Source organism: Notolepis coatsorum, assembly GCF_963971535.1.
Source record: "Notolepis coatsorum genome assembly, chromosome: 4".
NCBI classification, from domain to species: Eukaryota; Metazoa; Chordata; class Actinopteri; order Aulopiformes; family Paralepididae; genus Notolepis; species Notolepis coatsorum.
The window spans coordinates 14,853,485-14,925,573 of record NC_140168.1 but is presented as its reverse complement, the minus strand read 5'-3'; the positions used below and the strand labels follow the sequence as shown (position 1 = coordinate 14,925,573).

General features: G+C 45.3%; 1 protein-coding gene across 1 annotated transcript; it reads right to left on the bottom strand.

Annotated features, from left to right (window-relative positions):
- Positions 1-18,657: 18,657 nt before the first annotated feature.
- LOC311227853 (kidney mitochondrial carrier protein 1-like) lies at positions 18,658-44,873 on the bottom strand. The gene is made up of 9 exons (XM_084313695.1): positions 44,671-44,873; positions 44,363-44,510; positions 43,860-43,954; positions 40,214-40,299; positions 28,096-28,191; positions 27,864-27,988; positions 23,626-23,749; positions 19,966-20,046; positions 18,658-18,850 (listed from the first exon to the last, which is right to left on the bottom strand). Exons 1-9 carry the CDS (start codon positions 44,732-44,734, stop codon positions 18,809-18,811), a joined length of 861 nt encoding a protein of 286 aa, XP_084169821.1. The 5' UTR covers positions 44,735-44,873; the 3' UTR covers positions 18,658-18,808.
- Between the last annotated feature and the right edge of the window lie 27,216 nt (positions 44,874-72,089).

Sequence of the window (72,089 nt, the reverse complement as noted above, 5' to 3'; positions counted from 1 at the left end):
GGAGTGCGTGCCTGGACATTGTTTTTCCATATTTTTATGTGTGGTACAATACACCATTCCCATCAGAACACTTGAATAACAGAAGAGACAGTTTTGTATGTAACGTGTTTAATAATTGTTTAATAATTTTGTCACAGGAGAGATTAGCCTCTAGGATGGAACCCAGGTAGGTAATTTCATCTTTCCTTGTGACAATATTGTCACCCACTGTAACTGAGAAGTTACAAGTTGTCGAACAGAACTTGTAAGTCGCTTTGGATAAAAGTGTCAGCTATTTTCGTTTCTATTTTTTTTTTTATATCCTTTATTTATCCAGGAATGTCCCATTGAGATACAATATATCTTCTTCCAGGGAGTCCTGACCAACACGGCACACAACACGTTTCAACATAAAAACAAGGGCATTAAACAAAAAACATACAAATCAAATATGTGATAGTGGCTTAGCCACACATTTTGCAGAGATTTGTAGCAGTGTTCCATTCAGATTATCAACACCGCAAGGTTTATCTGGTTTAAGTGATAGGAGGAGCTTTTCAATATCATTTGGACTTGTGCATTTAAATTTAAATCTGCATTTCTTGTCATACATTATATGTTTTTTAATTACAGAGTCTGACAGCTTACCACTCATTGGCAACATTTGATTTATAATTGTGTTTACCTTGGAAACAAAGTAATTGTTGAAATGAGTTGCAATGTCAAATGGTTCATTCAATGTTTTCCATAGTCTCTTACTATCCCCTTTACACTCCTCCAATCTGGTTTGATAATAATGTTTTTTCTTCTGTAATTGTATTCATTTATAAATGTATAACTGTTGATTGATATGCACTGTCCCTGATCAAATAAACTGAGTAAACTCAAACGAAACTATTGTTTTATTGCACAATCGTAGCGGGCATTGTAACGTTTGGGGTTTTGCGAGAGAACCAGTGTTGCAGTGAAAGATTAAACAAGTGAGAGAGACAGATGGACAGAATGAATTAATGAAAACTTTATTTAACTGATTGCAGAATGGGTACAATACAGTATGGCTCAATACACACAAAATGTTTAAGGGGATGCAGAGCAGAGAAAGACTAGCCTGTGAAGGTGTCACATTGGATTGGCAACCCCCCACACACCATTGAAATGCTAATTGTTGGGGGACCCTGATGTAAACGAGACGAAAGTATTTCTCAGGTCTGCACCCCCTTAACAATTGTATGTATTGAGCTGGACTAAGCTCATTGAGCTGAGTAATATTATTGGCAAAACTTAGCCTGAAGTATATAATTAGGTTGCTGTATATCAAAAAAAATAATAATAATTGTTCTTGTTACTGACTCGTGTCAATCTTCCATGTTTTCGCTATAGTGTGTAGACCTTGCTACACATGTTTCAAGTTTCAAGTTTCAAGTTTCTTTAATAGTTGTCATACAGAAGTACAGAATACTTTTGTACAAAATGCTTCTTACTGTTGCGCTCCAGAGACTGTGCATGACAAGATAAGTATGAAATAAAGACATAGTAAAAATTAGAAGTAAAAAAAGAGGTCACAGTGTTCAGTTTAGACATATGTACAATGTTTCGTTCATATTGTTTATGGACAATGAGATGGGAGTGGAACTTTGTACATGCCCTTTGGGCTTCGTTCCCTCCTAGCACTGTTTTTTTAAATAATGTGCTAAATAAATAAAATAAACTAAACATATGAAGCTAAATACTCTGCTCTCACATTGTAGCTTCCTGGGGGCTTGTTCAGAGGAGGCTGAACTCACATTTCGCCGTGAACTCAGCTGTAACATTATTACTGACTGTGGATCGCTCGTGCTATCGCGCAACGTGATTGGTTGTTTCAAAACAAAGTGGGTCTGGGAAATGAAGTGTGGATTCGCGCAAAATGAATTAATATATATACATTTAATAACGTTAATTTTTAATCGTTGGGCATGGGGGGAGGTATCAAGTCTTTTCAAGTCAAGTGAAGTTGCGTAGCAACAACAGCGCGCAAAATGAATTTATATATATACATTTAATAACGTTAAATTTTAATCGTTGGGCATGGGGGGAGGTATCAAGTCTTTTCAAGTCAAGTGAAGTTGCGTAGCAACAACAGACAATAAGTTGACTCAGAATAACTCATGTACAAATGCCGATATGCCCTACTTTGTTTACTTGTTTATTGCACAATGTCGCTCTATTGGTTGGATTCTTATGATATATTATTACTATTGTATTATGCACATCGTTGCGGGCAATTTAATTTTTATAAATAATAAAAAAAATATATAAATATTAGAAAGGCCTGGGAATCAAACCCCGGGCGTCGGCTTGAAAGGAATGGGGATAAACCACTAGCCCACGGTACTAGTCAAAATATATCATTATAAATAGAGCCCATCTAGCTATCTACACAAAATATATACATTGACTGCTCCATTCGACAGGTTTTAACTGGTTAATTATTTTATTCAGCAACATTGCTTTAGACATGGTATGGTATTTATTTTAGACAACAAAACATACAGATCGTTATACAGTATACTGTGTAGGACGTTGTAGCGTCCGTCTAATGACTTTGCGCCTCCTGGCGGCATAAAATAGAACAGCAGCCTGGGTTCCTAATTCATTTCCGACGTGATATAACCGTGCTCACGTCGCGGCAAAGCGCCCAGGAAAACTAAACGCTTCATCTGTACATAGTGCTGGCTCTGGGTGTTTCTGATAGGAATCATGCATGAGGCTGGTGCGCCTTGGTTGCTCGTTATTAAAACTGCGTTTTTATAGGGCAACTGGGATGGAGTTTGTTTCTTCCGAGCGCCAGTTTACTAGGTTTGTCTCGACGGATTCTCGTTCATATCTGGGGGATGTTAACGGAATAGATCAAAACATAGGTAGAGGGGTCTCACGCCCTTGGGGTGGGCCACTAAGCGCGGTACGAATGGGACCGTCTGGGTGGCGCCCTCTTTTCATGTTTTAGATCGACACGCATACCTACCCCCTCTCTTGGAGTGGGGATGTCGCCGTGGTTAGGGCACGAGACTGGTTCTGGTCACGCTGGTCCAGGTCAGTTAACCCGTTGTCCGCCGGGGACGCATATCTGCTGTTCTGGTACCCTGAGGGACTTGTGCTTTTTTCGTGTGTTGGAGCGGAGTCAACTCCCGGGTTACCCGGTTGAGTGTGCCCCTGCACGTTCATGACGTCTGCCAATCATGTCAGCCTTCTCTGCCTCGACCCCTCTGGGTGGTTTTTTTTTGGTGGAGGCTTTGTCATGGTGCGCAACAATGCCAGCATACGCCCCTTCCGCCGGGGTGCTGTTTTCAGTTGACCCCTTTGGCGCCTGTCTCGCCCGCAGTGCTCCAGGCTCGGGTCTAATGCCTGCTGCCTGGTTTGAGGGATCGACCCCTCTGGGGTCGTCTCCCCGGTGCGCTGCCTGCTTCCGCTGTAGTATAGCCTTTTGAGTGCTTCAAGTTACGGCCATGCTGACTGCCTGTGTTGCAGGGTCAGTGTGCCAGGTGGCGTACTAGTGGGGGGAAGGGCCTGCTCTTGGAGGGGCCCTGTCCGAATACGCTGGCGATGTGGGGGGCGGTGTCACTAAGTGACCGCCTGGTGAGGTCTTGATGCTTTGGCGTCATTGACCTCTCCGGGCCCCCTTTTTCCGGGGGATCCAGTCCCTTCAGTGGCTCTGGGTCTTCCTTCGCGCTCCGCTGCTACGGCCTTGCCACGGGGTTGAGTTTGTTCTTGACCCCGTGATTTTGGGGGCAGTAACGAGGGTTGTTCCTTCCGTTCGTTCCCTGGTGGCATGCGGGTTGTGCGTGTGCGTAGTCGTGGGGTCAAGCCACGGTCTGCTCACCCTGTGCGTTGAGTTGCTCGAGTTTCTCTTCGCACGGTCGGATCCGTCTCCCTCCCGTCCTCCAATAGGGAGGGTATCCTCCATTAGGGAGGGTCGGGGGGCTCGGTCCTCTCCGGTCTGATGGTTGTGGGGGGCCTCAGCGGGGTACATTTGTCGAGCTTCTGGCTCCCACTCAGCTCCTGTAGTGCAGATGACGCTGAGCGGAGCCAGTATGATATAGAACGTAAGGTTATGTATATAACCAAGTTCTATGAATACTGGTGACGCTCAGCGTCAGGACGCCACTGCGGCCCTTGACCTCGCCTTGTGGTGAAAGTTTGGGAAGGAGGCGAGTAGGTGACCACACACCTGCTTATGAAGGTAGCGGATAGGGGTGTGGCCAGATGGATGCTGGTATGTAAAGGTACATTGTGGATTTTTATTCAGTGCTGTGCACGAAGTGAGGTTAGTGCAGATGACGCTGAGCGTCACCAGTATTCATAGAATGAATGAATGAATGAATGAATGAATGAATGAAAACTTTATTTAACAGATTGCAGAATGGGTACAATACAGTACGGCTCAATACATACAATTGTTAAGGGGATGCAGACCTGAGAAAGACGTTTGTCTTGTTTCCATCAGGGTCCCCCATTTTCAATTCATATAGACATTTATGACATACATAACATACATGACATTTATGGCATAGGGACATATAGGTATTTAGTACTGATACATTTGTGACATAGGCGGTATTCAAATATACAGTACTGTTACCCCTAGATCCTGACAGAGTATATACATATGATGGGGAGGGGACTGTACATTAGGAGGGGGTGGGTGGGTGGGAGGGGAATATACATACGGCGGGGAGGGAATATATACATGCGGTGGGGAGGAGACTGTCTATTAGGAGGTGGTGGGGGTTTTGGGCATTTACGGTGGCCAGTTTCGAATTGCAGCCTCCCGTAGGTGCTCTTTAAGGGCGGTTTTGAATGTGGGCAGGGATTCACATTCCTTTACAGCTTTGGGTAGGGCGTTCCACATTGTTGTGGCATAATTGCGAAACGTGTTTAGTCCCTTGTTTGAGCCGAATCTGGGTTTAACATGATTTGTTGAGCTTCCTCTGGTGTAGTGGTTGTGGTATTCACTGACCTTTGGGAAGTATTTTGACATGTACATGGGCACCCCGGTCGTATAGTGTATCTTGTAGACCAGGCCCATTGCAAGTTGCTGTACTCTGTCGTCTACTCTAAGCCATCCTAGGTTGGCAAAGTGGGCAGGGGTGAGGTGGGTTCTGGGGTTCAGGTCAAGTAGTAGTCTGACCAGTTTGTTTTGTGATGTTTGTAATTTTGTTTTAAGCGCCTTTGAGGTGCTTTGGTACCATGAGGTGCACGCATAGTCATAGTACCCTTGAATGAGTGCTCCTGCCAGAGTCCTCAGGGTATTCTTGTTTACCAGAGAGGAGATCCGGTACAAGAATCTAGTTCGTTGGTTGACTTTTTTTATTACATTGGATGCCATTTTGTCACAGGAAAGATTTGCCTCTAGGATGGAACCCAGGTAGGTAATTTCGTCTTTCCTTGTGACAATATTGTCACCCACTGTAACTGAGAAGCCGTCGGTCTTGCTGAGTTTGTTATTTGAACCGAAGAGAATGGACTCTGTTTTGCCCATGTGTAATGATAGTTTGTTATCAGCGAGCCATATGCAGATTTTGCCTAGTTCCGTGCTGAGGGTTTTTTCAACCTGCAATTTGTTCTTGTCAGAGACCAGCAGGGCATAGAACTTGGTTATATACATAACCTTACGTTAGTGAGACAAACGTTAGCCAACTAACAGCTGTTTAGCTTTGGGCAACTAAAAAAACTTTGTAGAATCAAACAACAAGCCAACCATCTAACTTAAATACGTCGAAACAAAATGCCACTCTCTTCTCAAGAAGTTGTCATCTAGATTCACATGATGTTCGATAACGTTGCCATCGTATATAGCAGTTATTATTATCGTGAACTTGCTATAGCTAATTAGCCTAGCCACGTCGGTGCTGCCAAGATGGGCTGATTAATAATCATTTCAACTCTTGATTCTGAGCAACAGCTTGAATTAACAACAACAACAGTACGATCATCATATATATATATATATATATATATATATATATATATATATATATATATATATATATATATATATATATATATATATATATATATATATATATATATACATACTTACTTTTAATCATCCCCTGCATCGACGAGGAACAACACACTCACTCCCTCCTCTAAAAGGGACCAGTGGGCAGATTCGGGACGGCCTGCACGGTTCACAGTGGGGCTGTTCTTTTCTAGATCAAGATTCAACTCATCAGCCGCATCTGTTCGAACACAGCGGGGGGGTTGTGTGAGTGGAGTGGAACCCATTGACCTGCTGGAAGAAGGTGGAGAGATGACGTTGTCGTCGTAGTGGTGGAGTTAATTGTTTGACAGTGTGTGATCTGGACGTATCCACCATCACCATGCTGCAGCAGACGGAACTCATCTTCGACTTTGCCAGCGACCGTGTTAACGGCGTGTCACAGGTAAAGAAGAGAAGTAGATTGTTTGTGTGTGTGTGTGTGTGTGTCTCTGTGTGTGTATGCACGTGTTGATTGACCTTTTCTCCTTCTGTGTCGCTGCAGCTGGAGTCGGGGTACCCAACTTACCCCGCAGTGATAGTTGAGCAGGTCCCTGACTGTGACACACACCTGTTCTCCTACTCAGACCTGGCATGTGTAGGGCAGCTGTATAGAGAGGACCAACAGCAACACCCAGTGAAAAGTAAGCAAAAATAGTCTCCTCGTCCAGCTGTCATTGTTTATTGATCGTGGACATGTTATTGTTGTAGGTTGTGCAGTACTTGGACAAGGAACATAATAAGTACTTTTTAAATGGAAAGTACATGTTCGATGGAGGGAGGGAGGGGGGGAGCATGTGCAGCCAGCAGGGGGCGTCACACATTGGCCACAGTCCCTACAAAAAAATCAGGAAGTGAAACAAAACATTCCTAGCTTCTAGTCGTGTTTTAGAAATGTAACTTATCTTTGTACGCACACGTCGTTTGCTATGGCGTGTTGTTCCTCGTCGATGCAGGGGATGATTAAAAGTAAGTGTATGTATATATATATGATGAACGCCTGACTCTCAAAGAGTGAACGCCTGACTCTCAAAGAGTGAACGCCTGACTCTCAAAGAGTGAACGCCCGACTCTTAAAGAGTGAACGCCCGACTCTCAAAGAGTGAACGCCCGACTCTCAAAGAGTGAACGCCCGACTCTTAAAGAGTGAACGCCCGACTCTGAAAGAGTGAACGCCCGACTCTTAAAGAGTGAACGCCTGACTCTCAAAGAGTGAACGCCCGACTCTTAAAGAGTGAACGCCCGACTCTCAAAGAGTGAACGCCCGACTCTCAAAGAGTGAACGCCCGACTCTTAAAGAGTGAACGCCCGACTCTGAAAGAGTGAACGCCCGACTCTTAAAGAGTGAACGCCCGACTCTCAAAGAGTGAACGCCCGACTCTCAAAGAGTGAACGCCCAGCTCTCAAAGAGTGAACGCCCGACTCTCAAAGAGTGAACGCCCGACTCTCAAAGAGTGAACGCCCAGCTCTCAAAGAGTGAACACCCGACTCTCAAAGAGTCAACGCCCAGCTCTCAAAGAGTGAACGCCCAGCTCTCAAAGAGTGAACGCCCGACTCTTAAAGAGTGAACGCCCGACTCTCAAAGAGTGAACGCCCGACTCTGAAAGAGTGAACGCCCGACTCTTAAAGAGTGAACGCCCGACTCTCAAAGAGTGAACGCCCGACTCTGAAAGAGTGAACGCCCGACTCTCAAAGAGTGAACGCCCGACTCTGAAAGAGTGAACGCCCGGATACTAACTGGAACGCCACTGAAAACCAGGACGTCTTCTGTCTCCTCTGTCATCTGCTATTCTTTTTCTGCGTGCGTCTTCATCTCGCCTTTCTACGTCAATGTGTCGATCAAATAAAACTTTCTCCAGCTCCCCGTTGACTCTGTCTCCGTATCATTCCATCTATCATCCTCCTCCTCCCCCCTCCCCTCCTCCCCCCCTCCCTCCCCTCCCCCTCACACCCCCCAGATCCAACAGAGAGCTGAGACAGAGACAAAGAAAAAAGTGGAGTATCGGCTACAGTATATGTAGTGTGTGTTTAATAGGACTTCTGTGTCAATGAGCAATGGCACCACCAGCACCACTCTTGTCAGAGATGTATGTATGTGTGTGTGTGTGTGTGTGTGTGTGTGTGTGTGTGTGTGTGTGTATGTGTGTGTGTGTGTGTATGTACGTGTGTGTGTGTGGATTATGTGTGTGTGTGTATGTGTATGTGTGTATGTGTGTGGATGTATGTGTGTGTGCGTGTGCGTGTATGTGTGTGTGTGTGCGTGTGTGTGTACGTGTATGTGTGTGTGTGCGTGTGTGCGTGTGTTCGTGTGTGTGTGTGTGTGTGCGCTCACTCTGTGCAAGCTGCAAGTGCTGTGCCTGCTGTGCCTAAGGGCAAGGAATTTTAAATCAGGCGTCCGAAGGAACCGATATGGCGAGTTTTTGAATATTTATTCCTTATCAGGCGCCTGGATATCAGGGTTGGAGCTGTGACTGAGTGGGCTCAGGGGGGAGGAGGGGAGGGAGGGAGGGTGGGTGGGGGCTGGGGGGGGTGGACTGGAACAGAATATGCCCCCCCCCCCCACCCGCCTTCCTTTCCTTGGCTATACTGTTAAGGTACATGAGCTCTTCCTAGCGCTCATCTTCTGAAACTACACGGACCGGTGACCGTTAGCAGGTGGTGTCATGTTGCGTGTGAATGCCGCGGTAGAACGTGTCCTCAAGTCATGTTGGTACTTCAGTTCAGTTCAGAGTTTTTATTTGCCACATGGAATAATACAATCATAGTTTCTTCATTAAAAAAATCATAAATAGTCATTCCATGGACAAAAGGAGCAGGAAGAAGAATACATCTTATAGTTACCTGCCCCTTATACTTACTTAGTAGGGATGGGTACCGAATCTAACCCTAACTAACCTTACTGTCATGCACTTGTCCTAATATACTAACCTACACTGTAGCACTCAACACTTTGATGAACAGTGTTACTCAGCTGATAGAGTTGTGCCCTTCCTGATGACCTGTCGTACAGAACTTGTAAGTCGCTTTGGATAAAAGCGTTTCAGCTAAATGACTAAATGTAAATGTAAATGAATCCGGTACTTTTAAGGGTATCGACCGAATCATGTATCATTATAAAAAGGAAAAATTAAGTCCGATGACGTCAACGTTTCGTTTTACCGCGAAACGAAACCTATGAAGTGTGCCGCACGTTCACGCGCACAACACACACTTACCTAGGATTTGAATGATTCATGATTCAACAACAAAGCAGTCGGGGCAATGGCGAGCTGAAAACGGTCGCAAGTGTGGTTACACTTTACAAAGCTAGATGCAGACAACGCTCGCTGCAATATTATATATTATATATATATTAACAAATTGTTCGAAATAAATAATAATGATAATAAATTATTTGAAGTTTGGACTAATTTTTTTTTTACAACTGAGGTAGGTAGATACAATTTTTAGAGACTAACGTACCGAAAAAAGGTACCGTTGGGTACCGGTATCGATTCACAGGTACCGGTACCCAACCCTAGTTGGTCGGCAGGTTGGCAGAACACTTCGCCTGCGTCGGTTCTTCCGTGAAAAAAACGCAACTTTCTTCCCGACTCTCTCAGAAGAGTCGCTCCCCCAAAATGTGACACGACCCCCCCTTCTCTCATGTTATCTCTTCTTTACAGGCGCTGTGTGTTTATTCCCCGCTTACTGTAAGGGAACAATGGCGACGCCTTACCAGCGGCTCATCCTTATGATCCCGTCTCCCAGGAGTCCCCCCCCCCCCCCGTCCTGCTCCAGTGTGGAAATGTAGGTCGGCCGCGCAGCGCTTTGGTGGGGCTGTTGTTTGTTTGGTGCGTGTGTGTGTGCGTGTGTGCGTGTGTGCGTGTGTGTGTCTGTAAACTATCTACTGTACCACCAGGCACTTTAGCGTGTTTACGGATGTAACAGTCAGAAAATCCGAGCGGCCTCCTCAAACATCCTCTCGCTTAATGGGACGCTCGACAGTCACACGTCGTCAGGTCTGGTCTCTCCCAGTCCTCTTCTCTCTCCACTCGTCTGGTCTCTCCCAGTCCTCTGCTCTCTCCACTCGTCTGGTCTCTCCCAGTCCTCTGCTCTCTCCACTCGTCAGGTCTCTCCTCCCAGTCCTCTGCTCTCTCCACTCGTCAGGTCTCTCCTCCCAGTCATCTGCTCTCTCCACTCGTCAGGTCTCTCCCAGTCCTCTGCTCTCTCTCCACTCGTCAGGTCTCTCCCAGTCCTCTGCTCTCTCCACTCGTCAGGTCTCTCCCAGTCCTCTGCTCTCTCCACTCGTCAGGTCTCTCCCAGTCCTCTGCTCTCTCTCCACTCGTCAGGTCTCTCCCAGTCCTCTTCTCTCTCCACTCGTCAGGTCTCTCCCAGTCCTCTGCTCTCTCTCCACTCGTCAGGTCTCTCCCAGTCCTCTGCTCTCTCTCCACTCGTCAGGTCTCTCCCAGTCCTCTGCTCTCTGCTCTCTCCACTCGTCAGGTCTCTCCCAGTCCTCTTCTCTCTCCACTCGTCAGGTCTCTCCTCCCAGGCCTCTGCTCTCTCCACTCGTCAGGTCTCTCCTCCCAGTCCTCTGCTCTCTCCACTCGTCAGGTCTCTCCCAGTCCTCTTCTCTCTCCACTCGTCAGGTCTCTCCTCCCAGTCCTCTGCTCTCTCCACTCATCAGGTCTCTCCCAGTCCTCTGCTCTCTCCACTCGTCAGGTCTCTCCCAGTCCTCTGCTCTCTCTCCACTCGTCAGGTCTCTCCCAGTCCTCTGCTCTCTCTCCACTCGTCAGGTCTCTCCCAGTCCTCTTCTCTCTCCACTCGTCAGGTCTCTCCTCCCAGTCCTCTGCTCTCTCCACTCGTCAGGTCTCTCCCAGTCCTCTGCTCTCTCCACTCGTCAGGTCTCTCCCAGTCCTCTGCTTTCTCCACTCGTCAGGTCTCTCCTCCCAGTCCTCTGCTCTCTCCACTCGTCTGGTCTCTCCCAGTCCTCTGCTCTCTCCACTCGTCAGGTCTCTCCCAGTCCTCTGCTCTCTCCACTCGTCAGGTCTCTCCTCCCAGTCCTCTGCTCTCTCCACTCGTCAGGTCTCTCCCAGTCCTCTGCTCTCTCCACTCGTCAGGTCTCTCCCAGTCCTCTGCTCTCTCCACTCGTCAGGTCTCTCCCAGTCCTCTGCTCTCTCCACTCGTCAGGTCTCTCCCAGTCCTCTGCTCTCTCCACTCGTCAGGTCTCTCCTCCCAGTCCTCTGCTCTCTCCACTCGTCAGGTCTCTCCCAGTCCTCTGCTCTCTCCACTCGTCTGGTCTCTCCCAGTCCTCTGCTCTCTCCACTCGTCAGGTGTCTATATGTAGGTGTAGTCTGACGTCACTTTGGTTTGCCCGCGAGGTCCACCCGTATAGGGATTTATCTTTGGGAAAATGGATTATCGGCTATTGTAACAATTCTGCCTCATGAACATTGAAAAGCTTTCCATTTTTGCACAAAACGAGTTCCCTTCCATCACTAACATTATTGTCTAAGCATTTTTGGTTGAAATAAAATTCAGCGATTTATTTTTTAACTATAGTTTATTTTCATGTGGGAATACTTGCCATTTGTGGCCATGGGCTTTGTTCCAACCCTAATTATGATGTGTTTGTCTCTAATATGATGCTACCTTTCCATCCATCCTTGTGTCCTTGCATTGCAGTGTTTTCTGCTGGCAAACGGCTGTGAGAGAGAGGAAGAGAGGAAGAGAGAGAGAGGAAGAGAGGAAGAGAGAGAGAGGAAGAGAGGAGAGAGCGAGAGAGAGAAAGAGAGGAAGATAGAAGAGAGGAGAGAAGGGGGAACTGTGGGATAGAGAGCAGGGCCTTATCCCTGCGACACACACACTCTGATCCCCGGAACACAATAGAGCAAGCTCCCATGCGCCCCCGGGGGCAGCCTGGAAATAATGCCCACAATGCAGCATGTCTGTGACTGTTGGAACCCCCGTGGCCTCGCTGCATGGTCCATCTCGGGAAGCGCACCGTGCCATGGGCACTGCGAAGCCAGGCTGTAATGCCAGTCTATAGATGCCAGTTACTGGTCAAGCCTTGAAGGACTGCGGATGGAACACCAGGATCCTTCACCCCCCCCCCCCCCCCGCCCCTCACCCCACTGCCATTTCTAAAGCCATTGATGTGTCTCCAACTCAATTCATGAGCATTCTGGAATGTTTCAATGCTCTGATTCAAGACAGATGACTGGGCTCTCAAAAGGCTACACTTATCTTCTTAAATCGATATACTGTTTGTACTGGAAGGAAACAAACAAAGTCATACAAAAAAAAAAAAAAAAAAAGATAAAAAGGGGGGCCAGACCTTTATCTTCTCTTATCAATTACAGTGGCCAGATGTGCAGCAGCAGCAGCAGCAGCAGCAACGGTGTCGGGCAGGCTGGTGGTCAAACAAACCAACAACAACAACACTGTGGGAATCCTTATCCAACTCATGGCGGCTTATAGATGGAGCAGATATAACAAGAACCATTCTCACACAACTATAATAAGTCCCACGGTGTCGCTCCCTAAATAAAACAACAATGGCGCGCACACGCACGCACGCACACACACACACACAGCTATCTCTCTCTGTGACTGCGCTCCCCGGCGTGCCCATCATCTCCTCAAAACAGCTCTGATGAGGAAAACTGGGAATTTACCCACAGAAGAAGAAATAAAAGAACAAGTGCATCTGAGGTTCAATGAATAATTCATGAGTCACTGTTTGCGAGATGCTGTGTGGTGTCTCTGAAAAGAGACCGTGTCCCCGTAGATCGGGTCCTGCTGCAGGAAGGGTTTGGGGACGAGGAGGAGACGGCCAGGGAGACGGAGGAACAGCTATCGATTTTCAACTGGGTCGACTCCTCCTAGTCAGTGTCCCAATTATAGCTACACAGCGCCACTCACAGGTCGAATAGGGAATTGCAGCTCTTGAATTTTTTGACATTGTCACCTTAAAAAATAATGTCATATTTTAAAATGTTGAGGAAAAACAGAATAAACTGAACCAAATATAGAATATGTGATGCAATTATGACAGCTAGACCTCGGGCTGACTAAGTGCTCACACCTGAGCTTGATGGAGCAATTAGCACAGCCTCCATTTTTAGATTATAGCTCAGTTCACCCATTGATTGATTGATTGATTGATTGAAAAGTTTATTAACAGATTGCAGAATGGGTACAGTACAGTACAGCTCAATACATACAATTGTTAAGGGGATGCAGACCAGAGAAAGACTTTCGTCTTGTTTACATCAGGGTCCCTCATTTTCAATTCATCATAACATATATGACATACATGACATACAGATAGACAGTACTGCTACATCTATACATTTATGACATATCAGATTTGCAAATACAGTACTGTTTGTGATACAAAAGTGTCCAGAAAAGGAGTGTATATACATTTGGCGTAGAAACTGTACATTGGAGGAGGTTGGTTGGGTGGGGTGGGGTTGGGTGGGTTGGGTGAGGGCTGTACATTGGAGGTGGGGGGGGGGGACACACACACACATTTTACACTGTACATTGGAATATTGACAAAGCCTTACATGGTCATTTACTGTACAACTAGGTTAGGACATTTGTAGGGGCCAGTTTCGAATTGCAGTCTCACGTAGGTGTTTTTTGAGTGTTTTTGAAGGTGGGTAGTGATTCACATTCCTTTACAGCTTTAGGCAGGGCGTTCCACATTTATGTGGCATAATTGCGAAACGTGTTTAGTCCCTTGTTTGAGCCGAATCTGGGTTTTACATGATTTGTGGAGCTCCCTCTGGTGTTGTGATCGTGGTATTCACTGACCTTTGGGAAGTATTTTGACATGTACATGGGTACCTTGGTCGCGTAGTGTATCTTGTAGACCAGGCCCATTGCAAGTTGCTGTACTCTGTCGTCTACTCTAAGCCATCCTAGGTTGTCAAAGTGGGCAGGGGTGAGGTGGGTTCTAGGAGTCAGGTCAAGTAGTAGTCTGACTAGCTTGTTTTGAGATGTTTGTAATTTGTTTTTTAGTGCCTTTGAGGTGCTTTGGTACCATGAGGTGCAAGCATAGTCGTAGTACCCTTGAATGAGTGCTCCTGCTAGAGTCTTCAGGGTATTCTTGTTTACCAGAGAGGAGATCCGGTACAAGAATTGCGTTCGTTGGTTGACTTTTTTTATTACATTGGATGCCATTTTGTCACAGGAAAGATTAGCCTCTAGGATGGAACCCAGGTAGGTAATTTCATCTTTCCTTGTGATAATATTGTCACCCACTGTAACCGAGAAGCCGTCGGTCTTGCTGAGTTTGTTATTTGAACCGAAGAGAATGGACTCTGTTTTGCCCATGTGTAATGATAGTTTGTTGTCGGCGAGCCATATGCAGATTTTGCCTAGTTCCGAGCTGAGGGCTTTTTCAACCTGTAACTTGTTCTTGTCAGAGACCAGCAGGGCTGAGTCGTCCGCAAACAGGAACAAGTTGCAGTCACAAGCTGACGACATGTCATTTGCATAAATTAGGAATAGTAGCGGTCCTAGTATGCTTCCTTGTGGAACACCACAGCTCACTGTGAGGGGGGGGGGATAGGGTACCGTTTACTTCCACCATCTGTTCCCTCCCCTCCAGGTAGGATCGTATCCAGCTCACTGATAAACTATCAAAACCAATTGCTTTTAGCTTGTCAATCAGAATGGTGTGATTGACAGTGTCGAAGGCCTTTTGTAGGTCCAGCATGACCATGCCGCAGTATTTGCCCGCGTCCACCTCTTGTTTGATGTGGTCGTTCAAGTAGAGAAGGCATGTGTCAGTGGAGTGGGATGTTCTGAAGCCAGATTGGAATTCGTAGATTAGATTTTTTTCCGCGAGGTACTTTCCGATCTGTTCGTATACTATTTTTTCCATGACTTTCGAGATGGATGTAAGGATAGAAACAGGGCGGTAGTTATCCGGGTCTAATTTGCTGCCCTTTTTGTGCAGGGGTGTTACTCTCGCAATTTTGAAGTCCTTGGGGACGTGTCCCTGTTTTATGGAGAGGTTTATTATGTGTGTGATGACTGGGGTGATGGCTGCTGCTGAGTCTCTGAGGAATTTGGAGGGGATGTTGTCATGGCCAGTGGCCTTGTTTGGTTGGAGGGCGCTCAGTTTTTTGAGTACCTCATCTGTAGTTACTATTTCCAGTTTGAAGTCGTCTTTGTGGACGCCTAGGTTCTTGTAGTATGCTACTATGTGTTCTACCCCATACTGCCCTGAGTGGGAGGGTAGTTTGTTTACCAGTGTTGTGGCTATGTTTGTGAAGAAAGTGTTTAAGTAATTGGCTACATCCAGCTTGTCTGTGATGAGCGTGTTGTCCGTCTTTATGTTTATGTTTGAGAACCTGGTTGTTTGTTTGTATGCCCTGAAGAAGGCCGAAACATGTTGGTTTTTTAATTGTTCTATTATGAACTAAGCAACTAATTAAAGCTTTTTTTATATACTTGAAGAGTGCCTGGAACTTTTGTTTTTTATAGAATTTATTAATAATCTGGGGCATTATGATATATGATGCATTGAAAATGGGGGACCCTGATGTAAACAAGACGAAAGTCTTTCTCTGGTCTGCATCCCCTTAACAATTGTGTGTATTGAGCTGTACTATATTGTACCCATTCTGCAATCTGTTAATAAAATGTTCAATCAATCAAAGCGGTGGCCTAAAGGTTAAAGCGGGTTTGTGACCGGAAGGTCGCCGGTTCGATCCCCCGGACCGGCAGGACAAATCTGGGCTGGGGAAGTGAATGAATAACTCTCTCCCATACCCTTAACACCAACCGCTGAAGTGCCCTTGAGCAAGTCATTAAACCCCCAACCGCTCCAGTGGAGTTGCTCAGTGGCCAACGGTGTCACACTGTGGTTGTACTGGGAAGCTCCCAGGTGTGAATGGAACTGTGTGAATGTGAAGCAGGGCGTAGCTGAAAAAGAGCATCCGTGCTCAGCGAACCTACCCTGGGTAAATAAAGGTTAAAAAAAGAAATATGACTATTTGACATGTGCGTTTTCCACAGCAAATAAATAGCAGCCCAAGTAAGTGTCAGTGGACACTGGACAGGATTAATATTATAAAACTAAAAACACACTTCTATCAATATGTGAAATAAGATTTTAAAAAGTCTTTTACCATCATGCACTTTGCTACCAAGTAATCTACCTTGCCGATATTACTACCTGCTATGGCAATAATATGTCTCTACTACTATGAACTCAAGACTGTAGCACTCAAGTTCAACACCGTTTGATGAGCAATGTAACTCGAGTTGTACCCGTTCTGCCGACAGAACTTGTAAGTCGCTTTGGATAAAAGCGTTCAGCTAAATGACTAAATGCAATATATCCGGCACTAGGAAAATGTGGACAATCAATTCAAATAATTAAGGAGACCGTTTACAATAGGAAACAGATTTTATTCAGTCGCGTTTCAAATGAACGTAAGCACCATATACAGTATAGAGTGGTGGCGAGGTCACCCTGGCACACAGAGGTCACCCAGAGGTCACGCTGGCACAGACCTTTGGCACCGCTGCTAGCGCCAACACTCACCACAGCAGCACGGTCGCTCTTTTTTGCACATGTACACAGATATATATATAGTTTACAGAAAGCAAACCCAGAGATCTTGTACTTTATAGTAAATAGTTGGATCAAGTGCAGTAATAAAAAGCTTGTGGTGCCTTGAACCAATAAACATCTGCCTCCAGACGAACAGGGGGGGGGGGGGGGGGGGGGGCGTTTCAAAAAGCAGGTTTTACAGACTTTGGGAATCTTTCTCCGTACAGAGGTGTGCCCACGGTGTAGAACCTATATCCCAAGTGCAATTTGACACACCAATGCACCATGTACAAAATAAAGGGGAAAAACAGGAAACTATATCTATTAATTACTGTATGAAATATTCAAATAAATACTGTACATCACTTTTTCTCAGTTATCATCGGGTAACCCTGCTCGCTCCCCCCCCCCAACCCCAAACAAAAGTCTCCAAAAAACAGACTCAGGATTCAAAAGCCTTGTCCCCAAGTGCTCTCACCCCTAGGGGGCGCTGCTGCTCCGCCAGGCGCCTCCCTGCGGACCATAACACCAGGACACCTAGTCATTACGTAACATCTCCCCGTGTGTAACAGTCCTCGGTTAATACCCGCTGCCGGTGCGGCTGGGTACCGGGAAGCGGGGAGCACCGTGTGCCAACCAGGCCACCCCCCCCGGGGTTAAATTTAGCCCGTCTGTACTCGCTGTGCCGGCTCCAGTGTCCCAACGGGCGGTCATCAGCCGCATAGAGGGTGCCCTCTGACTTTTAAGCCGTTTATATAACTCCCCGTTTATTACGGTACACTATGATTTACTCTCGAGCCAAGCACTCCATTAGCACTTTCACTGCCACACTACCAAACGGTTAACCCTTTCACTGCGACACTACACAGAATGTTAACCCTTTCACTGCCACACAACAGCAGGTTAACCCTTCCACTGCCACACTACCGACGGTGATAGTAAAGGGTTAACCTTCTGTAGTGTGGCAGTGAAAGGGTTAAGCAGATTCGAACCGAATATATCAAATATAATGTTTTTCTCACACACACACTGCCAATTCGCTGTTTAGCACTATATAGAAAAGACATATAACGGATTACTAGCCCAAGCCTTTAGGCCCATGCATACATACTTTTTAATATATATATATTTTTTAAATTTTATTTAAAGGGAATGGCGTTTTAACAGTTTCCCCATTTTCTGAACATTCCACATCATTTGACGGTCTGGGGGGCATCAGGGAGGACCTACTTTATCTTCAAGCTCCCTAAGCTCACTTAGGCGTTGTTTCTTAACAAGCCACGGCGAGCTACCGCCCTCCGAGCCTCATCACAACAGCAATAACGACACCAAATTAAAGTCGATTTTGGACAATCTTCAGCAGTGATGAGTTGCCCACTGGAATTCTTTCCCACGGAGGACGTCCATCGCCCCCCCCCCCCCCCAAATATCCTTTTCCCCCCGCGTCCCTAGATGTTTGAAGTGTCGAACGTTGAGAGAGAAAAAAAGAAAAAAGAAAAAAAAGAACGGATGAGTCTCCGCAGCACCATGCATGTCGGCGCCGACCACCTGCGATTCGTTACATTCGTCGTTCAGCAACTCGGCCACAGCGATAACCGCACAAAAAAAGGCACTCACGTGCATGAAAAAATGCATGAAAAAAAAAAACATGAACCGCCCTCGTCTCTTTCTCCACGTTTTCTCAGTACTCGGTTTTCGGCAAAGACGAGACACCACCGCATGGCATTCGAGAGAGAGAGAGAAATAAATAGCCAATCAGATATATCAAAGGCAATTCACAGCATTGGATTAAGAATGTGTCCACTATGTCCCGCCCCCCCCCCCGCCCCCCACCGCCCCTGTTTACCAGCCGGGAGACTTATCCGAAGAAGGGGTCAACGTCCTTCAAGGAAGAGTCGGCAAAGACTCGACAAGTCAATTGCCGGGATGGACTGAAACAGGGGATATGAGTTATTTCAGTGTGTGTGTGTGTGTGTGTATTGTTTGCGTGTGCGTCACAATGGCTTACACGCGTGTCACATGCTACCGGAGACATGTGGTCCATAGGGGGAAGAGGCCCATATACGGGTCTACACGGCACACAGACCCCGACCCCCCCCCCCCCCCCCTCCCTCCCCCCTCAGTCCAGTGGGTCCGTCGTGGATCCATAGAGAGGCTCGCTTTATTTTTGGTCCTTCCCGCCGTTCTGCCGACGGCGCTCGCCCGTTGCTCTTCTTACTCCTCCCACAGCGCTCTCCCACCTCACCGCCGGCTCAGGCGTCCATCTTCTTCAGCTGCTCGTAGGTGAGGAAGAACTGGACGCGTCGCGGGGTTAAGGGCCACAAGAGGAGAGCGGTGGAGAGACGAGAGAGAGAGAGAGGAGAGGGCGAGTGGAAATTTCCACTCGCCAAGAGAGGAATGCGACAGAACTCGCATGGGGGAATTTTTGGCTCTCGCTTTTAGCTTCCACATCAGAGCCCTCATTCAAAACAGTTTCCTGTTACCTCATTCTACTCTAATGCAGCGTTTCCCAAACATAGGGTCGCGACCCAAAATGGGTCGTGGACCCGTTTTTATTGGGTCGCCAATAAAAAAAATTTAAATAAAAAATGTATAAACTTTTCTTTTAATATTTTTTTAATAAAAAAAGCTGTAGATGTGTTGATTCAGTTTAAAATAAGTCAGTACAATTAATCAGAATGTTGCTCAATGTTGGGGTTTAAGGTTGAGGGACGTTGGGAGGGGGTAAGAAATGGAGAGTTGAAAAAAGGGGTGAGAAATAGAAAGGAGAGTAGAACATGTTTGTTCATTTAAAAGTGTTACAAAATTGTATGTACATATGTTATGAGGTGGTGAGCAACTTAACATTGCACTCTGATTATCGCTGTGATGTACTTTTATAATTAAATAAATACATTTCATATACATTTGAAATTCATGGTTTGTTGTGTTCTTTATCAGTAGTTTATAAATGTATGTTATGGCAATTCATGATGTATTTTTGTATGTTTGGGTCCCGGGGGAAACACCAAATTTCTCTTTTGGGTCTCGAGCTGGAAAAGTTTGGGAATCCCTGCTCCAATGTAACAACTCTGTAATCTCATTATGTCACCCGGAGTATTCTGGAACAAATCCCCATTCCCCCCCCCCCCCCCCCCCCCCCCCCGCAGGCTCCCCCCTTCAGCTAATTAGTGATCCCCTACACACCCTCCACATTAATAAAAGGCTAACTGGGGACAGTGGGTTGCGGTCCACAGTGTTTAACCTGGTTACGTAACGGAGTTAAGCTAGCAGTGGTTCTCAAGCCATTCTCACACGAAACCTTTACGTCCCCCAAGTGCACTCGATCAAAAAGACACTCCCAATGAAAGCCGGTCGGCGAGGAGACAGACCGGTGTGCGTTTCATACGGTACGACGAGGGAAGGATACGATGATGTTCCACGGTCCCAGGCGCAACCAGTTGGGGAAGAAGCCCTTGTAGAGAGCCATGAACCCCTCCGACCGCCACGTCTAGGAGGAGAAACGAACGCACGTTAATAAAAAAAAGAAAAAAATTTGTGATTTATCAAGAAATATCTACAGCAAGAATTCTGGGTCTCAATGAATCCAAAATGACAATGTGGTTAGAAGTGGTGGAGAGAATAAAAGCTAGCTTATAATGGTAGTGTCTGGTTAGCAGGGGTGTAAAGTACTTGAGTAATTGTACTTCGTTACAATACTTAAGTACTGTTTTGGGGGATTTGTACTTTACTCAAGTATTATTAGGTTTGTATACTTTGTACTTTTACTCCATTACATTTCAGAGAAAAAAAAACATACTTTTTACTCCTTACATTTAAAATGCAGACCTACAAAGTACAAAGTACAAATCTCACAGGTCCAACCATTTGAATTAGTATATTGTAATTGTTTCTCTGGCCGAACTAACGTTAACGTTATTAATCCTGCGACCGCAGGTAAACAGCCAATCAAATCCCCATCAATGGAACATGAACCCGCCCATACCCATGCTGATTGGTCCTTGTGCAACACTAGAAAGCAGGGATCTTTGATTAAACGCCTGCTATCAGAAGAATAGACAGTCAGATCCACATTATGCTGTGGCTAATATTGTGATATTATTCAGGGTACTCCAGTATGCTGTGGTTAATATTGTGATATTATTCAGGGTACTCCAGTATGCTGTCTTTAATATTGTGATATTATTCAGGATACTCGTATTCTGTCTTTAATATTGTGATATTATTCAGGGTACTCCAGTATTCAGTCTTTAATATTGTGATATTATTCAGGGTACTCCAGTATTCAGTCTTTAATATTGTGATATTATTCAGGGTACTCCAGTATTCTGTCTTTAATATTGTGATATTATTCAGGGTACTCCAGTATTCTGTGGTTAATATTGTGATATTATTCAGGGTACTCCAGTATTCTGTCTTTAATATTGTGATATTATTCAGGGTACTCCAGTATTCTGTCTTTAATGTTGTGATATTATTCAGGGTACTCCAGTATGCTGTGGTTAATATTGTGATATTATTCAGGGTACTCCAGTATGCTGTCTTTAATATTGTGATATTATTCAGGGTACTCCAGTATGCTGTGGTTAATATTGTGATATTATTCAGGGTACTCCAGTATTCTGCCTTTAATATTGTGATATTATTCAGGATAATCCAGTATGCTGTGGTTAATATTGTGATATTATTCAGGATACACCATTCTGTTTTTAATATTGTGATATTATTCATGCTGTGATGTGAATGCAGTCCATGTTAGTTTACCTTCAATGGAGAAGTGCATTAAATAATAAAAAAAAGTGTCCTCTGTTCTTTCATTTCAGCATTGTCTATCGCAGAACACATTCCATTGTGGGCAGAGTGTATGCTTGGTTTCATTCCAGCCTTGCCTAAATACCAGCTGATGATTTCACTAATTGGCTCACCTCTTCAACTAACTCACCTGGTACAATGTATAGTTAAAATAAAAACGTGGCCCACGATGGAATGAGTTTGAGACCCCTGGTCTATCCATTAACAACAAATTTACTTTTACTTTTTAGTACTTAAGTACATTTAAAAGTAGGACTTTTTTACTTTTACTCAAGTGTGTTTTTAGCCAGATACTTTGACTTTTACTTGAGGAGTCAGATTTTGAGACGGTACCCATACTTTCACTTAAGTATAATTTCTGGGTACTTTTTACACCCCTGCTGGTTAGGAGCGAGGGATAATGGAGGTACTATCCAAAGAGGGGTCCGGGAGGGGGGGTTCGAGCTGGAGCATATGTGTGTAGGTTTTTAGATAACAGGTATTAGGGGTATATCCTGTATAAGACATTGGTATAAATGGTAATTTCGTTGGATATACACTGTGTATTAATGCTTGTGTATCTTATCGTGTGTTGTCATGTTTGTTTATATCTGTGTTTAAAAAATTAAAAATTAAAATACAAAAAAAATATATATATATATAATTTCATTCACAAGACCGTTCCTCCTAGAGTCACACTAGAAGCCCTTCCAGACGGCAGAGGACGTCCAGAAGGATCTCCACAAGAGGTCCCCGTCCCGGTCGCTAACGAGGGTCAACCCCCCCGCGAATCAATTCTACGTGGTCAGGAATTAAAATAGATCCTCTTAAATCTTTCTCTTTCCAAGAAAACTCTACTTTTTTTTGGAACTGTACATAGCCATTTTGTTATGTCAATTTTATATACGGTAGTACAATAGCTACATCCTGATCGGCACTGCACACTTTTTAGAACTGTATATAGTCATCTTTATTTTAGTCAATCTTATTCTATGCTAAATTTTATTGTATTGCACTGCACACTTTTTAGAATTGTATATAGTAATCTTATTTTATTCTAAATTTAATTGTATTGCACTGCACACTTTTTAGAACTGTATATAGTCATCTTTATTTTAGTCATCTTATTTTATTCTATGCTAAAATTATTGTATTTTTTTATAATTGGAAGCTGCTATGGTCGAGGGACCACAATAAATAGAATTTCACTCTTCTTGCTGTGAAGTACAGAAATAAGTGACAATAAAGGAATCTGAATCTGAATCTACGACGCACAACCAGAGTACCGTCTCAGTGACTTCATGAATTTAGAATCATGGCGATTCCTAGAGGTTTAGAATTGAAGAACTAACCCATTTTTTTTACTCTTTATTTATTCAAATCAGATGTTGCAGACACAAAAAACTAAAAGCGGCACACTTATAATAATTCAGATTTTCCACCCGCCTGAATATATCACGATGATAAATTCGGCGACTTTCGCCTCGATAATCTCTTAATATGGAGAGGTTAACCCGCACGTGTCGTTACGCACGATTGAGTGTCAAGTTTAACCCATTTAGACCTCAAACCGCCTGCTAATAATGCATTATATAGCCTGCATATACACACGCTAATAACACAGTTCGAGTTATCACCCGAGAGCTATGGGGGCCCCCGAAACCACGCGCCGCCGGATTTTTGTGTGAACTTTTTTTCCTAAAATTGTGGCCGTTTTTCGAAGTCATATTTAGAGGAAATATCATTATGAATAGAGTCTAATACTATTAATGAGTAATGACATCACACAACAGTCTAATCATTAGACTATGTGTGATGTCATTATTCAGTCTCATTCTTAACCATCATTATTTGTTCATTTTCTTTACTAATTTGCATTTTGCATCTGATAAAATACAACAATTTTATTTGAAAAATGAGACAAAATGTGTGAACTGAAAACTAAATATTATCCATTAACAATTTATTTAGGTAACATAAATAATACTAATTCGTACATTGAAAAAATATATATATAAAATATCTTTTTTTAAATGCTTTTTTTGAGAGAACCCCCACAGGTGTTGTTGACTATGGGGGCCCAGACTATCTATCCCCCATTGCCCCCCCCCCCCCCCCCCCCCCCCCCCATAACTCGAACCCTGCACACAAATGTGTTTCCCCGATTTCAATGGGTTCAACTCAAAGAGTCGGAGGGAGGGAGGGAGGGATCTCTACAGATCACTTCTCCGACGGTGGCGGCGGGTGGCAAAAGAAAGACAAGGATCAGCTGACTGACCTGCAGCAGACAGTCCACGGTGCCGCTGTACAGAGCGCCCCCCTTCTGGTTCATCATGCGGGTGCGGACACAGTCCACCGGGTTGGAGGCCAGCGCCCCCGCCAGGCCGCACACGAAACTGGACCTGATGATGGGGACCACGAGGGGAGAGAAGGTCAGAAGAATGGCCACACTTTGCACACCAGAGTTACAACAACATGTCCCGCAATGTTGATCTTGATGTCTAATGCAATGGGAAGAATGTGACTGAACAACATAGATAACCGGGGATTCCTGACTACAGTGATCTGTTCTCCATTCGTATCGGTTTCGTGCCGTCGTAGCTTCTCGATGGGAGACAAAATGGCTGCGGCGTCTGGACCGGAACATCAGATATGCGTTCACATGATGCTAGCAGTCTATATTACTGTATGTTTACTGGATCGAAACATCAGATATGCAAAGGTTTTTTTCAATACATGAAAGAAAATATGATTTGAGAGATATTTGTAAATTTACTGTTCAAAAAGCTAAGAAAGGGATTAAAAGGAGGTGTATTTCTATTATTGGGGTTAACTTGTGGAACAATGCTGATATACAGTTAAGAATGAGTCATTCGTTTTTGGTTTTTAAGAAAATGGTTTGTAAAGCTATTTTTGAAAACTAAAAAAAAAAGTGTTTTTTGCTATTTTCTTTTAGAATACTGTTAATTTTTGTTAAGAATATAGGACAGGCATATATAAGCATTATGCTTCAGTCTGTACCTTTTCAGTCACTGTAAAATCAAATATTGTTAAATGATGGTGTATATTGTATTGTGCGAGATGATGACTGAATAAACTACTACTACTATATGCGTTCACACGAGCAGTCTAGTGTTGTCACGATACTGGAATTTCGACTTCGATACGATACCTTGAGAAGTATCGATACTTTCGATACTTTCAATACCAAAAAAAAAAAAATTATTTTTTTTTAACAAATTTTGCTTTTGTTGCTGGTTGATTCTCCTCAGCTTCTCTCTGGTACTATACGAGAAGATAAATACACTTTTAAAACCCTTTGTTTATCTTTAGATCAGAGAGAGAGAGAAAGAGAGAGTGGCTGCTGGAGATTTTGGTCTACTGAGCGCACCTTCCTAGTTATGACGAGAGAGAGAGAGAGAGAGAGGAGAGAGAGAGAGAGAGAGAGAGAGAGAGAGAGAAAGAGAGTGGCTGCTGGAGATTTTTGGTCTACTGAGCGCACCTTCCTAGTTATGACGAGAGAGAGAGAGAGAGAGAGAGAGAGAGAGATCTCCGGCGATATGCTCGGAGCATTTATTAACGTTACGCGTGTACTGGTGTAGGATGGGCTCCGCTCGACCGAACGTTGGCAACGGGGTAGTTGTGTCGAGTTCATGCGTGTAGTGGGCTCGGCTTGACGTTACTCCGTTTCCATGAAGTAATAGGTGGCCAGCTAGCTAGCATTAAGCTAACGGAGGAACGACAGCTAACGTTAGCTAATAATAGCGTTGTTTACAAACTGAAGACAGGGCTGCCTGCCCGGCTGTGAGGGGGAGGAGGAAGAGAGAGAGAGAGAGAGAGAGATTTCTCCGGAGCTATGGCTATGCTCGGAGCATTTATTAACGTTACATAGCATAGCATAGCTCCGGAGAAATCTCTCTCTCTCTCTCTCTCTCTCTCTCTCTCTCTCTTCCTCCTCCCCCTCACAGCCGGGCAGCGCAGCCCTGTCTTCAGTTTGTAAACAACGCTATTATTAGCTAACGTTAGCTGTCGTTCCTCCGTTAGCTTAATGCTAGCTAGCTGGCCACCTATTACTTCATGGAAACGGAGTAACGTCAAGCCGAGTCCACTACACCAGTACACGCATGAACTCGACACAACTACCCCGTTGCCAACGTTCGGTCGAGCGGAGCCGGAGCCCATCCTACACCAGTACACGCGTAACGTTAATAAATGCTCCCGCCAGCTGGTACCGATACTGCAGAAAGTATCGGTACTTCAGGAAATGAGTATTGAAGCCGTTTTAAATATTCAGTATCGATATGTATCGATACTTCGATATTTTTGACAACACTAGAGCAGTCTAAATGGTCAATTATGTATTTAATATAATGATTTTATAATAATAATAATAATGGATTCGATTTAATATAGCGCTCTTCGTGACACCCCAGAGCGCTTACAGAGTCCATTATTCGTTCATACACAGTCATACCGGTGGTGGTAAGCTACAATTGCAGCCAGAGCTGCCCTGAGGCAGACTCACGGAAGCGTGGCAAATAATCATCGCCTACGGCCCCTCCGACCACCACCAACATTGATTCACATGCATACACATTCATACAAGGCAAGTAGGTTAAGTGTCTTGCCCAAGGACACAACGGCAGTGGGATGGACATGGGCTTGAGCGGGATTCGAACCACCAACCCTTCGATCATTGGATGACCCGCTCTACCCCTGAGCCACGCCGCCCCACAAATTTTATCCAAAGGGCTTTACACATTTTGTTCCTCACATTCACACACAGCGACGGCGGAGGCAACCATGCAAGGTCCCAACTAGGGATGCCCCGATCACGTTTTTTGCCACCGATACCGATCACCGATCGTCTTGAGCCATATCGGCCGATACCGATCCGATATCGATCGTTTTTTATTACAAAAAAGCTTTATAATAATTTTATATAATTTTTTTTTTATAAAATATATATATTATATAATCATACTTGTAGTTGTATTATCTGCGAGACATCGCCACCACGCAACAAGTCAAAATGCTCGCTATCTGCAACCAGCTCCACTGTCTGTGTGTACTCGAGTAGCCTCCAGCTATGGCCAGGATTCTCCGGAGCTGCAGCTGGACCCTATTGATTACATTCAACATGCCCTCAGCTCGAATACGCATCGAATCAGTGTCATAAGACATTGATATCAGGAGCTATCTGTAGCTACTGCTAGCCGGCTATATAACATTAAGACAACGCCTCAGTGAGTAAATAGTTAACTGGGTCATTTTGTAACGGTAGCTAACGTTAGCTCACGGAGGTCCCAGTGTCGCACTAGACTAGACTATACTAGTGTTTACAGTACACGGGTGCGGGAGGGGCTGGAGGAGGAGGAGGAGCAGACGCCGCTGCTCTCTCCGTGTGTCTGAGACAGAACTCAGCGAGTGAGATCTCCGCTCAGAATTGGATCATGTTTTTCGATCGGTTTTGACGATCGGCGAAAATAAAGCATTATCACCGATCACCGATCGCATATTTATACTGATTATCGGCCGATACCGATCGGTGGCCGATCGATCGGGGCATCCCTAGTCCCAACCCACGCATCGGGAGCAATTGGGGGTTTACAGTCTTGCTCAAGGACACTTTGACACACGCTGCCCAGGAGGAGCAGGAATCGAACCAGGAACCAGGCGACCGAGCCACAGTTGCCCCTACACACTATGTTCACTGGACCAGAACATCAGAGTTATGTTCACATGCTAGCAGTCTACACACAATGTTTACCAACAACACCGTTACAGTGTGTGTGTGTGTTTAGCGTTGCGCCTCTGTAAATATATTTGTTACATTAGCAAAACGTTTTGTTTATTGCTTTAGCGTTAAAATATAGTTTTCTTTTGTCTCACACAAATAGCCTCCTGCTTAAAATAAGGACAATGGCAGATATATATATAAACACGTCAAGTTGATGCGTTTTCTTTAACACGGAACCGGCTCGAATCTGAGTCTCGATGGTCGTGTGAATACCACCAAGGTCAGTGAATTCCACGACCAGGGGAGCTCCACAAATCATGTTAAACCCAGAATCGGCACAAACAAGGGACTAAACACGTTTCGCAATTATGCCACATCAATGTGGAACGCCCTACCCACAGCTGTAAAGGAATGTGAATCACTACCCACCTTCAAAACCGCTCTCAAAGAGCACCTACGGGAGGCTGCTATTCGAAACTGGCCGCTGTAAATATCCAACCCCCCCCCCCCTCCAATGTACAGTTTATTCCCCTTCAAATATATATATAATCTCTTTTAGAAACTGTCTCTTAAACAGTACTGTATATCTGTATATGTCGTGTATGTCATAAATGTTACGATGAATTGAAAACAGGGGACCCTGATGTAAACAAGACGAAAGTCTTTCTCTGGTCTGCATCCCCTTAACAATTGTGTGTATTGAGCCGTACTGTATTGCACCCATTCTGCAATCTGTTAAATAAAGTTTTCAATCAATCAATCAATCGTCGACTCACACGAAGTGCGTGTAGACCGTGTCGCCCATGTGGCCCGACAGGATCAGATGCTTCTTGGTGATGTCATAGACGGGAAGCTCCACCCCCACCACGATGGCCGCCCTCTGGGCCGTGAGAGACACGCCCTGTCAGGGACGAGAGAGAGAAAGAGAGCATTTTATTCAGCGAACGCATTCCGACCGGTGGATTCAAGCAAAGCGCTGTAAATGCAACAGAGGTGCGAGGTCCGTACCTTCCAGAGGCCGCGCGTCCCCTCCTCCTGGTAGATGGTCATGAAGTTACCCATCATACTGCCCTGGATCACTCTGCCTTGGGCCTGCATGCGGATCTGGAGGAGACAAGAGACGGGGACGATTATTACACAGAATCTGGAGGAGACGAGAGACGGGGACGATTATTACACAGAATCTGGAGGAGACAAGACTATTACACAGAATCTGGAGGAGACGAGAGACGGGGACGATTATTACACAGAATCTGGAGGAGACGAGAGACGGGGACGATTATTACACAGAATCTGGAGGAGACAAGACGATTACACAGAATCTGGAGGAGACAAGAGACGATTACACAGAATCTGGAGGAGACAAGAGACGATTACACAGAATCTGGAGGAGACAAGAGAGACGGGGACGATTACACAGAATCTGGAGGAGACAAGAGACTATTACACAGAATCTGGAGAAGACAAGAGACGATTACACAGAATCTGGAGAAGACAAGAGACGATTACACAGAATCTGGAGGAGACAAGAGACGGGGACGATTACACAGAATCTGGAAGAGACAAGAGAGACGGGGACGATTACATAGAATCTGGAAAAGACAAGAGACGAGAGACGTTTACACAGAATCTGGAGGAGACAAGAGACGGGGACGATTACACAGAATCTGGAGAAGACAAGAGATTGAGACGATTACACAGAATCTGGAGGAGACAAGAGACGATTACACAGAATCTGGAGGAGACAAGAGACGATTACACAGAATCTGGAGGAGACAAGAGACGATTACACAGAATCTGGAGGAGACAAGAGACGATTACATAGAATCTGGAGGAGACAAGAGACGATTACACAGAATCTGGAGGAGACAAGAGAGACGGGGACGATTACACAGAATCTGGAGGAGACAAGAGACGATTACATAGAATCTGGAGGAGACAAGAGACGATTACATAGAATCTGGAGGAGACAAGAGACGATTACATAGAATCTGGAGGAGACAAGAGACGATTACATAGAATCTGGAGGAGACAAGAGACGGAGACGATTACACAGAATCTGGAGGAGACAAGAGACTATTACACAGAATCTGGAGGAGACAAGAGACAATTACACAGAATCTGGAGAAGACAAGAGACGATTACACAGAATCTGGAGGAGACAAGAGACGATTACACAGAATCTGGAGGAGACAAGAGACGATTACATAGAATCTGGAGGAGACAAGAGAGACGGGGACGATTACACAGAATCTGGAGGAGACAAGAGACGATTACACAGAATCTGGAGGAGACAAGAGACGATTACACAGAATCTGGAGGAGACAAGAGAGACAGGGACGATCACACAGAATCTAGAGGAGACAAGAGACGGGGACGATTACACAGACAGCCAAATATGCACTCATTAGGGATGTTAGTGATGTTGTACTGACTGAATGTCATGTTAAGTGTGGTCATGTCAGTGATGTCAGTTTTTATGAATGAACGTTGTAAGGTCCGTTTTGCGTTTTTTTTCTTATGTTAGGACTACGGGTGGAAATTAGCCCTGTGCTATTCCCGGCATATTTACATCCTTATCATGCTGTGATGTTATGCATACACTCATGTAAATGATGTTCATTAATTTGCATTGTCCTTAATAAACAAATCTTAAAAAACGATTACATAGAATCTGGAGGAGACAAGAGACGGGGACGATTACACAGAATCTGGAGGAGACGAGACAGGGATGATTACATAGAGAGGCAGAAACAATAGCCGCGGAGCAGGATATGTTGGCTGCATTATGTCGTTATTGGGAGTGAAATGTTTTTTTTTCTTTTTTTTTTTAACAAGTAAAAATTCAGTGATTACATTTCCATAACTGAATAAACAAACCGTCCTCGGGGGAACACCGGGTCCACGGGACGCCGTTTGAAGCTAGAGGGTGACCTGCAGAGAGACTCTTTCACTGTTGTTGTTGTTGTTCATAATACAGTATAATAATAGGAGAGAACGGGGTTGGTTGTCACACTTTTTTACCTCAATAGTCATTCCTACATTCAATTGAAGCTTAAAGGATAACTCCACTATTTTGGGAAATTAGCTTATTTAACATCTTCCCTGGAGTTAGACAAGAAGATACATACGTTTTTTGTCTCTGTGCGTGCATTTTAGCTTTGGGAATAGACGCTCCGTTAGCATAGCTTAGCTTCATCACTGGAAGTGAGGCAGGACAGTAGCCTTACAGTGCCTTACAGTGTATTGCAAGGTCTGACATTGACCAAACTTGATATGCATGACCTTGGTGGGCTCTAGGTCAACTCCTGCAAAGGGGGTCAATGTCAGACTTTGCAATCAAAAGTTAGGGGGCTAATAACCCTTGCCATAATTTCAGTGCGCCCCCTAACTTTTGATTGCAAGGTCTGACATTGACCCCCTTTTCAGGAGTTGACCTAGAGCCCACCAAGGTCATGCATATCAAATTTGGTCAATGTCAGACCTTGCAATACACTGTAAGGCACTGTAAGGCTACTGTCCTGCCTCACTTCCAGTGATGAAGCTAAGCTATGCTAACGGAGCGTCTATTCCCAAAGCTAAAATGCACGCACAGAGACAAAAAAGGTATGTATCTTCTTGTCTAACTCCAGGGAAGATGTTAAATAAGCTAATTTCCCAAAATAGTGGAGTTCCCCTTTAAGATGTTGGCTTGAAATGTGTATCCCTCTCATTTTCCAACGTATTGTAACAAAGAGGAAATTATTACCCATCATAGACACTCTGACACATTACGGGGACGGTTGTCACACACTATGGGGTTGTTTGTCACAATGTGTTTTAATGGGAAAAAAAATCTTTAAAAGAAGGCAAGAAGGCCATTTGTAACTTAATGCATCTTAACATGAACATAAACAGGAAACGCATATTTAGGTCATCCTATATAACAAAATAAGAACTAAATAGGCCTAACAATATAATAGCCTACACTCATTCACTATCGGAGTTACAGTGATGGCAAATGTAGGGTCTGGGCACTCCAACTAAGCAGAGCTTGTGTGCCCACTGGTTGCACATCCAACACTTCTCCCATACCTCCCTTGAACGGCTGTGGGAGAACGTTTCCATACAAACCAAACAAGAACAATCATCTTCATCTGATGAAGACTCCTCCTGTCTCTTTCTTTTCTGTTTCTTCTTCTTCTTGCTGGCTGCCTTTTCCAACTGGGGTGGAGTGCACTGGGATGTACTAGGCTTGGTAGGTGGTCTAGGCTGGGATGTACTAGGCTTGGCAGGTGGTCTAGACTGGGATGTACTAGGCTTGGCAGGTGGTCTAGGCTGTGATGTACTAGGCTTGGTAGGTGGTCTAGACTGGGATGTACTAGGCTTGGTAGGTGGTCTAGGCTGGGATGTACTAGGCTTGGTAGGTTGTCTAGGCTGGGATGTACTAGGCTTGGCAGGTGGTCTAGGCTGTGATGTACTAGGCTTGGCAGGTGGTCTAGGCTGGGATGTACTAGGCTTGGCAGGTGGTCTAGGCTGGGATGTACTAGGCTTGGTAGGTGGTCTAGGCTGGGATGTACTAGGCTTGGCAGGTGGTCTAGGCTGGGATGTACTAGGCTTGGCAGGTGGTCTAGGCTGGGATGTACTAGGCTTGGTAGGTGGTCTAGGCTGGGATGTACTAGGCTTGGTAGGTGGTCTAGGCTGGGATGTACTAGGCTTGGCAGGTGGTCTAGGCTGGGATGTACTAGGCTTGGCAGGTGGTCTAGGCTGGGATGTACTAGGCTTGGCAGGTGGTCTAGGCTGGGATGTACTAGGCTTGGCAGGTGGTCTAGGCTGGGATGTACTAGGCTTGGTAGGTGGTCTAGGCTGTGATGTACTAGGCTTGGTAGGTGGTCTAGGCTGGGATGTACTAGGCTTGGTAGGTGGTCTAGACTGGGATGTACTAGGCTTGGCAGGTGGTCTAGGCTGGGATGTACTAGGCTTGGTAGGTGGTCTAGACTGGGATGTACTAGGCTTGGCAGGTGGTCTAGGCTGGGATGTACTAGGCTTGGTAGGTGGTCTAGGCTGGGATGTACTAGGCTTGGTAGGTGGTCTAGACTGGGATGTACTAGGCTTGGTAGGTGGTCTAGGCTGGGATGTACTAGGCTTGGTAGGTGGTCTAGGCTGGGATGTACTAGGCTTGGTAGGTGGTCTAGGCTGGGATGTACTAGGCTTGGTAGGTGGGCTGGGGTGCATTGGGCTCTGCTCGGTCTGTCCTCAGCTCATCCATCACCTCCTCCAAGTCGGTGAAGAAACTGCCCACGTTGTGCTCATTAAAAGCACTTGTTGTGCTCATTAAAAGCACTGGCATGTGCTTGTCACATGCGACAACCAACCCCAAAGAGAATGTGACGACCAACCCTAACTGGAATGCCTTGCTAGTATCAAGGCTAACAACCATCTAAAAACGGGTTAGTTAGCCAACAACACAATCTAAACCATAGCTTTCCCTTCACGCTTGAGGGTAATAATTGTTTCATTATAAACCCATTGTGTAAAAGCCTAGAGAAGAAGAATACAGAGGAGCTGAATATTTACAATTCCACATGAAAAACACAAAAAGGTCCTCTCACCTCAAGTTCAGCCGTCTTACTCCAAAGAAGACTATGTAGGTGAGCGCTCATCCCAATTCTGAAAACGTCCATACCAAAATATGGGTGACGTTGCCTTTTGGTGGCGAAATATAATGATTGTGACAACCAACCCGCGTGACAACCAACCCCGTCCTCCCCTACTATATATACACAGTATATACGCAGGGCCTACCACTTAGTTTACAATACAAAAGAAGGCTTAGATTTAAGTTTAAGTTTGTTTATTTATTTTTTACCCAGGGACAGTACTAGATGTGTTTCAATCTTGGGAGTTAAATTGTGGAATAGTCTTAGTGACGGGTTGAAGTTGTGTACTTCTCAGGGGAGATTTAAAAAGGCCCTGAAGGATAAAATAATTCAGCAGTACAGTTTTGAGTAAAACATCAAACTTTTTTTCTCTTAAAAAAAGGACAAAAATAAAATGATATCTTGCGGCATATTTTACGTTTTTCTTTCTTATATTAAAGTACATTTACTTTTTAAGAATTGTAAAGGATAGGCAAAAATAAGCATGTGCTTCAGCCTATTCCTTTTTTCGGTCATTGAGTTTGGATTTTGTGTGCGAGCTTACTTTGAATATGTACATTTGTGATTTTTTCTTTTCCCTTTGAAAGTCCACACGTGTGTGTTTTTGATTTATCTGTAAACAAAGACCGAAAATAAAACTATTCATCATTCATCATCCTCAGTTTCCACATCAATGTAAATGTGCCAGATTTTTAGCTAAAGAGCTAGTTTCCATCTGCAGTCCCTGCCTACCATGCATGTATTTAGTTCACATCGCCTCAATGAGATATAGTTTTGCCGCGTGTGGTGGTGACATAAGACAATAGTTTGTCCAGAACGGATTGTTCTGTCATTTTGTCCTTTGAAAATCACACAACCGTCAAGCTCAGTCACACTCACAATCTGTCTGCACTAGTGGCCAAGAAGGAGCGCATGATGACTTGGCACAGCGTCAGCACACTGGGACCAACACACTCCCAAACTGCACACACACACACACACTGCAGCAGCACACTGGGACCTACACACTCCCAAACTGCTCACACACACACACACTGCATCAGCACACCGGGACAAACGCACATACACACACACAGTACAGAGATAGTCATCATGCCTACAAGAGCATGAGGTGAGGAGTAATAAGCTCGGGTACATTTGTACTAGGGATGTGCGTTGCTTTGACATTTAAGAATGATTAAGTGATTAAAGATTAAAGGCGAGGGGGGGGGGGGGGGGGGGGGTGTTGTTGTTTGCAGTAAGAAGAACCATTGACATTAGTAACGTTGTGCCTGATGACCATACGGGAGATCCGACAGGCTAAATGGGGGTAGCATCAACAAGACCACAGTCCAACCACTGAAACAAGAGTTATTTCAACAAACCCACCGTGCAGACGTATCAAACCGGAGAATCTAGAGGAGACAGGACAGGAACTAGTACATGGAATCTATCCGCAGTATATCACAGTAATCGTTTTAATCTCGATTGTCTTAGTTTTCATGGGGAAGAAACACAATTGTAATTGAAGTTGAAAAACTAGATTACAATCGCCCTGGCCCTGCAGCTGGGCAGGCAGCACTAGTTAGCAAACGCTCATAGTTTGAAACGTGGATCACTGTCATGGACCGATATAAATCCACAGACAACAGTGGCGCTCTGCCGAAGCGTGCCATGTAACAGCAGGACTCAATCTTCTCCAAGCGGCGATGAGAAGTAGTAGACGTTAGCACGTTGCCGACAACACGGATAGTAGCTACTAGGGCTGTACCGAAGAGTTCGAACTGCTTCATCCATAACGTTGACATTCAAATTCTAAATCAACATTTGAATTATTTTTTTTATTTCTTATTTTATTCTGTTTAAACCAGTGGGGTTTCTCTTCACAGTTGCAGATAAAGATTATAGGCTACACTAATACTATACTATTATAGTATATGACTAGTCATCACATTTTTAATAAAACATTTAGCCTGTCTGCATCCGCTTGGCGCTCCATCAAGACGTCACCATCACGTTCGTACCAGCCGTGCCCTTATTGGATTATTTATGTTGACGAAACTGACAAGTTATATTCATTAAAGAAAGTTGATCTAATAAAAAATAACAACGAATTTAATCAGATTAATCACTTTATTCAAATTGAGGATTTTGTTTGAGGATATTCATTAAATTTCTCTTATTTCTTTTTAAATAAAGAAATTATTTGATTATGTCAAATCTCCCCTACTACCCCGTCTCTGCCACGATGTAAAGCTGACCTGGTGGCATTTGTTACTCTCCTGGCTAGATGTCTCATTTTACTGCATTGGAAGTCACCCACTCCTCCATCTCAGGCTCAGGGATATTTTGCACTTCCTTAAGATGGAGAAAATAAGGTGTCATAAGGGGTTCTACAGCTAGATTTTATAAAACATGGGGTCGTTTCTTTTAGGGATGTCCGATATTATCGGCCTACCGATATTATCGGCCGATATTGGCATTAAAATGTGATATCGGTATCGGTTTTAAAAAATATATATATATATATTTTTTTTTACATTTCTATAACCTTTATTTACCCAGGCAAGCAAGTAAGAACAAATTCTGATTTTATTTATAGTCAAAAGTATGCATAATGTTGTGTTAATTCCACAACAAGAGATATGTAATGTTAATTACCTGAAATTATTCCGTTTTTTGGGGCGGGAAACCCTGAATATATCGGTATCGGTTGATATCGGTATCGGAAATTAAGAGTTGGACAATATCGGTATATCGGTATCGGTAAAAAAGCCAATATCGAGCATCCCTAGTTTCTTTACTTATGTTGGGGAACAAGGTTCAATCGACCCCCCATAAATAATGCTCACTTCTAGCCTAGCACTGTCCAGTCGATTGACCTACATGTGCAACCTGATGTTTACCTTCTCACTTAAAAAAATAAAAATATGTGTTCCATTCCTCTATTTCTGCTGTACAGTCCTTGTCCTGAGTGTACATATCTGTTTAATTGACTATGTCCGAAACAATATCTATATTTATTTTGTGGTGTACTCGCTGTAGTCTATATATTCAACAGACCTATACTTTGACTACTTATACGTAGCTTTGTGCAATATGTATATTATTTACATTCAACAGACCTATATTTTGTCTATTTATACATAGCTTTGTGCAATACGTATATTGTTTATATTCAACGGATCTATATTTTGACTAATTATACGTAGCTTTGTGCAATGTGTATATTGTTTACATTCAACAGACTTATATTTTGACTACTTATATGTAGATATGTGCAATACGTCTGGCATATATGTGTACAGTTTGACCTTGTGCTCATCTCATATTGCAACGAAAAACCCCAATAAACAAATAATATGACGACTATTAAAAAAATTCAATAGAAGCTTAAAAAAAAAAAAAAAAAAAAAAATGACATTTGGTACAGCCCTATCGTAGCTACAGAGAGGAGGGTACACCATCATTTTGCAGACAGTACATCACCCGGTGTACCCCTAGACTACACTACCGAGAATGAGAAAGCCAGCTGGTTGAGTACATTAGAGGGTAAAACACCGGTGGGGGCAACAGGCAGGCACAGGCAGGCTAGCTACAGAGGGGGCGTGTCCTACAGGCAGGCAGGGGCTAGCTACAGAGGGGGCGTGTCCTGAGAACCACAGAGCCAGCTGGGGAGTGCGTTTGAGAACAAACCAACGGTGGGGGCAGCGGGCAAGTGGCGTAATGGAGGGTTTGTCCCGAACACGGTAACAACCCTGGTGACGAGACACACAAAACAAACAAGAGACAGACCAACACACACGTGATCATATTCATACGTCGAGCATATCTTTTACAGAACACTATGTGAGTCCTAGTCTATGAATAACCCACAAGTGTTGTGTAGATAATATCATATTGACATCACATGATCATACATAACTCTGGCAAACCTACTGCTCTCACATGCATTGTGACTTATTAAAACTAGTAAACCTATCCTCAGAATGCATTGTGACTTATTAAAACTAGTAAACCTATCCTCAGAATGCATTGTGACTTATTCTAACTTACCAAACCAACCAGCCCTTACTGTGACTCATCAAACCTGGTCCTAATCCAAGCTGCCCTGCATTGTACTCACCATTGTGCATTATATTCAAAAGTGAACTGGACTTCCTCATGCGCACGTCGGCTCAGTCATTGGTATGTTTTGATTCACAAGGCCATTCTTGGTAATGGTTCCGATTTATTTATTGTCTGCACTTTGCGGTTTTCCGCACCTACTACAGTACATGGAACAATCTCCAGTCCGATCTGAAGATCCAAAGCTTGGTAACACTGAATGTATTTAAGGCTATGGTGAAGCCTATTGTAACCACGTTTTCTGTGTGCAGATGTTTTGTTTGACCATTTTGTAACGTTGCTTTTGTCTGTAGTGTCCATGTGTGTATGTTGCAACTTTGTGTTGCTGCTGTTTCTTGGCCAGGTCTCCCTTGTAAAAGAGATCCTGGATCTCAATTGGGACAAACCTGGTTAAATAAAGGCTAAATAAAAAATAAAATAAAAATTGTGACTTATTAAAACTAGCAAACCTACTGTCCTCACATGCATTGTGACTTATTAAAACTAGCAAACCTACTGCTCTCAGTCTCGCATGCATTGTGAGTTTTTTTTTATCTACTTTTTCTCCCCATTTTTCTATTTTTCTCCCGTCCCCAATTTCGTATTATTGTCCAATTCTACCCTCCCCTGTCTCGAACGTTGTTAGGCCATGCCTCCCACAGGCCGGCTGCAATGTGGACCAAGCCTTGCATCACGTGTCCCCTCCGGTACTCGAGGAGGCAGCCGTCGCATCTTTTCACCTGCACAGCGCTATCTCTCAGCGGCGAGGGTCTGCGTGGGAGGGACACGCCGCCCTCGTCGCTTCCTGATTCTACTGCGCAGGCGCACCAACCGACCTGTAGGAGTCGCTGTCCACAACGTCCGATCCCCACCCACCAGCTTCCCACCCCCTAATACTGCCAATTGTATTAGTATGAACGACCAGCCAAGCTGGTAGCAACGCCGAGAGCTGGGCTCGAACCCAGCATCTCCTGCGTTGGTGGCGAGCGCCTTGCCCACTGCGCCACCTAGCCGCTTGCATTGTGAGTGAGTTATTAAAACTAGCAGACCTACTGCTCTCACATGCATTGTGAGTTATTAAAACTAGCAGACCTACTGCTCTCACATGCATTGTGAGTTATTAAAACTAGCAGACCTACTGCTCTCACTTGCATTGTGAGTTATTAAAACTAGCAGACCTACTGCTCTCACATGCATTGTGACTTATTCTAATTGACCAAACCAACCAGCCCTTACTGTGACTCATCTAACTTGGTCCTAATCCAAGGACAGTTGATTTTTTTCCCCAGCTGTATCTGAGCAAAACAAGTCTAAACGTGTTCTGTTGAATAGGGACGACTTTATACCACTTCTACCAACCACACTACCAAAAGGGTCAACCCTTTCACTGTGACAATACAGAAGGTTAAGCCTTTCACTGCCACACGACAAAGAGTTAACCGTTTCACAACCACACTACAGAAGGTTAACCCGTTCACTACCACACTACCAAAAGGGTTAACCCTTCCACAACCACACTACAGATGGTTAACCCTTTCACTGCCACACGAGAAAGGGTTAACCCTTTCACAACCACACTACATAAGGTTAACCCATTCACTGCCACACGACAAAGGGTTAACCCTTTCACAACCACACTACAGATGGTTAACCCAGACTGTTAACCCTTTCACTACCACACTACAGACGGTTAACCCTTTCACTGCCACACGGCAAAGGGTTAACCATATCACAACCACACTACAGAAGGTTAACCCTTTCACTACCACACTACAGACGGTTAACTCCCTTCACTACCACACTACCCGGTAGACGGTAGTGAAAGGGTTAACCTTCTGTAGTGTGGTAGTGAAAGGGTTAACCTTCTGTAGTGTGGTAGTGAAAGGGTTAAGATGGACGTCTACAGTAAAAAGTCATCACGCTCAAACACACGTGAAACACACACACAGCCCACGTCACGACTCAGTTATGCAATACAGCCACTTCTTCTGTAGACACACCTTCTCCCAAGAACAACAACTTTTAGCAGAGTCTCTGAACGGCCCGCAGCATTCAAAAGTCGTTCAAAGTGCACTTGCATGCATTTACAGGATAGTTGTGTCAGTGGATTGTGTTGGGATTATTTATAACTAGTTTTTCCTGAACGGCACACTTTTTTAGAACTGTATATATATATAGAGTCATCTTTATTTTTGTCATCTTATTTTATTCGATGCTAAATTATTCCAAGGTTCAAAACAAATATGGGCAAATGTTCTTTGAAATTCTGGGGAGTCACAAATTGGAATTTGCTACCTTCACAGCTAAAATGCATCAGTAGCCGATTTTAAGAAAAAAAGTTAAATCATGGCTCCTCGACAATGTCAAAAACTAGATTTTAAAATGCATGAAAATGTTGCCCGATACACATTGTTGCCTGTGTGGCTACGTTTGTACTGCATTTAAAATGTTCATGTCTATGTAGTTTGTCAAATTGTTATTTATGGTCATGTTTTGTATTGCTTGTCTGTCTGAGACCAAGGACCACAATGGAAATAAGTCTTGACTTTTTTTGTGTAGCATCCTTGACGTTTTTCTGGATTTAAAAAAAAAGATGCAACCCTTTCACTACCACACGACAGAAGGTTAGCCCTTTACTATCACACAACCGACGGCGATGCTCCATCATTAGCTCCGCATTCTGTATCGTCACAGCAAAAGGGTTAACCGGCTGTCGTGTGGCAGTGAAAGGGTTAAATGTATTGTATTTTTTATTATTGGAAGTTGCTATGGTCACTCTTCTAGCTGTAAAGTACTGAAATAAGTGACAATAAAGGAATCTGAAGTCTGATCGCGTGTCTTTTGGCCCAGTGTTGAATCAGATCATCGTTACTGTTGACAGCTGTTTGTTTTGGCCGGGAGACACAGAGATTCAGCTGAACCGGTTCTCCTGCCTGAGGCCTTGTGGGCTGTATGTGGGGGCAGCGGTGGCCTAATCAATGGCTAGAGAAGCGGGTTTGTGACCAGAAGGTCGCCGGTTCGATCCCCGGAGGCCGGCAGGAAAAATCTGCCGCTGAAGTGCCCTTGAGCAAGGCACTTAACCCCCAACTGCTCCAGTGGAGTTGCTCAGTGGCCAATGGTGTCACACTGTGGTTGTACTGGGCAGCTCCCAGGTATGAATGGAACTGTGTGAATGTGAAGCAGGGCATAGCTGAAAAAGAGCATCTGTGCTCAGCGAACCTACCCTGGGTAAATAAAGGTTAAACAAACAAACAATGTGCTTGTCTGCAGGAGGATACACTCAAAACATATCCAGAGAGAGAGAGAGTGAGTGAGTGAGTGAGTGAGTGAGTGAGTGAGTGAGTGAGTGAGTGAGTGAGTGAGTGAGTGAGTGAGTGAGTGAGTGTGTGTGTGAGAGCTACCTTCAGGACATCAGTGGGGTTGGCAATAGTGGAGGAGATGACTCCGGACAGAACACCACACATTGCATTAGTCAGCAACGTCTCATCTGAAAGAGGAAGAGCCATACTGTAAAACAAGCCTCAGGGATCAGAAATATGCAATATTGAAAGTTGACAGTTCCTCTTCGTGGTTCGATGCACACACACACTCATGAGATAAAACTAAAGATGCACAGATAGCCTACCACCGCGATTGGAGGATCAAGAAAAGGGGGCGGGTTTGAGATAAGTCAATTCTGAGGCGGTATCTCCAATAGTGATCGTCCAACACACTGCATACAATCCAATACAATCGCTTTTACTGAACAGTACTACAGACTGTTACGTTTGGCATCATTGGACAGAAATTATTGAGATGTGATGAATCTTTCTACATCAGAAATGGAATAAGCTTCTATATTCCAAAGATTCTGAAAATCCAGTCACTTTGATTTTCTAAGATGCAACACGTGATTCTCATGACAAAGATTGTGTAAGCCAAGAAGTGCCGTTTCTGGGTGGTTTATAGGTATAAAAAAGCGTTAACCGGCTTGGGGGAAGACGTGGGGGGGGGGGGGGGGGGGAAGGGGCAGTGGACACTCATGCCAGTACCTCGGTCACGGGTAACGACAGGATATACCTAGCAGAATGCATGTCTTTTTATAGCGTAGGGGAAAGCGGAGAACCCGGAGAACCCGGGAGGCGCGGGTTGTTGCAGGAAGACCACGCTGGAAGCTGTGGAGCATGAGAGCTATAGGGTTGGGTACCGTTCACATTTGAACCGATACCGGTGCCTGTGAATCGATGCCCAACGGTACCCTTTTTCAGTACTTTTTAGTCTCTAAAAATGTAATCTACCTGTATATACTCTCTTTTTCAGAATCACAAACGGTACTGTATTTGTAGATCTGGTATGTCATAAATGTATAGATGTAGCAGTACTGTCTATCTGTATGTCATGTATGTCATGTTATGATGAATTGAAAATGGGGGACCCTGATGTAAACAAGATGAAAGTCTTTCTCTGGTCTGCATCCCCTTAACAATTGTGTGCATTGAGCCGTACTGTATTGTACCCATTCTGCAATCTGTTAATAACATTTTCAATCAATCAATCAATTTGGTCACAGACAAATGTCCCGACTTTACGAGTTGGCGAGCACCGACCCAACGCACCATCAGCGCTCCAGTCTCTCTCTGGATTGGCTCAAGTCTCCAATACCGTCTCAGCGCGATGATCGACGCCAACAGATCCTGTCCCACCGTCTACAACGTGGCGTTTAGAAGAAACGCTGTCCTATCATCATTCTAATGCACGTTTTATTCATCCGTCTCCACTGCCCAGTAGGCTGCCCTCCAAACAATACAGAGGAAGTATCTACCTACCTCAGTTGTAAAAAAATTGTCCAAACTTCAAATAATTTATCATCATTATTATTTATTTAGAACAATTTGTGACCCCTATTAGTCGATTAATCGGTCGAAAGGAGCCGTAGTCGACTGCCAACCTCTTAGTCGAATACAAACAAATTTAAATAAAAAAATAATAAATAAATACATTTTGGCCAATCATAGTCGACTATCCAAATCCTTAGTCGGGGACAGTCCTATTAATATATAATATTGCAGCGAGCGTTGTCTGCATCTAGCTTTGTAAAGTGTAACCACACTTGCGACCGTTTTCGGCTTGCCAGAGATCGAAGTGATTGCAGAGCCGGAAAACAGCATGGAATACATATTTACAGTACCCAGCGCTGAATCAATAAACGCGATCGATATTTGGAATGGCGATCAGGAATTGGAATAATCTTTTTGGAGAACATCTGATCTGAGGTAAGGAATCTATTTTACCAGTCTTAGGATAATCGGATCGGTTTTCACAGAGATATCAGCGTTTGCCCTATGTGTGTGTGTGTGTGTGTGTGTGCGCGCTGATCAGGAAATGAGAATAGATTTTTCAGCTCGCTTCTCTAGCGTGCATAAGTACACATATACTATCGATAATCTAGCATTTATTTGAAAACGATTCATAAATAGGCCGAAAAATGACAACAGAACATTCTAGAACATTTGCGATCTCACAGTATGATGTCATAATAGAATTTTTTTTGTGTATCTATTCAACAATTCTCTCAGAAGATCTCATTGTGAATCTTGAAACAGTACTGAACAGTACTGAACAGATAGACTAAACAACATAGATTGAAGCCTGCATTTCTCAACCAAGGTGTTTTTTGTGTATTCCAGAATATTCCAGTAAATTCCGTTTATCACGGAATCTTTATATTTTCCTGAAACTTTCAAGAAAACAAGGGCTTTTCAAAATGCTATAAAACGGAAATAAACCGATTAAAAAACAATCCGTTTCGACAATGTTGACTGCAAACAAGTCATTGATAAGCGACGGGCAGATTAGACACATAGCCATAATTTAAGACATAGATTATGCGTTCACAACGCTATCATTGAAGTGGGTGCTGGCATTCAACCATGTTTTACCATGTTAATCAGTGGCACTGATGAGTGTTAAAAGTACCGGATTCGGTACCCATCCCTAATGAGAGCACATGGATTCTAAGGATAGTACGCTAGTACCGCGAAAGGTTTGTTGCGTTGGAATGCAGCTAGCTTAGTGTCATCTAAACATTTTAAAACGTCCGTTAGTTTTTGTGCATTTCCAAATTGTGCCAACAACATGTTGTTCACTTTGCGTAGCGTTCATAGATTATTGATACGGACCATGCCGTTCCCTGAGCGGAGAGATCTGCTGCAGACAGAGTGGAGGTAATGTAATTACAAATGCTAAGGGTCTACCGTTTTGACTGACGAGCGAGACATAATACAATCTGTAGCATCCGTGTGTGTGTGTGTGTGACTCCACGCAATATCTCGTCTCTGGGATTTCCCTAAAACAATTACTCTAGTCTAGCACTTAAGAGTAATTCATGCGACTCAATCTGGGAAAACATTACGCATGCCAATCCTCGATACACATCACTACAGGAACGCAAGTCCTTTACGTTCTCCCTTCTACCCCTCCGTTTCGAGTCGGCATCTGAAAACACTCGCATTTGGAGGGCCAGTTGGAGGGCTACATGACTACTACCCCTTGATCCACAAAATAATCGGGACATCCTACAGTATACCCTAGGGCCAAGGAGAGTTATTGGGATTGGGCCTTAATACATTAGAAATCTAACATGCTTCCAAATTCCAAAAATGCGGAAAATCAAGTCACTTTGTTTGGATTTCTGAGATTTGATTTCAGATATTCTCTAATACAGCGAGGCTACCCTTTAATTAACCAGGATCAGCGCTGGGTGCATCCCAGGTTAAAATGGCCACCTGCTCTCCAGGAAGTAGGCTACATGTTTAAAGTAGGTCAGACACATGTTAGATGTCACGTGGAGAGCTTCCTGTAACATGTGGTAGGAATGTGCGTGTTCATATTAAAGGCCTTGGCATGAAGCCAAGCAGGGTGCCACCTCCAGACTGGTTTCACTTACAGTAGACCACAGTTGGGCAGCACATGCACAAAGAGCATATGAGGATAATGGTGAATGTATGAACTCTCGTGTGTGTGTGTGCGTGTGTGTGTGTGTGTGTGTGACGTGTGTGTGCGCATTACCTTCAGGTCTTTCAACTAGTAAACGTTTGAAGGTCTGGTAGGTTCCAATCTTAATGGTCCCATAGGATGCCTGGCGTAACATGGCCGGGGCAATGCTGTGAATGGGAAACAATTACACCAATCAATCACAATGTTAAATAATGCCCCCTTCCAACACATGATTGATTGATTGAAAATTGTATTAACAACAGATTGCAGAATGGGTACAATACAGTACGGCTCAATACACACAATTGTTAAGGGGGTGCAGACCAGAGAAAGACTTTCGTCTTGTTTACATCAGGGTCCCCCATTTTCAATTCATCATAACATATATGACATACATGACATACAGGTAGACAGTACTGCTACATCTATACATTTATGACATACCAGATTTACAAATACAGTACTGTTTGTGATACAAAAAGAGTTTAAAAAAACATTTGACACACACAGTCACACACACAGAGACACTCACTCACACACACAGAGACGCACACACACACACGCACGAAACGCACCCCGAGTACAGTGCCCGGAGCCCCTCCTCTCTGCATATCTTGCCCAATGCATGGATCATGCCCCGGTAACGGATCTCTCGATATTTGATGTCCCCAACTTGGCCTTGCACTTGCAGTCGAGTCTTGGTCACATCGATCGGGAACGTACCTGCAACAAGCAACACATTTGCGGAAGGAAACATAAAATACAACATCACAGACGATTCAGATTTCAGGTGGAGGAAGGAAGGAGGCAATAGATATTAATAAACCACGCAGGCCTTAATGTATCACAGACAGTAAGCCGCGCCACCTCCACACTCACTCACCGCACTCCGCCGTCATAGAGGCCATTCCCCCGAAAACAAACGGTTTCCAGTTAGCGTTAGACATCCTCCTATCCCTGATTGATTACGCTACTATGATGATCAATATCTACCGGTGAAGTAGTAGTAGTAGCGCGCCGCAGGGTGATCAGTTTTAAAGGTTTGGACCAAAGACTCGCGGCTTCGACTCTATAGTCTCTTGCGTCGGTGGCTCCTCCTCCTCCTCCTCCTCCGCTTCTTCTTGTGTCAGCCTCGCGACACGCCCACAAGCCGGTTCTGACTCCTCCCACCTCTAGTTGCTAGGTAACCGTGCCAAAGAAAAAGAGGGTTCCCCCCTCCCACCCCTCCCCGTCTCTCTGAGCGCGTGCTTCCTGTCTGTGACTGGACTGAGCAGGCGGTGGTACGACAGCGCGGGAAAAGGACATCCAACGTGAGGTGTGTAGTGGTTACGTCATTGCCGTTTTTCCGTGTTCCACCGCAATGTATTCCCCCATTGCCCATTTCTAAATCGTCTCGTTTAAAACAAATAAAGCATGAACATTTGCATGGTGTACCTTTCTGTGCTTATTCATCCACAAGCTAATAGCCCAACATGAAAATATTCGCAATTAATTAATTTCTTTTGATTTCTCTGTTTGATTGTTTTGTTTTGTTTGGCTTTGGCAATGTAAACGTATGTTTCCCATGTCAATAAAGCCCATTTGAATTGAATTAAAAAGAAGCAGAGAGCACACGTCGGCGAATCACACACTCCTATACAGTGTGCAGAGCTATTTACGGCGCCTGTATGTCACACAGCCTACCATAAAGGTGTCGAATTTCGGGCATCCGCAACCAAAATAGTTTGAAAGAAAATGCGGTAATAATACTCTTGAGAAGGGGCAAGTGTAGCCTTCAAAAAGCACTATGGCCCTACCTACATGTCTTTTTTGAAAACAGGAAACTCAAGAGAAACTGTGTGTATATTCTGAGGAAGTGGCGTATAAATGTATACGTTCATAGGCATGTAACAACAGGGCAACTAAATAGCACAAGGCCAATGAAACTCATAAAATTATACAATGTATGGGTTGCAAACATTTTGTTGGTATATGAAGAGACATCTGATTGTGCGGTGAGCAGGTACCCATGTACATGTCGAAATACTTCCACAGCCGTAAAAAAAATGTGAATCCTATACCCACATTCAAAACCGCTCTGAAAGAGCACCTACGGGAGGCTGCAATTCGAAACTGGCCACCATAAATGTCCAAACCCCCCCCCCCCCCCTCCTAATAGACAGTCTTCTCCCCACCGTATGTATTATCTGTTAGGATCTCTGGGTAACAGTACTGAATATGTCACAAATGTAACAGTACTATATACCTGTATGTCATGTATGTCCCTATCCCTATGTCATAAATGTCATGATGTCATGTATGTTGTGCAGGCACGTGCACACATAGAGGCCAAGGGGTGCCTGAGCACCTGCCTTTTTGAGCCTCATCAAAAAAGTGGCCTTTTTGAAAAAAAATATATATATTTTTTTTTTCGTTACGCATATAGACTGCCCTTCCAACTGAAAAATGTCAGGATAGAATAAAAATATTAGGTAAAGAGAGAGAGATGCCCCATATTCCATTGCAGTTTGCACGGCCTCCTCAGCGTGCCTCTCCGCGGACCTATATATTTTATGCATAGCGTGGGTGGTGATGATGATGATGATAGAAACCGCTGTTGAATGCTGGTATTACACTCATTGAGGGACACGAAGAAGTCAAGTCCGATGGGATTTGGGAATCTCAAATACAAATCGGGATTGGAATAAAAAATGCATTTATATTAAACAATACAGAATATACAGCACTTCTTGGGGTCTGTAGGGTAAGCACTTATTCCCTCCCCCCTGAACATTTATGGAGATGTGTGGGCCTTTTAAGTCAGTGATAAAAGTGTCTTTCAAGGATAAGTGAGCTCCTGCACTGATTATTATAGTTCAATATTCAATATTTGATCACCAAAACCCCCCAAAAAGCATAAAAAGGGGGCCCCCCGCCCGAGAAGGGCCCTTAAAAATCGCGCTCGCGCGCTGCGCACGCTCGGTTAATATATACACACAAGTGTAGTGCCCTTTTCAGCCTTTGAGCACCTGCCCCTCTAAAGTCCTGTGCACGTCCCTGATGTTGTGTATGTCATAAATGTCACTATGAATTGAAAATGGGGGACCCTGTTGTAAACAAGATGAAAGTCTTTCTCTGGTCTGCATCCCCTTAACAATTGTGTGTATTGAGCCGTACTGTATTGTACCCATTCTGCAATCTGTTAAATAAAGTTTTCATTCATTCATTCATTCATTCATTCATTCATTCATTCATTCATTCATTCATTCATTCATTCATTCATTCATTCAGCTTGAACAGAGACCAGGTTATATATCGTATTTGCATCGCGTCCCGCTCTGAGCCTTACGAGATACTTCTATCTCCTGTGATACTTAATGTATCTCCCACGAATAAAAAACACATGCACCCCACCTGTATGGGGCCCCGCCCCTTACGGTGGCACCACCCATATAACCATGACTCTGGTCATGAAACACCCTTCCTCTGTTTTCGTCCCAGCGTATTGGATGCGTGCACCATACGAGACTAGCGGAATGAAAAGATTAAGGAAGATTAATAATGTTGGAAGCTTACCGGAGGTTGCTGGCCCCTGGCATCTTCGACGCATGTTTTCGGCGACACGACGGGCCTGTGTTGATGTTCCTCGTTTGATGACTGCACATCGAGGTTCAGCTGTACAAGGCTGGCTGTCGGGCCAGCTTGTACTCAGGTAGGCCCTGTGTCTTCAGGCATGGGTATTAGTGTTAGTAATGCTGGTTTGTTTTGTTAACACAACCATGTTGTGTGTTGGCGCCGGGGGCAGGATGGTTTGGTGAACGTTCTCTGCAGGGAACGGTTTCCAAGCTGTCTTGGGCGTGCTGCTAAAACATCTGAAGCTATGCTACATGCTATCGCTACTGCCGCATGCTATTACTACTGCTAATTGCTATGCTGTTTTAATGTCTCCGCCGTGAGATGTTGTCACTCTCCCGCCTCTTGCCCGGTTCATCAATGAAGGTCAGTCGGTAGCTGTTGTGGGGCTTTTTGAGTTCTATTTACCTTTTTCGGGTAAATGGGTTGACAACGGGGTAGGTCGTGGCTAGGTTCCTAGCCAGGTATTTTACCTTGTGTTCCGGTGGGGTTTGTTGAACGGTGTTCCCATCTGGGTTGGCGTCGGGTAGTGGGGCTATGGGTCCAGCCGACATGATAAACATGTTGCGTGTCTGTGCACAGGCAATTGTTGTCTTGGGTCCCACATTGCCTGGTGTTAGGCTGCAGTAGTATAAGGGCAGGGCCGCCTGGGAGAAATGTGAGGCCCTGTGCGTTTTTAGACGCGAGGCCCCCCACCTCCTGGGGCGGCCCTGTGTAGGGGGCTATTGTTTCGTTTTGTCACTCTGCTATGAGAAGGTCTGTCTTGCTACAGCTTTCTCTCTTCTCAAACCATTCATACTGACGGTCAATCGGTATACTGGGGGAGTAGTGCGGGGGGGGGGGCTTTGTTTACCTTTTTTGGTAAATGGGCTAAACTAGGGCTGGTGTTCTGTTGTGAATATTTTGAATGAAGACGGGTCTGGTCCGTCTCCCCTTAAAGGATAACTCCACTATTTTGGGAAATTAGCTTATTTAACATCTTCCCTGGAGTTAGACAAGAAGATGCATACCTTTTTTGTCTCTGTGTGTGCATTTTAGCTTTGGGAATAGATGCTCCGTTAGCATAGCTTAGCTTCATCACTGGAAGTGAGGCAGGACAGTAGCCTTACAGTGCCTTACAGTGTATTGCAAGGTCTGACATTGACCAAACTTGATATGCATGACCTTGGTGGGCTCTAGGTCAACTCCTGAAAAGGGGGTCAATGTCAGACTTTGCAATCAAAAGTTAGGGGGCTAATAACCCTTGCCATAATTTCAGTGCGCCCCTAACTTTTGATTGCAAGGTCTGACATTGACCCCCTTTTCAGGAGTTGACCTAGAGCCCACCAAGGTCATGCATATCAAGTTTGGTCAATGTCAGACCTTGCAATACACTGTAAGGCACTGTAAGGCTACTGTCCTGCCTCACTTCCAGTGATGAAGCTAAGCTATGCTAACAGAGCATCTATTCCCAAAGCTAAAATGCACGCACAGAGACAAAAAAGGTATGCATCTTCTTGTCTAACTCCAGGGAAGATGTTAAATAAGCTAATTTCCCAAAATAGTGGAGTTATCCTTTAAACTTTGTGTGTATGGGTTTGCTCATTCTACAGTTTTTTGTGGTTTAGCTCTTTTATTCATTTAACCCTTTCATGGTGCACACCACAGTGGAGGGTGCTGTTTGCAATCACCACTGGTGCTCCATGTTAACGTCAGTCCTTTGTTTTTGATATATTGAAACAATGCCCCGCCCGGCCGACACCATGGGTGGGTCGGCCTGGCGAGTGGCTGGTGGGCTGTTAAGGCTTGTACCGCCACGGTATGGAATTGGCAACGATTAGAACTGTGTTCGAATTGCTGGTTTTTTCTATTAAAAAAATGGTGTCTGGTGGAGGGGCCTTGAGGGCCAGCCGACGTCGACACATCGCGCGAGGTTGTTGACGTTATTAGCTTTGACCCAGCCGCAAGCTATAACCGCTCAGGGTTCCCCTCTCCGCAGGGGATTTTGGTCTTCTGCTGGAGCGCGGGCGGTATTGTCCTAGGCCCTACACCGCCTCACACCGCGCAGCCAGAAGAAGAGAGAGCACGGCCTCGTCAGCGGCGATGACGGGGTCCTCGACAGGCGGCCATGTTTTTTCCCCCGCCAGAGGTATCCTGGGCGTTGATTCGACAGGTGTCCACAAGGCCGACAGCCTTGGCGGCCGAGGGATCGGCCATGTAGGATGGGTTCGGCTTGAACAAACAAGCCGTCACCGTCCTGCCGCGAGCAGCCCGCTCTCCGATCACTCCCTTCCCCAACACCAGCGGAAGAAGTGGGCTCTGATTGTTTCCTTTGGCTGCGGGCCGCGTGCCTTCGTTGATGCGCGGGCGGCCCCCCTTTTTTCGCTTCTCATGGGGACAGGGGCTGACACCCAGTTGATGGCTGAGCCTGGGTCTGTCCGTGAGAATGTTGTGCTGTCAAGCGGCTCCCACACCTTGAACTGTGTTGGTTGAGCCTGGTGTTACGTCTGTCAACTTAAGTGTTGTCAGCAGGGGGGCTCGAAACCTTTTGAGGCACACAGTGCGGGCTTCCCCGGCCTCGCCTTCGCCAGGCCAGGTATCATGTTGGTGCCTCCCACTCCTGAAATATTGGCAAGTGGTCGCAGCTCACATGGTTTGGGGTGGTAGTAATATCACTGCAGGGCTACGGTGTGTAGGAACCCATGGGGGCCTTACACCTTGCATGTCCGGCTGCAGAACAACTCCTTCAGCATGTTCTGGAGGGGTGTTCAGTGGGGGGGCTTTTTTCATCGGAAGCCCCCCGTATCAGATCGGCCTTTTCTGTCGGGGTTCCCCCTTGAGTGCGATTGCCTCGTGGGTGTGTCAGGGTCAGGTGTTCCGACACGGAACGCGCTCCTCGCACGGTTCCGGGGTTGTCTGCGCACAGCGGGGGGACCGGGCCAACTATCTACAGTTCCTGGCGGACCTGCGCCACGTGACGGCGGGTGCGTTGGGAGTGTCGTCACATATGACTACGGCAGTACCATATGTCGAGGTAGATGGAGAGAACGGTGAGGCGGGGACTTGTGTTTACACAACCCCACCCGTTTTCAGGTTTGGTACAGACCCTGTTGTCGGGGTCTCCAGCAGGGACAGCTCTGGTCAACGAGATCCAATCTCTGTGGACGAAGCAAGCCATCGTCGTGGCGTTCTCCTCCCGGTGTTCTCAGCCCGAGAAGTCGGGAGGGAGGGGTGTAAGACCCAGGCTGGACCTGTCCCATGGGAAGGTTCAGCATTTTTTGGATCGTCTCCTACCTGTTGAACACTGTCAGGTGGGGGTCTGGTTCTCCTCCATAGACCTGTAGGATGCGTATGCGCATCCCCGATCTTCCATCCTAGGGCTTACCTACGCTTCCTTTGCAGGGTTAGCGTATGAGTACCAGAGGCTGCCGTTCGGTTTTCTCTGGCTCCCCGCATCTTCACCAAGTGCGTGGAGGCCGCACTGGGGCCTCTGCGTCGTCCGGGGTTACGGAGTGTTCTGCCCTGATGACGTTCTGGTCCTTCGCGGTCAAGGTGGATCGTCAGGTCTCATACCAGGCAGGTCTCTACCAGCCTGGGGTTGCTGTAGACTGGATGTAGAGTATTCCTCTTCCCAGTCAACGGTTGGAGGGCTATGGGCATCCATCTCAGAGCGTGTTGTCAACACGCTCGGGAGGTTCCGTCCTAGGACGGTTACGGCGCTGTCTCACGTCGCGTTTTCACCGACGCCTCCCTCGCTGGTGATGCGTCGGGCCAACGCAGTAGGGGGCAGCTGGCAAACCATGCTGCCCGGTCTGCGCTACGTTCAATGTGTTGGTGTTGAAAGCGGTCCTTCTGGTCCACAAATGGTGTTGATCAGGACGGACGATACGACGTCAGTGTCGTGTATCGACAGACAGGGAGGAGTACGCTCCCCCTGTCTGCACCAGGCGGCGGGCGGCTGGCTATGGGCGTCCTCCATCTGCGCGGCCTGAGGGCTCCCCACATCCCCGGCAGGGAGAATGTGGGTGCAGGTGTACTGTCGCGGGGCGGCCCTCATCCTGACGGGTGAGGATTGCGTCTGGACATGGCCAGGCAGGTCTGGGACCGATGCCGTGCCGCCAGGGATTCTTCCCCATACATCTGTTAGGTCAGTTGTTGGGACGGGTACGTTGAGGGGCGCAGGTTCTTGATCCTGATGGTGTTACCATCTGGAATGCGCATGCTCCCTCCACTGTCGCGCTTACGCGGGCAGATGACGTATGTTCCAAGTGTGGTGTAAGGCGGGGGGCCGGGACTCAGTCTCCTGCCCCCTGGATGCTGTCCTTGGTTACCTCCAGTCTCTCCTTGATAGACTGTCGGCTTCGACGGTGAGGGTATATGCAGCAGCTATATCCTCCTATCATGAGGGGTTTGAGGGGATGCCTTGTTCAGCCACCCTCTTGTGAAGCGTTTCCTGCTTGGCGCTCGACGCGTTAAGCCGGTGCAACGCTCCTTGGCTCCGACTTGGGATCTTCAATTGGTCCTCGGTCGGTTGTCCTTGGCCCCGTTTGAGCCGCTCGAGCAGGCGCCGTGGGGACAGCTGTCCTTCAGGACCGCGTTCCTTCTGGCTGTCACTTCCGCTGAACGCGTAGGTGAGCTCTGTGCTCTCTCGGTACGTCCAGAGTGCCTGTCTTTTCGGACCGATTGCGGTGTCACTCTGCGACCTGATCTTGCTTTCGTGCCTAAGAATATCCGGAGTTCCTTCCGCTCCCGGGATATTGTGGTTCAGGCGTTTCGTCCTCCTCCTCACACTAGTGAGTTAGATGCGGGCCTTCACCTGTCATGTCCAGTCCGTGCTTGGGGATTTACCTCAGCCGTACTCAGGATTTCAGGGTTACCATCCAGCTTTTTGTCTGTTACGGTGGGGCTCGTGCTGGTAAGGCACTGTCGGAGCAGCGCCTGTCCCATTGGTTGTGCGAGGGTGTTACCCGCTGCTACACGTTGGCTGGGCAGGATCCCCCTGGGGGCGTCAGGGCGCACTCCACTCGTGGGGTGGCTGCCTCTGCCGCTCTCCTGGGTGGGGCCTCGGTGGAGGCCATCTATGCTGCAGCTTCATGGTCCTCCCCGGGCTCCTTTGTAAGGTTTTTCCTCATGGACATGACCGGGGGTTCTGTCTCCCAGGCGGTTCTGGGGTCTGTGGCCTTTCCTGCTTCCCGTCCTTTGGTCGGGTAGCAGGAGTGTATGGGTATGGGCCACAGTGTGTTGAGTCACACGTGGTTCCGCCTGTACGGTGTGTTCAAGGGGTTCTAGTTTCCCTCTTGTTCGCATTCAGGTGGAGTTGACTGCGCCCCCCCCTTCATTAGGGAGGATGGGGTGACAGGGCTCCCCGCACCCCTTGATGTGGGCTTACGGGTCCTCAGGGGGTACATCTGTCGGGTCTCGCGCCCGCTCTTCCCCATTATCTCGTAAGGCTCAGAGCGGGACGCGATGCAAATACGATATATAACGATAGGTTATGTAGATAACCTAGTTATATTAGTATTGGCTGAGCGTCCCGCTCTGCGCGGCCCTGAGTTCCCTCTTGAGGGATCTTTTCCTGGGACGGGTTTTGGCGAGGAAGGGTGTTTCATGACCAGAGTCATGGTTATATGGGTGGTGCCACCGTAAGGGGCGGGGCCCCATACAGGTGGGGTGCATGTGTTTTTTATTCGTGGGAGATACATTAAGTATCACAGGAGATAGAAGTATCTCGTAAGGCTCAGAGCGGGACGCTCAGCCAATACTAATATAACTAGGTTATCTACATAACCTATCGTTAAGACTAGTAGTTTAGGTGTAGAAAATGTTTTCAAAAGCAGCTTTGGAATACTAATTTCTAGGGCCTCTTGATAAAGTAAATGTGACCAAACTAGGGCCTCTATACTATAATGGGTCATTCCTGTCTATTGGTGACTTTTCCGTCACTCATTTGGCGGAAAATTTAAAGAAGCAAAGTGAGCACCAACTATCTGTTGCTTTTTTTTGCTAGTTTTATGGTGTTAGTCTGTATGTCATACTGTTACATTTCCACCCTGTTAGGCAAAATTATGAGGAAAGTAAACCACACACACATAAAAAGAAAAAAAAAGTAAAACGTGTTTGATATATATACTAAAGTATTGTCTGGATGGCTGCTTTTTTGGTAAATGGCTGCTTTTTTTTATAGCACTTTTATCCAAAGCGCTTTACAATTTGTTCCTCACATTTTACCCATTCACTCACACATTCACACACCGACGGCGGAGGCAACCATGCAAGGTGCCAACCTGCTCATCGGGAGCAATTAGGGGTTAAGTGTCTTGCTCAAGGACACATCGACACGCTGCCAAGGAGGAACGGGAATCGAACCGGGAACCTCCTCCATTCTAGATAAAAAAATCACTCTACACTCTCTACTGTTCACTAGTTTTATCATATTTTAATTAATGCGCTGAAGTCTGGGGAAACACTTATAATTCTATACACTACAACCACTTTTTATACACCAAAAAAGAGCCATAAGGGCCAAAATACTTCCCAAAGGTCAGTGAATACCACGGCCACAACACCAGAGGGAGCTCCACAAATCATGTTAAACCCAGATTCGGCTCAAACAAGGGACTAAACACATTTCGCAATTATGCCACATCAATGTGGAACGCCCTACCCACAGCTGTAAAGGAATGTGAATCACTATACCCACTTTTAAAACCACTCTCAAGGAGCACCTACGGGAGACTGCAATTCGAAACTGGCCCCTGTAAATGTCCTAACCCAACCCCCTCCAATGTACAGTAAATGTCCTAACCCAATAATACACGAGACCCTCTGGGACCAAGTAAGGTTTCATCAATAATCCAATGTTTTATCTGGTATCACAGTGGCTAAAAAGCTGATAGCATCACGATGGTTCCAACCGGAAAAAATGTGCTGGAAGGTCTGGATTCTTACATATCTCGATGTGATTTATCAAGAAATATCTACAGCAAGAATTTTGGGTCTCAATGAATCCAAAATGACAATGTGGTTAGAAGTGGTGGAGAGAATAAAAGCTAGCATATAAAGGTAGTGTCTGGTAGGAACAAGTTATAATGGATGGATTATCCAATGGGGGGTCCGGGAGGGGGGGGGGGGTACGAGCTAGAGCTATGTGTGTAGGGTACTATAGATCAGTGGTTCTCAACTGGTCTAGCCTCGGGACCCAACATTTTCCTTAGTCATTAAGTCGCGACCCAAAATTTTGAACCACTATGATTTATGTAAAAAAAAAAAATTTGCAGTAATACGCAATCTTTCAAAACATGAAATAAACACAAAAAAGTGCAACAAAAGTGCAACTATTGCTAAAAACCCAATGAAATAAAAGAATAATACATAATATATGCTTCTTAGCAGATTTCTTAGCTTAACATAACAGACCTAAGTTTGGGGGAACTAATGGGATAACTGGGGTTGCAACAAAAGTGCAACTAGGGCTAAAAACCCAATGAAATTAAATAATAATAATAAATAATTATGCTTCTTAGCAGACTTCTTAGCTTAACATAACAGACCTAAGTTTGGGGGAACTAATGGGATAACTGGGATTGCAATAAAAGTGCAACTAGGGCTAAAAACCCAATGAAATAAAATAATAATACATAATATATGCTTCTTAGCAGATTTCTTAGCTTAACATAACAGACCTACGTTTGGGGGAACTAATGGGATAACTGGGGTTGCAACAAAAGTGCAACTAGGGCTAAAAACCCAATGAAATTAAATAATAATAATAAATAATTATGCTTCTTAGCAGACTTATTAGCTTAACATAACAGACCTAAGTTTGGGGGAACTAATGGGATAACTGGGATTGCAATAAAAGTGCAACTAGGGCTAAAAACCCAATGAAATAAAATAATAATAAATAAAATGCTTCTTAGCAGATTTCTTAGCTTAACACAACAGACCTACGTTTGGGGGAACTAATGGGATAACTGGGGTTGCAACAAAAGTGCAACTAAGGGCTAAAAACACAATGAAATAAAATAATAATAATAAATAATATATCCTTCTTAGCAGACTTCTTAGCTTAACATGCAGGGAACTAATGGAATAACTGGGGATGATGTTTGCTCCTGACAAGAGTCTCAAAGTCTGGGGTGATGGTAGACAAAGCAACTCTGAGGTCATGCTCAATGTCCAATCTGTTCCTCCGCTTTGTCTTCAGCTGGACCAGAGCTGAGAAGCCACTTTCACAAAGATAGGTAGTGAAAAAAAGTAAAAAAAAAAAAAAAAAAAAAAATTTTTTTTTACACACACATTCGCGACCCACTCAAAATGGCCCCGCGACCCACTTTTGGGTCGCGACCCACCAGTTGAGAAACACTGCTATAGATAACAGGTATTAGGGGTATATCCTGTATAAGACATTTAACTAAATTGTGATTTCATTGGATATGCACTGTTAATTAATGCTTGTATATCTTATCGTGTGTTGTCATGTTTGTTTTAAAAAAAATAAATAAAAAAAAATACAAAAAAAAAAAAGTATGTTTGTGTGATCACAATATCCTGCATTGTGAACTATCCTTGATTGATTGATTGAACATTTTATTAACAGATTGCAGAATTGGTACAATACAGTACAGCTCAATACACACAATTGTTAAGGGGATGCAGACCAGAGAAAGACTTTCGTCTTGTTTACACCAAAAAAAAAGAAAAAAAAAGGAGTATATACATTTGACGAAGAAACTGTACTTCTCACTATGAATTGAAAATGGGGGACCCTGATGTAAACAAGACAAACGTCTTTCTCTGGTCTGCATCCCCTTAACAATTGTGTGTATTGAGCCGTACTGTATTGTACCCATTCTGCAATCTGTTAAATAAAATTTTCATTCATCATCATTCATTATTCACTTCGGGGTAGAATGCAGGGGGAGGGGGCTGTAAGCTCTTTGTCATTCGCCACCAATCATCACAGGCGGACGCAGCCTCATCTACATAGTTCCCAGACTTCCTCTCCAGGTTGACGGTATATATATCTAATATCTCAGCGCTTCATGGTCTCTTTGTCGAAGCTTCGGCTAGACATATACTAAAATTGGAACGATACAGAGAAGATTAGCATGGCCCCCCAACACGAGACATTATACATATGCTCTCTCCATAAAAACCACGGCCGAGAGGGAGCTGTCTGCGAACCACCTCGTTCTGCCTGATAGTCTGTGGATATCGCTTTCTCTGCCTTTTGGCTGAGATCAAGTGTGTTTCTCCTCTGCGCCTCGTCCTCTCGGCTGCACCTGGGGTGGGGTGGCACCTGGGCTTCCTCCTTGTTAGTGACCCGGGTTTAATCCCCCGACGTGTCCTAAACTGAGCTTCTTGTTTTTGTAACCCCATGGAATGAAGCCAGTGGAGTGTCTAAGCAGCGGCTGTAGGGCGAGACGCAGAGGAGACTACACTTATAAATGAATGAAAACTTTATTTAACAGATTGCACAATGGGTACAATACAGTATAACTCAATACACACAATTTTTAAGGGAATGCAGACCAGAGAAAGACGTTTGTCTTGTTTATGACACACAACATACATGACATCATGACATTTATGGCATAGGGAGATACATGACATACAGTGATACAGATATATAGTACTGTTACATTTGTGACATATGATATGCAAATATACAGTACTGTTACCCATAGATCCTGACAGAGAGTATATACATATGATGGGGAGGAGACCGTACATTAGGAGGGGGTGGGTGGGTGGGTGGGAGAGAAATATACATACGGTGGGGAGAGAATATATAATGGCAACCGAACAACAAAAAGATGCCAGTGAGGGAATATGGTACGAAGCTCTTTCCAACGCGTGGTGCTTGTTGATAGTAAATCAGGTCTTCTCGTGTTGAGTGCATTTAAAAGTTTTATTTTCGCTTGCAGAGTGGAAAAAGCAAAGCATAACATAAACTCGGTGTTTAAACTGTAACCTAAACAAATGACTTGTGTTGCAAAATAAACCTGAAAATAACTCAAAACAACTGAAAACAAACAAAACACGCACTGTGGCTTCCCTGTGACGGTTCCCCAATTCCCTCCCGCTGCGCACCTGTGACACACATACTTATAGGCTGTGCCCGAGATCATCTGAGCCCCGCCTATGCCACCTGCCCAGCTAATTAGTCAATAATCTCAATAACACCTTCACAATAACACAGCACCTTCATACAATAAAGTGACCACAGTAAAATCATCAAATTGGCTACAACAACACTTAATAGTAATACATCTATTTTATATAGCGCTTATCCAGGTGCTCAAATACGCTAATTATCACTTGATCTTAGCCAAAAGGCAGACTTGTAAGAATATGCAAATAGCCCTTGAAGAAATGGAGCAATATTCCATTTACCTAGGTATATATTTTAGGCGGATTTTCAGAATATAGGCTCCGGGCTTAAAGGAAAACGCCAACATTTTGGGAAATTAGCTTATTTGCCACCTTCCCTGGAGTTAGACAAGAAGATACATACCTTTTTCATCTCTGTGCATGCAGTAGGCTTAGGGAACGCCCGCACCGTTAGCCTAGCTTAGCGTCAGTCACTGGAAGTAGGTTCCTCCAGCAGCCTAGTTCCCAGCCTACTTCCCAACAGTCACGAAATACACTCCAAATACAACTCCAAAACGTTCCTGTAAACATGTTGTGACCTGTGTATTTACCACGTGGAGAAATAAAAAATAATTGAATTCGACTTTTACGTTTTCTAAGCAGCTGTACTCTGAATTTTTTTTGCCTAACCACTCCTCTCTGGGCTCAGTGATTTCACGCAACACAGTGCTACTTTCTAACGTTGAGGCCAGTGTTTACATGTTCATTTCATTCAAAGGATCCAAACCGATTGAAGTTATTATGGATACCATGACTGTGGTAAGTTTTCATTTATGTTTTTAGATGGAAGGCTGTATTCCATCTGTCTAACGTTAGCGAATATTGTGAGATTGATGAATAGGACGTAACTTTGCTGGACTATCCGACCTAGTATAATATTCCTCAGCGGTCCCTGCATCCCTAGCCTTTTGATTCAATGCTAATTTCGCTTGCTGACTGGCGTTACATTAGCCCATATCGTGACTGTGCTGCACGCCAACAGGGTTTGGACGAGTCAGCGTTATATAATAAACGAGACCACATTAGGCTACTCATAAATTGGCTAACCTATTTTGTTTACTCAGGAGTTCAGGTCATATGAACAGGTCTATGATCAAAAGAGCATAAAATTGTTTAGCCAGTTTATATAGGCTACTATCACCAAGCCTTTCACCCCAGGCATTACAGAGCACTGCTCGATCTAGCTAGCTAACGTTATACCAAGATGCTAATCGAATTTGCCTGGTGCCATTATCTTTCCCTTATTCTACTGTATTTCAATAATATGATCTAATATGGTATTGTTTTCATATGCCGTTGAATATGTTGGATCAGATGTAATGCATTGCATTACAAATATATTGCCTTCATGTACATGTATTATGAATAATACTTGTCTTTATTCATGCTCTGTCATTTATCAATTATGGTGAAGTGAGTGACGTCCAGCAGGATCTACCAGAAGTCTACCATGCACAGTCAACACCCCAGAAGAGAGTACTGTATGTCCCTATGCCATAAATGTCATGAATGTTGTGTATGTCATGTCATTATGAATCGAAAATGGGGGACCCTGATGTAAACAAGACAAACGTCTTTCTCTGGTGTGCATCCCCTTAACAATTGTGTGTATTGAGCCATACTGTATTGTACCCATTCTGCAATCTGTTAAATAAAGTTTTCATTCATTAAAAGTGTAGTCGCCTCTGCGTCTCACCCTACAGCCGCTGAACCCGGGTCACTAACAAGGAGGAAGCCCAGTTGCAGAGGAGAAACACACTTGATCTCAGCCAAAAGGCAGAGAAAGCGATGTCCACAGACTGTCAGGCAGAACGGGGTGGTTCCCAGACAACTCCCTCTCGGCCGTGGTTTTTATGCAGAGAGACGATGTATAATGTCTCGTGTTGTACGAGGGGCCATGCTAATCTTCTCTGTATCGTTCCAATTTTAGTATATGTCTAGCCGAAGCTTCGACAAAGAGACCATGAAGCGCTGAGATACACATACCGTCAACCACAAGCTCCACGCTGAAGGACTGGAGAGGAAGTCTGGGAAATATATATGTAGATGAGGCTGCGTCCGCCTGTGATGATTGGTGGCGAATGACAAAGAGTTTACAGCCCCCTCCCCCTGCATTCTACCCCGAAGTGAATGATGAATGAATGAATGAACATTTTATTTAACAGATTGCAGAATGGGTACAATACAGTATGGCTCAATACACACAATTGTTAAAGGGATGCAGACCAGAGAAAGACGTTTGTCTTGTTTACATCAGGGTCCCCCATTTTCAATTCATAGTGACATTTATGACATAAACAACATACATGACCATGACATTTATGGCATAGGGAGATACATGACATACAGTTATATAGTACTGTTACATTTGTGACATATATGATATGCAAATATCTTGTCCACAGCCGCCATCTTGTCCGTAGCCGCCGTCTCGTCCATGGCCGCCGTCTCGTCCATGGCCGCCGTCTCGTCCATGTGCGTATCCCGCGTTCTGGTCGTGTTTCTTCATGCACGCTCTGTCTGTGTGCCCCGTGGATTTGCAGAAGCTACACCAGACAGTCTTTGTGCAGTCGCCTCTCCGATGGCCTTTCTCTCAGCATCGCCAACACGCCAGTTCCGCCGTGGTCCTGGTCCTCTCCCTTGGCGTCGCTCGGGCCTTCAGCACCCTCTCTCCCGCCTCCACGGCGGCTGGGTGGGTATCTTCTGAGGCCTCGAAGTTTCTTAACTTGGCCTTGAACTGTCCCAGCGTCATGTCCGCTGAACCGTGTGTTACCAGGAGTGTGAACGGTTTGTACAGCTCTGGTAGTCCCCTCATCACCATCGCCATCATTAGCCCATCGCTTGGTGCTTCTCCTGCACTCTTTAATGCCGTCATGGCCTGCTCAGCTCTGATGATGTATCCGGTCACCGTCTCGGTGTGCCCCTTCTTCAGTGCTGTTAGTGTTATGTAGAGGGCCACTACTCGGGGTCTTCCTCGCCCGATGTAATGCTCTCTCAACACCCCCAGGCTTTCTCGGCCTTTGTCTTTAGTGTCGCGGAATATCAGCCCCAAGCTTGTGTCGTCGAGCAGTGGCGCTAACTCACAGTACGCGTCTGCGTTATGCTGGTCGTCCAGGGCCTGCTCTTCCGCCGTCAGGTCTCCTGTGGGGGCTGTCAAGATCGTCGCCTTCAGTCCTGCACCGTGCATGCAGCATAACATGCGCTCTTCCCAGAGCTCGTAGTCCTCTGCTTTTCCATTGAATGAGGGCCATTTGCTCCTTCCCTTGGTTGCCATCCTCTTGGTTGATGGTAGGCGTAGCTTTAGCTTTTGTTGGCCTAGCGTCTAGCCACGCGGTACTCCCGGTGCTAACCTAGCCTATACTTTAGCTAAGCTTGCTACCCTTATTATTTCGCCCCGGCGTGATCTGGGCCCATAACCTGTTGACAGAATCTGGCTATGGGGCGACAATAATGTGGTCAAGACATTTAGACAGTTACTAACAATCCTACATAGAACCTCTAACTTGAACAAACGACAACAGCAGCTCCTCGTCTTCCTCCGGTGGCAATCCTCCGACGTCCCAAACGCAGCGAATCTTCCCCAGTCTCAAAACGAGAGTCCAACTGGCAATGGTTTTTGACTAATATTAAAGGAGCTCCCGTCTATACGGAGCTACTGAGCAGTTTGATCCCGTAGATGGACTGGCTGACGCGCCGTTCTATTTGTCTGGTCTGATACCAAACAGTCCTTTGTCCCAATGATACATGCAGGCAGCTTTACTTGGAAAATGGTATTTATTTTCCTTCACCGTACAAACAGAATGTCTTAGCTTTTGTTCCTTAAACTGATTAAATAATAATGAATACAATAACTAATTACATACAAACATTTCGCCCTGCGGCGTGTTAAAACAGCGACCTGTGACCTGCGTCGTGCGTGCGTGCGTCGTGCGTTCAAAAACCTTTGCCCTTTCCGGGTCAAACTCCTACCTGATACAGTGTACCTGGCGCTTAAATAACAGAAGCGCCACCCCCTGGTCACATAAATCCATTGCACCTTAAATCCATTCATTTTGGCCCTTACAGCAATGGTGATAGTTGTACTCTACCTACTTAAGTATTCGTACCTTGTGGTTTCGCCGAAGCTCTGACGTGCACAGTAGGCTACTCAGTGTGTGGTTTCGCCAATGCGTGCGCGCGTGTGTTTGTGTGTGTGTGTGTGTGACATTGTGATACCTCGGTACATGTTTGCAAAATGTTTGGTATAGTGCCCCCCCCTGGAGAAGAATTCACCAGCCGCCACTGAGTAGAATAAAGGAAAGGTAATGGCACCAGGCAAATTCGATTTGCATCTTGGTATAACGTTAGCTAGCTAGATCGAGCAGTGCTCTGTAATGCCTGGGGTGAAAGGCTTGGTGATAGTCTATATAAACTGGCTAAACAATGAAGACACTTTTATGCTCTTTTGATCATAGACCTGTTCATATGACCTGAACTCCTGAGTAAACAAAATAGGTTAGCCAATTTACGAGTAGCCTAACGTAGTCTTGTTTATTATATAACGCTGACTCGTCCAAACCCTGTTGGCGTGCAGCACAGTCACAATATGGGCTAATGTAACGCCAGTCAGCAAGCGAAATTAGCATTGAATCAAAAGCCTAGGGATGCAGGGACCGCTGAGGAATATTATACTAGGTCGGATAGTCCAGCAAAGTTACGTCCTATTCATCAATCTCACAATATTCGCTAACGTTAGACAGATGGAATACAGCCTTCCATCTAAAAACATAAATGAAAACTTACCACAGTCATGGTATCCATAATAACTTCAATCGGTTTGGATCCTTTGAATGAAATGAACATGTAAACTTTGGCCTCGACGTTAGAAAGTAGCACTGCATTGCGTGAAATCACTGAGCCCAGAGAGGAGTGGTTAGGCAAAAAATAGTTCAGAGTATATCTGCTTAGAAAACGTAAATGTCTAATTCATTTTAAATTTTTTATTTCTCCACGTGGTAAATACACAGGTCACAACATGTTTACAGGAACGTTTTGGAGTTGTATTTGGAGTGTATTTCGTGACTGTTGGGAAGTAGGCTGGGAACTAGGCTGCTGGAGGAACCTACTTCCAGTGACTGACGCTAAGCTAGGCTAACGGTGCGGGCGTTCCCTAAGCCTAATGCATGCACAGAGATGAAAAAGGTATCTTCTTGTCTAACTCCAGGGAATGTGGCAAATAAGCTAATTTCCCAAAATGTTGGCGTTTTCCTTTAAGCCCGGAGCCTATTTTCTGAAAATCCGCCTAAAATATATACCTAGGTAAATGGAATATTGCTCCACTTATTGCTCCATTTGGGCCATTTGCATATTCTTACAATTCGGCCTTTTGGCTAAGATCAAGTGATAATAAGCATATTTGAGCACATGGAAAAGCGCTATATACATATATAAATAGATGTATTATTATTAAGTGTTGTTGTAGCCAATTTGATGATTTTACTGTGGTCACTTTATTGTATGAAGGTGCTGTGTTATTGTGAAGGTGTTATTGAGATTATTGACTAATTAGCTGGGCGGGTGGCATAGGCAGGGCTCAGATGTTCTCGGGCACAGCCTATAAGTATGTGTGTCACAGGTGCGCAGCGGGAGGGAATTGGGGAAAGTCACAGGGAAGCCACACAGTTTTTCAACCGTGTTTTTTGTTTGTTTTCAGTTGTTTTGAGTTATTTATTTTTTTGATCTACCTTTTTCTCCCATTTTTCAATTTTTTTTCTCCCCTCCCAATTTTGTATTGTCCAATTCTACCCTCCCCTGTCTCGAGCGTTGTTAGGCCATGCCTCCCACAGGCCGGCTGCAATGTGGACCAAGCCTTGCATCACGTGTCCCCTCCGGTACACGAGGAGGCAGCTGTCGAATCTTTTCACCTGTACAGCGCAATCTCTCAGCGGCGGGGGTCTGCGTGGGAGGGACATGCCTCCCCCGTTGCTTCCTGATTCTACTGCGCAGGCGCACCAACCGACCTGTAGGAGTCGGTGTCCACAACGCCCGATACCCACCCACCAGCTTCCCACCCCTAACACTGCCAATTGCGTTAGTATGAACGACCAGCCAAGCTCGTAGCAATGCCGAGAGCTGGGCTCGAACCCAGCATCTCCTGCATTAGTGGCGAGCGCCTTGCTTAGCCGCCCCTGTTTTGAGTTATTTTCAGGTTTATTTTGCAACACTAGTCATTTGTTTAGGTTACAGTTTAAACACAGAGTTTATGTTATGCTTTGCTTTTTCCACTCTGCAAGCGAAAATAAAACTTTTAAATGCACTCAACACGAGAAGACCTGATTTACTATCAACAAGCACAACGCGTTGGAAAGAGCTTCGTACCATATTCCCTCACTGGCATCTTTTTGTTGTTCGGTTGCCCTTATATATTCTCTCCCCACCGTATGTATATTAATCTCCCACCCACCCCCTCCTAATGTACAGTCTCCTCCCCAATTATGTATATACTCTCTGTCAGGATCTATGGGTAACAGTACTGTATATTTGCATAATTATCATATATGTAACAAATGTAACTGTATGTCATGTATGTTGTGTATGTCATAAATGTCATTATGAATTGAAAATGGGGGACCCTGATGTGAACAAGACGAAAGTCTTTCTCTGGTCTGCATCGCCTTAACAATTGTGTGTATTAAGCCGTACTGTACTATTGGTCTGCAATCTGTTAAATAAAGTTTTCATTCATTTATAAGTGTAGTCTCCTCTGCGTCTCGCCCTACAGCCGCTGCTTACACTCCACTGGCTTCAGTCCGTCAGTTTCACACACAAGAAGCTCTGCTTAGGACACGTCGGGGATTGAACCCGGGTCACTAACAAGGAGGAAGCCCAGGTGCCATCCCAGGTGCAGCCGAGAGGAGGAGGGGCAGAGGAAAAACACACTTGATCTCAGCCAAAAGGCAGAGAAAGCGATATTCACAGACTGTCGGGCAGAACGGGGTGGTTCCCAGACAGCTCCCTCTCGGCCGTGGTTTTTATGCAGAGAGACGATGTATAATGTCTCGTGTTGTACGAGGGAGGGGCCATGCTAATCTTCTCTGTATCGTTCCAATTTTAGTATATGTCTAGCCGAAGCTTCGACAAAGAGACCATTGAAGCGCTGAGATATATATACCGTCAACCTCGAGAGGAAGTCTGGGAACTATGTAGATCATGAGGGTGCGTCCGCCTGCGAGGATTGGTGGCGAATGACAAAGAGTTTATAGCCCCCTCCCCCTGCATTATACCCCGAAGTGAATGATGAATGATGATGAATGAACATTTTATTTAACAGATTGCAGAATGGGTACAATACAGTACGGCTCAATACACACAATTGTTAAGGGGATGCAGTCCAGAGAAAGACGTTTGTCTTGTTTACATCAGGGTCCCCCATTTTCAATTCATAGTGAGAAGTACAGTTTCTTCGTCAAATGTATACTCTCTTTTTTTCTTTTTTTGTGGTGTAAACAATGAATGAATGAATGAATAGTTTTATTTTCGGTCTTTGTTTACAGATAAATCAAAAACACACATGTGTGGACTTTCAAAAGGAAAAGAAAAAAAATCACAAATCACAAATGTACATATTCAAAGTAAGCTCACACACAAAATCCAAACTCAATTACCGAAAAAAGGAATAGGCTGAAGCACATGCTTATTTTTGCCTATCCCTTACAATTCTTAAAAACTAAATATACTTTAATATAAGAAGAAAAAAAAGAAGAAAAAAAAGGACGAAAGTCTTTCTCTGGTCTGCATCCCCTTAACAATTGTGTGTATTGAGCTGTACTGTATTGTACCCATTCTGCAATCTGTTAATCAAATGTTCAATCAATCAATCAAGGATAGTTCACAATGCAGGATATTGTGATCACACAAACATACTATTTTTAAAGTAAAAAACGTTCAAGTTAATTGATCTTGTGGAATTTAAAACGGCACAAACAATGTATAAAGCAAAAGGTAACTTACAGGAAACATTCAAAAACGTTAGGTTATGTATATAACCAAGTTCTATGAGTTATGGTGATGCTCAGCATCATACTTGCACTGTACTTCACTTCGTGCACGTGCACTGAATAAAAAATTCCACCATGTACCTTTACATCCCAACATCCGTCTGACCACACCCCCATCCGCTTACCTTCATAAGCAGGTGTGTGGTCACCTACTCGCCTCCTTCCCAAACTTTCACCACAAGGCAAGATCAAGGGCCGCAGCGGTGTCTGATGCTGAGCGTCACCATAACTCATAGAACTTGGTTATATACATAACCTAACGTTCTATTTCGTTATGGATCTCGCTCAGCATCATACTTGCACAAGGGAGGAGAGCCATAGCCCGACAAATGTACCCCGCTGAGGCCCCCCACAACCATCAGATCAGGGAGGACCGAGCCCCCCGACCCTCCCTAATGGAGGACACCCTCCCTATTGGAGGCTTACGGAAGGGAGACGGATCCGACCGTGCGAAGAGGCACTCAAGCAACTCAACGCACAGGGTGAGCAGACCGTGGCTTGACCCCACGACTACACACACGCACAACCCGCATGCCACCCGGGAACGAACGGAAGGAACAACCTCGTTACTGCCCCCAGAATCACAGGGTCAAGAGCAAACCCAACCTTGTGGCAAAGCCGTAGCAGCGGAGCGCGAAGGAAGACCCAGACCCACTGAAGGGACTGGATCCCCTGGAAATTGGGGGCCCGGAGAGGTCAATGACGCCAGGCATCAAGACCCCACCAGGTGGTCACTTAGTGACACCGCCCCCCACATCGCCAGCGTATTCGGATAAGGCCCCTCCAAGAGCGGGCCCTTTCCCCCCAATAGCACACCGCCTGGCACACTGACCCTGCAGAACAGGCAGTCAGCATGGCCGTAAGCACACAAAAAAGGTCAACCAACGGAAGCAGGCAGCGCACCGGGGAAACCAGGCAACAGGCTGTAACCTGAGCCTGGAGCACTGCGGACGAGACAGGCGCCAAAGGAGTCAGCTGAAAACAGCCGCCCCGGCGGAAGGGCCGTATGCTGGCGTTGTTGATCACCATGACAAAGCCTCCATTAAAAAAAACCCACCCAGAGGGGTTGAGGCAGAGAAGGCTGACATGATTGGCAGACGTCATGAACGTGCAGGGGCACACTCAACCGGGTAACCCGGGAGTTGACTCTGCTCCAACACACCAGGGAATCAACCACCCGCTCGGTACAGACGGTGATTGTTCCTATAACCCCTCAAGAAAAAACTCCAAAACACACCTGCGGGTATACACTGGCTATACCGTAGTACAAGTGTTTCAGTTTTCAAACAAGGGTTATCCCAGGCCTACGGTATCAACGAAACTTTACTTCGGACCGGGCCCGGCGGCACGGGAAGCACAGGATTACCAGAGGAGGTCCAAGACCACCCCAACAGCCCTCTCTTCGCCATGCGTGAGAGAGGAGCGAAAAGAATGGAGAACCAGCCCTAAGCACACCGCACTTGGTATTCCCAGGCGGTCTCCCAACCGAGTACTAACCAGGACCGAACCTGCTTTAGCTACCGAGATCGGACGAGATCGGGCGTGTACAGGTTGGTATGGCCGTAAGCCATTACGATAGTGCAGAGTACAACATGTACCCAACAAAGGGTCTCCATAGCGCCTAACCCTGTGACACACGGACCGACCTGGCATTTTCCCCCCGAAAAAAGCACAAGTCCCTCAGGGTACCAGAACAGCAGATCTGCATCCCCGGCGGACAACGGGTTAACTGACCTGGACCAGCGTGACCAGACCAGTCCCGTGTCAGACCACTCCCCATCAACCTGGACCCTCTGCAATTTGCATATCGCCCCAACAGGTCCACGGAGGACGCCATAGCCCATGTGCTGCACACAGCAGCATCACACCTGGACAAGAGGCAGGGGAACTATGTGAGAATGCTGTTCATCGACTACAGCTCAGCATTCAATACCATAGTCCCCTCCAAACTCATAGCCAAGCTCAGGGACCTGGGCTTGAACTATGACCTCTGCCAGTGGGTCTTGGACTTCCTGACGGGCAGACCCCAGGTGGTAAGAGCCGGCAACTGCACCTCCTCATCCATCACGCTCAACATAGGGGCCCCCCAGGGCTGTGTTCTGAGCCCCCTCCTCTACTCCCTGTACACACATGACTGCGTAGCACAGCGGAACAACAACACCATCATTAAATTTGCTGATGACACAGTAGTGGTGGGCCTGATCTCTGCCAACGACGAAAGGGCCTACCTGGAAGAGGTAGATAACCTGTCACAGTGGTGTCAGGAGAACTGCCTCTCCCTGAACGTCAGCAAAACAAAAGAGATGATTGTGGACTTCAGGAGGTCGGGGGTCAAGGACTACAGCCCCCTCAGCATCGACGGGGCACCGGTTGAGAGAGTGAACAGTTTCAAGTACCTCGGAGCCCACATATCCGAGGACTTGACATGGACCACACACATTGACAGTGTTGTGAAGAAGGCACGACAACGCCTCTACTTCCTCAGGCGCCTAAGGAAGTTCCAAGTCAGTCAGAAGATCCTTAGGAACTTCTACTCATGTACAATAGAGAGCATCCTGACCGGCAACATCACCTCCTGGTTTGGGAATAGCACTGCACAAGACCGTAGCAGACTACAAAGAGTGACACGTTCAGCCGAACGCACAATTGGAGGGGGGCTTCCCACCCTCCAGAACATTTACAACAAGCGGTGCAAGGGGAAGGCTAAGAGAATTATTAAGGACTCGAGCCACCCGAACAACTGCCTCTTTGAACTGCTGCGGTCAGGCAAGCGATACCGGAGTCTTAAGGCGAGCACAGAAAGACTCAGAAGAAGCTTCTATCCCCAGGCCATCAGGCTGCTAAACGAACAATAATCACTATGCAACAACCATCAAATGCACACAGCACACACACCCACACGCACACACTCACTCAAACAAACAACACACTGCAGCACCCACTCTCCACACTTTAGATCACACAAACACACTTACACTTTATATTTATTGACAAAGGATTTGCACTACAACTCGTACACCTACTGTGAATTGTACCTAAATTGCACCTCGTCCCATTTCTCCATTTCTGCCTTGCACTATATAGTATTGTATATTAGTACACTGCACAGTATTGTATATTGTATGGTAACTACGTCTATTCTGCATCGAACATTGTACATATGTCTAAACTGAACACTGTGACCTAATTTTTTTTACTTCTAATTTTACTATGTTATTTTATTTCATACTTATCTTGTCTTGCACAGTCTCTGGAGCGCAACAGTAAGAAGCATTTTGTATAAAAGTATTCTGTACTTCTGTATGACAACTATTAAAGAAACTTGAAACTTGAAACTTGAACTCCTAACCATGCCGACATGCCCACTCCAGGAGAGGGGGTAGGTATGCGTGTCGATCTAAAACATGAAAAGAGGGCGCCACCCAGACGGTCCCCATTTAGACCGTGCTCAGTGGCCCACCCCAAGGGCGTGAGACCCCTCTACCTATGTTCAGATCTATTCCGTTAACATCCCCCAGATATGAACGAGAATTCATCGAGACAACCTAGTAAACTGGCGCTCAGAAGAGACAAAACTCCATCCCAGTTGCCCTATAAAAACGCTGTTTTAACAAGCAACCAGGGCGCACTTAGCCCCTCTGTGATTCTGTCACAGAAACACACCTGAGCCAGCACTATGTATGCGTCGAGACCCAAACACATCAATGGATAGTCTAGCAAGACACCAAACATTGTTCCTCCAAGTCGCCTGGGAGAACGACACGGAGCCGTCGTGCTTCATGTACCTTCCTTTTTTTATTCAAAAAAGAAAAAACACAGACTGACATGAATCCCTTGTGACGCCGCTGAGGGTAATTTTTTTTACATTTTTACATCCCACCACCCTCCCATAGGGAGGAGACGGAAATCCCCAGAGAGACTTCCCACGCGAGCTGTATAGATTGAAAAGAATATATTGCAACATTGAGCCATGTAAAATTTGGGATTAGGGCTCTCCGAGGAGGAGGCACTGAACCAATACACACTCAATAATCGAATTGAATCGAATACACACACAATAGAGCAGGACTCCTTTTTGAAGTTCTACTCACCTTGACAATCTGAGGAGGAGGCTCTGAACTCTGAGGAGGCTCCCTCACAGGGAAGGAGAGTCCTAACTCACAGAAGGCCCGAGTAGGAGCTTCGTGAGGAGGAGCCCTGACCACTCCCTGAAACAGATCCATCATATGGACCTGAACAACTCATGGAAGTCTTACCAACAGAGATGCGCACAGTGACGTACTCTATGGCGGGGGAATTTCTGCGGTGCACACGCCCAATCTTCCAGGGCGTGGGACCAGGAAACTCCCCCCCCCCTCTTACCCTGTAACGTCCCGAACAGCAACGTGACAGGAACCTTGAAGGACAGGAGGTTGTAACCCCTGCCCATCAAAAGGGGAGGAAAGGATTACCAGTTCACCCCTTTACAACCCCACACCCATGATACGATGTAATGACAAAAAAGAGCATGACACAGTCATAGTCAGCTACATGAAGTGTCTAACAGCTTCACACAGCTCATGTGCTAACCTGCTATCTGATTTTTACTAAGGAAAAAACACAGAATAGAGAGGGCCCCCTTAACCCTTTGATCTCCGGGGTTAAATTCATAATTTACCATCCCTCGCCAGCCCTATTTAACATGGAGAAGTTCCCCTTCTTTGCAGGGCTATAACTTTTTAAATTGTATTGCTAAATTGACATTACCATGGCCCATTCAAAGTCCTATATCTATTGTTCAGGGTGTAGCAACGTTATACTTTTTCATTCACATATTCATACTAAAATACGGTCTAAAGTATAAGTATGTTTTTATCATTTTCTGCAGCTTTCTCCAGAACGTGATTTATAGCCCCAAATGCATTATATTGATGATTGTATACAGTTTGATAGCAATCGGCGCGAGATAAAAAATTTCAAATGGACGTACTTCTAGAAGTTACTACGTATGATCTGATGATGACCGGATGGGCGGGGGGTCGTTTATAATTCCGTGGGCAACGTTATATCATTCATCTAGTGTGGGTGATATGATCATCAGAGCAGTTAGTATAGAAGACATGAACAAATAACGCTGAAACTCACCGTAGCTTCCTCTCGCCGTTGGGAGATGAGCGTGGAACAGAATTTTTTCTATTATGGGATGTCGAAATATCCGATCCATTTCCAGGTTGTATAATAGTATATACGTCCAAATCATGTTGTTTATCGAGTTATTGGCAACGGATCGCTATCCATTGTGTCGAGCTAGAGTCCCGGGACCTATAGCGAGTGATCGGACCAAATTGAAATGTGCACCAGCTTCCACTTCCTGTTTCTGCCCTGGGCGAGCGGCCGATCGGCCACCAGATGGCGCTCTTGAACCGTTAGAGAGTTGACAGGGGCTCACCAGTACATCTCATGTCTCCGGGGGAGAAATATGATTTCGGTCACAGATTTTTGAATTATTGATATCAATGACGCTGTACAGCGTCATCGGCAGAATGAGCATGGCGGGGAATGACGCTGAACAGCGTCAACGGCGATTAAAGGGTTAAGAGCCCCGGTACCAGACTTACACATGTGCTTCTGTGGCCAACCTAACCCAGTTATAGATCACAAGACACACACAACCCTTTATCACCACAAAAAATGGCAAGCACACTCTTGCTACAGAGGAACGCCGTTTTTCATAACGAGAGAATACATAATTCTCGATTAGTATCGGCCACAGGCCTTGCTAAGCACACACAAAAAGTGACCAAACAATCTTTTCTTTAGGAAAATATAGTTTCTCAAGCGGTTTAGCACAACCCACATCGTATCCCCACAACACAGTGACACAATATATTGTAAACAACATGTCTGAGAGGAGGGTGGGGAAGCCCCAGGGAACCGGGGGGAACACCCCTCCTACCTTACCCTTGATACGGCCAGTTGAACAGGTAAACCTGTTAATATGTGAACACACTGTTCATTGTCATTACAGGCTGAGAAAAGAATTCATTCTTCACTCATATGTCACTAAGCATAGCTTTATAGGTTAATTAACCCCCTTAGTTGTGAGTACACGGTACATGAACACACATGATGTTCTCAACACAACTAACCAGATCATTTTTACACATGTAACAACAACCCGATTTGTATGGAGAAGCTATACCAGTGACAAGACAATTCACACACAACACGCGTCGTATCCTCAATGTATTGCAGCAACACCCGTTTTGGAAAACATCGTTATTATTTAGAAGGGAAGGAAGAAGACGTGTTTAAGGTCTGGTCGGGACCTTCGTACCGTGAGAGCAGGCCAAGCGAACTGCAGTCTGGCTAACGGGGCACCGACGGTAAACACAGCATTCCTGTGTTGACGACACGGGCAGCGTCGCTGCGCCATCCAGCCGCTACGGTTCTCCATGTTGACGCAGTCCTCGCCGGCCGGGCTCCCGGTAGGTTCGACTAACATCCTCTGTCAAAGATGACATCGTAGTCAGAGTGTTTA

What these genes read in the sequence shown, in the direction of transcription:
- LOC311227853 (XM_084313695.1), bottom strand. Translation starts at nt 44,734, where the DNA reads ATGTCTAACGCTAACTGGAAACCGTTTGTTTTCGGGGGAATGGCCTCT. An exon ending in ACGGTCTACACGCACTTCGT is followed by an intron (nt 23,750 to 27,863) that starts GTGAGTCGACGA and finishes CCCCATCATCAG; the next exon opens with GTCCAGTTTCGTGTGCGGCC. An exon ending in TGGGACCGTGGAACATCATC is followed by an intron (nt 18,851 to 19,965) that starts GTATCCTTCCCT and finishes CGACGCGTCCAG; the next exon opens with TTCTTCCTCACCTACGAGCA.